The sequence below is a fragment of the Ricinus communis genome, chromosome 5, assembly GCF_019578655.1.
Source record: "Ricinus communis isolate WT05 ecotype wild-type chromosome 5, ASM1957865v1, whole genome shotgun sequence".
NCBI classification, from domain to species: domain Eukaryota; kingdom Viridiplantae; phylum Streptophyta; class Magnoliopsida; order Malpighiales; family Euphorbiaceae; genus Ricinus; species Ricinus communis.
This window is the reverse complement of record NC_063260.1, coordinates 27,099,908-27,153,865: the sequence shown is the minus strand read 5'-3', so window position 1 is coordinate 27,153,865 and position 53,958 is coordinate 27,099,908. Positions and strand designations below refer to the sequence as shown.

The 53,958-nt window shown below is 33.0% G+C and overlaps 6 protein-coding genes across 14 annotated transcripts; 3 read left to right on the top strand and 3 right to left on the bottom strand.

The window, feature by feature from the left end:
• Positions 1–1,255: 1,255 nt before the first annotated feature.
• Positions 1,256–5,213, top strand: LOC8288864 (granule-bound starch synthase 1, chloroplastic/amyloplastic). Its single transcript, XM_048374675.1, has 14 exons — positions 1,256–1,418; positions 1,618–1,957; positions 2,049–2,129; positions 2,218–2,316; positions 2,422–2,511; positions 2,777–2,840; positions 2,937–3,037; positions 3,143–3,252; positions 3,351–3,594; positions 3,683–3,859; positions 3,965–4,156; positions 4,246–4,332; positions 4,424–4,552; positions 4,658–5,213. The coding sequence occupies exons 2-14, from the start codon at positions 1,631–1,633 to the stop codon at positions 4,772–4,774; spliced, it is 1,818 nt and encodes a 605-aa protein (XP_048230632.1). The 5' UTR covers positions 1,256–1,418; positions 1,618–1,630; the 3' UTR covers positions 4,775–5,213.
• Positions 5,214–6,582: 1,369 nt separating this feature from the next.
• LOC8288863 (glucan endo-1,3-beta-glucosidase 11) lies at positions 6,583–8,975 on the top strand. Its single transcript, XM_002518884.4, has 3 exons — positions 6,583–6,977; positions 7,082–8,175; positions 8,368–8,975. The coding sequence occupies exons 1-3, from the start codon at positions 6,926–6,928 to the stop codon at positions 8,437–8,439; spliced, it is 1,218 nt and encodes a 405-aa protein (XP_002518930.1). The 5' UTR covers positions 6,583–6,925; the 3' UTR covers positions 8,440–8,975.
• A 97-nt stretch (positions 8,976–9,072) lies between these two features.
• Positions 9,073–16,429, bottom strand: LOC8288862 (ubiquitin carboxyl-terminal hydrolase 9). Of its 3 annotated transcripts, XR_001535199.3 has the most exons (15): positions 16,060–16,427; positions 15,792–15,961; positions 15,132–15,386; positions 14,336–14,483; positions 14,051–14,110; positions 13,825–13,920; positions 13,011–13,409; positions 12,785–12,925; positions 12,243–12,413; positions 11,429–11,686; positions 11,205–11,347; positions 10,285–10,851; positions 9,901–10,171; positions 9,330–9,624; positions 9,073–9,243 (listed from the first exon to the last, which is right to left on the bottom strand). XR_001535199.3 is itself a non-coding variant. In XM_015718983.3 (14 exons), exons 2-14 carry the CDS (start codon positions 15,944–15,946, stop codon positions 9,472–9,474), a joined length of 2,817 nt encoding a protein of 938 aa, XP_015574469.1. In that variant the 5' UTR covers positions 15,947–15,961; positions 16,056–16,429; the 3' UTR covers positions 9,073–9,471. The 3 variants fall into 3 exon arrangements, 2 of the variants coding, with proteins under 2 accessions (XP_015574469.1, XP_002518929.1); XM_015718983.3 differs by having other exon boundaries at positions 9,073–9,624; positions 16,056–16,429; XM_002518883.4 differs by having other exon boundaries at positions 9,073–9,624.
• Positions 16,430–17,394: 965 nt separating this feature from the next.
• Positions 17,395–24,642, bottom strand: LOC8288860. 4 transcript variants are annotated; one of them, XM_048373839.1, is made up of 9 exons: positions 23,120–24,624; positions 22,556–22,932; positions 20,119–21,231; positions 19,874–20,029; positions 19,421–19,748; positions 19,253–19,323; positions 19,021–19,143; positions 17,907–18,292; positions 17,395–17,870 (listed from the first exon to the last, which is right to left on the bottom strand). In XM_048373839.1, the coding sequence occupies exons 1-8, from the start codon at positions 24,015–24,017 to the stop codon at positions 17,939–17,941; spliced, it is 3,420 nt and encodes a 1,139-aa protein (XP_048229796.1). In that variant the 5' UTR covers positions 24,018–24,624; the 3' UTR covers positions 17,395–17,870; positions 17,907–17,938. The 4 variants fall into 4 exon arrangements, 3 of the variants coding, with proteins under 3 accessions (XP_048229796.1, XP_048229797.1, XP_048229795.1); XM_048373840.1 differs by having other exon boundaries at positions 17,395–18,292; positions 22,556–22,887; positions 23,120–24,627; XM_048373838.1 differs by having other exon boundaries at positions 17,395–18,292; positions 23,120–24,622.
• A 13,460-nt stretch (positions 24,643–38,102) lies between these two features.
• On the top strand, positions 38,103–45,375 carry LOC8288859 (polyadenylate-binding protein-interacting protein 12). 4 transcript variants are annotated; one of them, XM_015718986.3, is made up of 11 exons: positions 38,103–38,280; positions 38,566–39,087; positions 39,528–39,632; positions 39,758–39,802; positions 39,881–39,953; positions 40,053–40,165; positions 40,288–40,347; positions 40,447–40,494; positions 40,596–40,664; positions 43,607–43,668; positions 43,761–44,189. In XM_015718986.3, the coding sequence occupies exons 2-11, from the start codon at positions 38,584–38,586 to the stop codon at positions 43,816–43,818; spliced, it is 1,137 nt and encodes a 378-aa protein (XP_015574472.1). In that variant the 5' UTR covers positions 38,103–38,280; positions 38,566–38,583; the 3' UTR covers positions 43,819–44,189. The 4 variants fall into 4 exon arrangements, with proteins under 4 accessions (XP_015574472.1, XP_025013058.1, XP_002518926.1 ...); XM_002518880.4 differs by having other exon boundaries at positions 38,106–38,280; positions 39,525–39,632; XM_015718985.3 differs by lacking the exon at positions 38,103–38,280 and adding an exon at positions 38,321–38,419 and having other exon boundaries at positions 39,525–39,632.
• Positions 44,529–47,381, bottom strand: LOC8288858 (alcohol dehydrogenase-like 3). Its single transcript, XM_015718984.3, has 10 exons — positions 47,000–47,381; positions 46,748–46,884; positions 46,583–46,632; positions 46,168–46,496; positions 45,965–46,047; positions 45,458–45,533; positions 45,271–45,332; positions 45,083–45,178; positions 44,828–44,989; positions 44,529–44,744 (listed from the first exon to the last, which is right to left on the bottom strand). The coding sequence occupies exons 1-10, from the start codon at positions 47,169–47,171 to the stop codon at positions 44,634–44,636; spliced, it is 1,278 nt and encodes a 425-aa protein (XP_015574470.1). The 5' UTR covers positions 47,172–47,381; the 3' UTR covers positions 44,529–44,633.
• Positions 47,382–53,958: the final 6,577 nt, after the last annotated feature.

The following is a 53,958-nucleotide window of genomic DNA, read 5'->3' as shown; positions in this document are numbered from 1 at the left end:
CTTATAATGCTTGGTATTCAAGTAAAAAATGGCCCAATGCAGCTGGTGAAACTTTGAAGCCTTAAGCTTTTATTTAAGATGTGATCTCAAAGTGATTGCACATGAAGCCACAGAGTCTCTGCAAGGAAGATGATTATGGCATGTTAGAACATCTTCAAGCTCAGATTTTCTCAACATTGGCGTTGCATTTGACCCTCAAGCGTAGATACTGGAAATGTGAAATGGCCCCACAAATTTGTTATTGTCTTGTTGCGGCAAGCATCCATATCCATGAAAAAGGCCTTACAATTCACATGAGGTGTATAGAAATGGAGGGCATGCATTTTTTTAACGAAGCAACTCCTGGCCACAAAATACAACCTTGATTTGTATCTACCCATTTTGGCTTCGTTTCCTTGGCTTTCTGCCCTTCGGATAAAAATCAAACTAAAGAAACGAAAAACATAATGTTAGGGCACTTCAGAGCTAAATTATGTTGGGATAAAAACATGCATATGCAAATTTACAGTTGGAGGAGTGGTGGCATGCATCATTAATTTAGTTGCAGTGCAGGACCGATAATGCACCTTGGATTATTAACTTGCCTTTGCCTCAGCATTCTAAAACAGAGTTTCATTTTATTTAGAAAGAATGTTAACATGTGTATTTGAGTGAGTTGATATTGATAATTATTTGGAATTATAATGACCAGACTCCACAGGTTTGGCAGTCAACTGTCAAGTTGGAATTCAGAAACAGAGGGATTGATTATTATTATTATCATTGAATGATTGTTGCCTGCAAAAAAATCTACAAGCCCCACTCCTCTGCACTTCACGACATGGGATTCAGATGTTTACCTCTGCTTTATATTCCACCGTTCATTTTTCTTCCTTTCTTTCTTTATTATTATGACAATTATTCTTTAAATTTATTGGAAAAAAAAAAAAAAACAAGAAGCAATAAAATTTGAGTGAAAGGTCCTTTCACGGGCGACAGGCATATCGTTTCATAGCTGATGGCTCACCTTTGAATTGGACCCACTCCCACAGTCCCACTTACTGGTAATTACGGTGTCGTTTTTTCTCCCACCTAGGGAATATAAAAACAAAAAAGAAAATAAAAATAATCTAAACGGCCTCAAGTTTCTGGGATATTCCTGCGCTCTGATCACCAGATGCGATGGAGGATGGGACCCATATTCACGTGATTTCATGGACCCAGATCCTGAGGTGCCTAATGAATGGTGGCATCTGTAACCATTATCATAACCCCACGTGTAATATTACGTCTACCTATTCGCGCACTACAAATCCCCACCTCCCTGCTAGCAAAAATTTCAGTGAGAGCTAGGAGTGGACTTAGCTTACAATTTAACAAAATCACTTCACCTCCTCCACTCCAGGAACACATACTAACAAACTCCTTTGCTTAAGCTTGTAAGTAGCTCTTTTCTGTTTCTGTTTGGTTTTCTTTAACATTTCTTTTGATTTAGTCGAGTGATTTTCTCGTTAGTTTGTTGTTTTCAAATTCACTACTAAAAAAAAGTAATAATTCTTTATTTATATCCATCATTTTTTTGTTTATAAAAAAGAAGATTTGACATCATTGTTTAATCAAGAAACCGATATCTTACAGGGAGAGTGGTGGTATGGCTAGTACAGTAACAGCAGCTGCCCAGTTCGTGTCAAGAAGCTCACAGCTGAACAGCCATGAGTCGTCTCAGACTGGAATGAAGTCTCAAAGCATAACTCACAATGGTTTAAGGAGCGTGAACATGGTGGATAAGCTCCAAATGAGGTCACTTGCTACTAAAGCTGGAAAAAAAGTGCCAAGTGCAGTTCAGAAGGACAGGCCATCTTGCAGCATTGTTTGTGGACAAGGAATGAACTTAGTGTTCGTTGGTGCTGAAGTTGGTCCGTGGAGCAAAACTGGTGGACTCGGCGATGTTCTTGGTGGACTTCCTCCTGCCTTGGCTGTGAGATCTTCTTATTATTTTTTCTCTTATATCGAATGATACAGTCTCTGTTTCTAGTTATGCTTAATTTGTCCCAATTGTCGTTGCTCAGGCAAGAGGTCACCGTGTCATGACTGTCTCTCCCCGCTATGACCAGTATAAGGATGCTTGGGACACATGTGTCTTGGTTGAGGTAATAATTATTTCTGTTTCATGTTCCTTTTTCTACATTTGGTATCTATCCCAGTCGATTTCAAGTTTCTAATATCTCTTATTTGCAGATTACAGTTGGTGACAGAGTTGAAACTATTCGCTTCTTCCACTGCTACAAGAGAGGAGTTGATCGTGTCTTCGTCGATCACCCAATGTTCCTTGAGAAGGTTCGATACTATCTCTTACTCATTCTTGTTTCCAAGGCCAATCATAAGATAGAATGTTCAAAATTTCGTATTTTACCTCTCAAACTCTAAAGTTTCAATACTTAGGTGTGGGGCAAAACTGGATCTAAAATCTATGGCCCAACAGCAGGATTGGACTACAAAGACAACCAACTACGTTTTAGCTTGCTGTGCCTAGTAAGTCATGCATCTTCTTTTTCTTTATCACCATCTATTTATATAAATCTATTTTCTTCAACTGTATCTATGTGATATATAAAAAGAAATTTACTATCAACTTTTGCTTCCACTTATTCAGCTGTCTAGCAGTTGGATGGTAAAATGTGTATGCATAGCAAAAGAAGTGTTGCCGATTACTATGTATGGCAGATAGTAGTTTTCACAACTTTAGTATACTTTTACAGCTAATTTATGGATAATTAAATTTTCCTGTTGCTTTCAGGCTGCTCTGGAAGCCCCAAGAGTTCTGAACTTAAACAGCAACAAAAACTTCTCGGGGCCATATGGTATGCTTCTCTGCAATAAAGTATTAGATTTTCTATTCTCTATGAAAAAGTATCCATCTTGAACATGCCTTTTGCTGTCTTAAATTCTTAATGCAGGAGAGGATGTAGTCTTCGTCGCTAATGATTGGCACACTGCTCTCCTCCCATGTTACCTGAAAGCCATGTACAAACCCCATGGGCTTTACAAAAATGCCAAGGTATGGTTCTCTTGATTTCTGGGAATCGAACCATTTGCAATTCTAGCTAGCTTGGAAGTGTTATGCGAGATTATTGACCTTTTTCTTTTTCCAAATTGATGGCAGGTTGCCTTTTGCATCCACAACATCGCATACCAGGGCAGATTTGCCTTCTCAGACTTCTCACTTCTAAATTTGCCAGATCAATTCAAAAGCTCCTTTGACTTTATTGATGGGTACCATTTGCATTCAAGTTACTAATTCAATTACGACTTGGAATAAAGATTGATTTATGAGTATTGCCGAGTATTTAAGACTTATTTGCTCTTTGTAGGTATGACAAGCCAGTCAACGGAAGGAAAATCAATTGGATGAAGGCTGGAGTTTTGGAATCAGACAGGGTTTTGACTGTGAGTCCATACTATGCAGAGGAAGTTATTTCTGGAGTGGAAAGAGGTGTGGAGCTGGATAACATCATCCGTAAAACTGGTATTTCTGGAATCATAAACGGTATGGATGTCCAGGAGTGGAATCCTGCTACAGATAAATACATTGGTATCAACTACGATGCCACAACTGTAAGTACTTTATAGGAAGTTTTAAGTTCTCAAACAATACAGCTCTGATGGTAAAGAGGATGATTTTTGGGAGTTTTTCTTTGTTCAGGTTACAGAAGCAAAGCCTTTATTGAAGGAAGCCCTTCAAGCAGAAGTTGGGTTGCCTGTTGATAGGAACATTCCTTTAATAGGATTCATTGGTAGATTAGAAGAGCAGAAAGGTTCAGATATCCTTGTTGCAGCTATTTCACAATTGGCTAAATACAATGTGCAAATTGTAATCCTTGTAAGTATCACAAATTAAGAATTAGGAAAGTCTATTCTAGGGTTACTGCTAATTGTGAGAAACACAATATTGAAGCCTAATGATATGATATTTTCTTTCCTTCAGGGCACTGGCAAAAAAGCCTTTGAAAAGCAGATTGAGCAACTGGAGGTACTGTACCCTGATAAATGTAGAGGAGTGGCAAAATTCAATGTCCCATTGGCCCACATGATCATTGCTGGAGCTGATTTTATGTTGATCCCAAGTAGATTTGAGCCCTGCGGTCTCATTCAGTTGCATGCAATGCGATATGGAACAGTAAGAACGCTACTAGTCTGAGTTTTTTTGTTGTTGTCTAAATTGGTGATTGGCTGTTAATTACTTTAACTTCTGCTAATTTGATGCAGGTCCCCATTGTTGCCTCCACTGGTGGTCTTGTTGACACTGTTAATGAAGGTTACACAGGATTTCAAATGGGAGCCTTCCATGTTGAAGTGAGTAGAGCGCAATTCTTCTAGTCAAGTTTAACCTGATTACTCTCTTAATACTGAACTAACAAGAATCCTTGACGGAAAATTTTTCCAGTGCGACAGAGTTGATCCAGCTGATGTAGCTGCAGTAGTTAGAACTGTAGTACGAGCTCTTGCCACTTATGCCACTGCTGCTTTAAAAGAAATGGTCTTGAATTGCATGGCCCAAGATTTCTCATGGAAGGTTTGTACATCACTTACACTAAGCACGAAAGGTAGCATGTCTAGAGAGAAACCAATATTACGAAAGTGTCTTTCAGTACCTGACTTGCAAATTGAATTAATGCAGGGACCGGCAAGATTGTGGGAGAAGATGCTCCTAGGCCTAGAGGTTGCAGGCAGCGAGCCTGGCATTGAAGGCGAAGAGATCGCTCCTCTTGCTAAGGAAAACGTTGCCACTCCTTGAGCAGAGCAGCATGGATTATATTTTTGACGCAGTCAGTATTATTGACTATAGTAGTTACATTAATGCATAGATAAAGTCCTGCAAGCCTGCTGGTGGCTATGCAGCTTCGCAACAGAACCATAATTTTTTTTATTCCGTTATCCTTTTTTTCTCTTCTCAAAGATGAATCGTCGTTGAATCAAGAGTGAAGAGAATCCATAACTAACGTGTGTAAATCCTCGTTGCGGGGAACCAAGAAAAGAGAATGCACAGACTCTGCCAGGCCTTATGTGAGTAAATAAAAGTTCAGTGTAATCCTGATAGAGGAGCATGTGTGAACTTTCATATTTCTGGTCCTTTTTACTTTTTCTTCTATTCCAAGCATTTATGTTCCTAAAACTAAAATATGTGTATTCGTTGGAGTTGTGTTGCAATTTCTTCAAGTCTGGCTTCTGAGTTATGTTACAACTTCTGCAGCTTTTTCCTTTTCATAGAAGAACTGCCTTAAATTAAAGAGCTTGTAATATAAATTCAGAGTCGAAGAACATAGGCCAGTCTAACATCAGTCTTGCTTGATTATTAGCCGAAGTTCAAGATTGGTTTCAGAGAACGAATCCATCTGAGGCCTATTATTCAATTTATTTCCTGAACAAGTAATTGCAAAGTAGTTGGTAATCCATCTGGATTTTAAACTTCTCCTTCTTGCTCGCCAACTCGTAGCCAGTTGTTCTGGTTTGTGTCTTCTCTTATGGCGTGTGTTAAACCATACTATATAGAATGGATTCAACTTCTTTCTAGCACTTTCAATAACTTTGTTTTTAATTCTTGAGTTTAAGTTGTCATTAAAGCTCCCAGTCCAATAAAATTTTTATAAATAATAAAATAAAATAACAACAACTTATAAATGCTAATAATCAGTTTTAATTATTTTAGCATCAGTTGAACTTATTTCATAAAATAACTTTACACTTAATCCATTTTCACCTCCCATCTTCATCAACCATAAAAGTTATCAAAATATAAATGAAATTCTTATAAATAAATTTAAAATATGAAGAATCTATATTAGATAACCTGGTTAATTTATATATTATAAGATTATCATCATATTGAATAAAATCAACAAGATCCGAACAGATGAATTTATCACTTACAATCTAAATAAAAAATAGTATCAAAATATATATAATGATAGACACATAATTAAATAAGCGAGGGCAATAGTATCCCACTAAAATAGTAAAGATACGAAGTGCTTAATTAAAATAAGGCAGCCAAGTTGTAAGAACCTAAGATTACTAAAGGGATGGATATTTGTGGCATAGGAGTTAGTGGCTACTTTTTTTGTCGTATCAACAATCATAACATTAATTTTCAATTAATGAAGACTTCATAGTGACAGCATGTTCTGGGAGATGGAATTCTGGTAGCATATGATTGGTAGAAAATAAAATACAAAGTCTCGAAATTGCAGCTAAGCTTGAATGGTGCCAATTTATAAACAGAATCAAACCAATAAAATGGGTTAGAAAGATGAAGTTAGAGAAGAGAATTCAATCGATGAAGTCACCGAAAGGTACTCACATTTGCTTTGCTTTGCTTTGCATGCATGGCACGTATCCTATGCCAATTCCTTGTGTCGTTTCTCTTCAAAGGCTAATATTACAAAACTGAATCAAAAAAAATGAAAAATAAGAAAATGGAAGCCTCTCAATTGGAAATGGTGACCATGTGAAGTGTGTCGGACAAGACTGACCCATGTGGACCCCACCCATTAGCCAGTAAAGCATCCAACGATCATACCTATTTCCCTTCTTCCTCCTTCCTTTGGTTTCTTTGTTGCTTTTTTCTTTAACAAAACTAAAAATTAAATGGCAATAATAACTTTTAACTTCTCCTGCAAACAGTATCATCTTTTAAACGCCGCCTCTAATTTAATTTGCCCTCTCTGTCTCTCTAACTTTGCATAAATCTCCCACTTTTCTTATCCTTCTTCCCTCAACTCTCAACTCTCGACCAGCCATTGCTTTCAAAGTTTGCATCTACCACTGAACTACTTTCTGCCCACGCCGAAAGCCTACTGCACTACACTAAACTTGCCCAATTTCTTCCTCACTCCACCTCTCTACAATAAACAGATCAAGTTCCAAACTTTCTTTCTCTACACAAATTATGGGGTTTACTAGATTCTACTACTTTACTTCTCTAATTTTTTCCATTTCAGGTACTATATCTCTCTCAAAGTCTCTTCCCTTTTTTTTTTTTTTATTCATCTTTTGGGTTCTTTAAATTTGTTAAGAACATTTCTTTTTCCACTTTGTGGTGTAGGTATTCTGGTAATGGTGGATTCAATTGGTATAAATTACGGACAGGTAGCGAATAATCTTCCATCACCGGATAATGTAGTACCTCTAGTTAAATCAATCGGAGCTACTAAAGTAAAACTCTACGACGCAGATCCAAGGGTGCTTCGTGCATTTGCTAATACTGGAGTAGAATTCATTGTCGGACTTGGAAATGAGTACCTTTCCAAAATGAGAGATCCAGATAAAGCTCAGGCTTGGGTTAAATCAAATGTTCAAGCCTACTTACCCGCTACCAAAATCACCTGTATCACTGTTGGCAACGAAGTTTTAACCTTTAACGACACTTCTCTTAGCGATAACCTCCTTCCTGCAATGCAAAGCGTGCACACTGCGCTTGTTAACTTAGGGCTTGATAAACAGGTTAGTGTTACAACAGCTCATTCTCTAGCCATTCTAGAAACCTCTTATCCTCCATCTGCAGGTGCTTTTCGCCGAGATCTTGCCCCCTGTGTTACTCCAATTTTAAATTTCCACGTCAAAACAGGATCCCCTTTTTTGATTAATGCGTACCCTTATTTTGCATACAAAGCGAATCCTAAGCAAGTGAGTTTAGATTTTGTTCTCTTTCAAGCTAATCAAGGTGTCGTAGATCCAGTCTCCAATCTGCACTATGATAACATGTTGTTTGCTCAGATCGACGCTGTTTACTCAGCTTTATCGTCTTTAGGTTACAAGAAGTTACCGGTTCATATATCGGAAACCGGTTGGCCATCGAAAGGAGATGGTGATGAGGCAGGTGCTACTCCTGATAATGCTAAGAAATACAATGGAAATCTGATTAAGACTATTTGTCAAAGGAAAGGAACTCCAATGAGGCCAAGCACTGACTTGAATATTTATGTGTTTGCTCTATTTAATGAGAATATGAAGCCTGGACCTACTTCTGAGAGAAATTATGGTTTATTTAAACCTGATGGAACCCCCGCTTATTCACTTGGAATTTCATCAACCGAGGTCGTCGCTACTAATACTACTAGTCCGAGTGTAACCGCCGGACCTCCACCAGCTGCGCCGGAGAGTTCTTCCACTGGCTACTTGTCCATTTCTAGTGCAAAGGTGAGTTTCTTTCAATTTTTTCTTTAAAAAATATATAACTCACCTAACCTGACAACACTGGCGTTGATGCCCATGTGTTGATGAATCAATGATAAGAGCGCCATTAGTTGCGCGTCCTAATTTGGTTGATTGACCGTTCCTTTTCGTTTTGATTTAATTTAGCATAATAATAAGTGGAGCTATCATTGGCAGGACACATATAATGGCGTGATTGGGCATGCTTTGGTTGTTCTGGCGATTATCATCTGCAAGGCCTTCACCTAAACCAATCAACCGTTATTGACCAACAAAAAAGAAAAAGAAAGGAAACAATCAACCGTTGAAAGTAATGGAAAGAGAGAATAAGAGGCAGCTTCGGAGATTGGGAAAGGTTAAGTTCTCTCCAGTTCTGTTCCTTTACTTGTGCGCTGCAATTTGTGCAAAGCCAAAGCATCCATCTTTAGTTTAAGTTGACTGTCGGAATGCGCCACCTTGCTGGGGTATAAATTCCCAATGACCTCCAAAATCTTCTTAATTGGGCCCTTTGCTAAAACCCATCTTTTTTGTTGATAATTGTTGCCTTTTGTGGGTAGGCCAGCCTTTTTTCTTTTTTTATTTCAGGTTGATTAAAGATCGAGTTGGGATCCTTTTTTTTTTTTCTTTTCTTTTCTTTTCATCTTTTTAGCTGGCAATTGGCCATGAATTAGTGACTTTGCAGGGGATATATTCTATTTTCGTAATAATTCTTTTAGGATATTGATTTTGTTCATGAAGAGAGATCTGTATCCTCTTTGAATTTATTGAATTTATTAAATTATTTATATCTTCTTTTCCATTTGGAACTAAATAGTAATAATAATAATAATAATAATAATGAAGTAACGATGTAATTTGTCGAGGTGGTTCTATCCTGCCCAATTGCCAAATTCACAGGTTCGATTAACAAAAGTACATTACAAATAATAGGGAAGGCTTTCAGCTTTGCTTGCATGATAGAGAGTTGAAAAAAGAAAATCATACATCCAAAGGTGGTTGGAGGCATGCGCCCCTCCGCTGTCTAATTTCATCCAAGTCCCTCGTATGCGCAACCTAACATTAAGCCAATGGAAAAATTTGAGTAGCTGATCCTAGCCCCATCTGCTGCAACTTATATGTGTATACAGATTTATCCGTACCCTTGAGAGACTCGTACAGCAGAATGAGATCTTCAGAAAGCTGGTTGACAAGGCTAAAACTGCCAGCTTAGTTTTTCAGTGAACAAATGTGGTCTGAACTCCAAAGACATTGGATCATATAATGCAAGACATCCATGGCCTTTCAACCCTGCGACGTCTCTCCCAATCCTGCCTTTGTTTCAGTTCCAACTCTTCGGTAGAAGAGCACATAGGCAGCTGAAGTCTTGATATCAGCCTCATTGACCGGAGAAACCCGGCTGTCATCAAAATTGTACCATCTACTCTCATCCATCAACTGCACAAATTAGGGAACAACTTAAGACCTCAGATGAACTCAGTGTCTCACACTGCATCACATACATTTACAATAAATTGCATATAGATTAAAACTTTAAGAAATAAATATAAAAGTGAGACGTTGGAAAAAAAATGGTAACTTTCAACACTAATTTGACAGCTATTCCCATCAACAACATAATGACCAGAAATGGAAAAGGATAAAATAGCTTATCAGTTCCATTTGATAAAAAAGGAAAAAAAGAAAAGACTTAGAAGTGCAGAACTCATTTACCTTAGCAAAAGCGGTATAGTGCCCGCCGCCTAAACCACCATAATGGTTGCTGATGGCATATAGTTCATATACATATGATCGATCATCTTTCCTTTTAACAAATTTGCTCAAATCAAGATTGTGAATGGGGAAATCTACAAAAGTATCCAGTTTATTTTTCAGATATCTGCTGTATGAGAACCGTTTTAAGTGGAAAACAAGAATTTCAGGCAATGTCCATAGATCTAGCTTCTTGGTAGCTTGTCTATGTTCTTTACAACCAGGACAATACCTGCATCAAGTTTACATGGGCAAAAATATAAAAAAATGCAAAGAGCATCCTACAAAGAATTCAAATACGCATTCCCAACGATAAAAAAGAAAAGAGACAGTAGAAAACCTTACCACATATCATCAGGCCCTAGAGGTTCTTCAGTCAAGAATGCCTCCAGGCATGAAAACAATGAGACAGCTTCCTGCCGGGTTTTCTTTGCAGTAAACCCAGTCTTGTGATAAACCACTGGGAGATCTTTAAGATAGCAAGGATCATATGTTTTGTGTTCCATTTCAGTCCACTCTAGAAAAACCTTCATACGACTTCCTCCAGATTTTATTACAGAATCCCTCAAAATTGGCTTGTGGGTTGAGCACCGATCATCAGTTAAAAAGAGCCGAAATGATAACTCCTGGTTGGATGTGTCCTCTGGTTCTACATTCTCCATAGGCTGATCTTCCTGTTCAGGTGAACCATTGCAGCTATTTGATGGTCTGTCATTAGCTTCCAGAAGAAAACCATTTTCCTTGCCACTATGAATGTGAGCCACACTAGATGAACATGTCCTTCTCAAGGGTGAGAGCAGTCTAGAAACAGCCAACTCTATATCAGCTCCACTTGGTGAGTCATCTTGCAAACAAGTAAGAAGAGGTGCTCCAAAATCCTTCCACCCACTGCCTCTTAGATCCAATGCTGACCTACAAAATCCAAAAGCTTTACTCCTGATACTTCATCCAAAATAAACGAAAAGGAAAAAGAAAATGAACCACCATATATCTATAGGTAGCAGGTAGTAGTAGTGGCCATAAAGAAAAGGAAGCTACCATCACTCTCTCTCTCCATACCCACAAATGCAACTAAGAGTTATGGAGACCAGCCAAATATTAAGAATCTAGGCATTATCAATGGTGTGTAGCATGCTATAATTAATTGCTAAATCACAAGAACATGAAGAATCGTTATCATTGCCATGAATAATTTTATGGCAAAACAAACAAATTGCATTTCTCAGTGGATAAACAAAGCAGTTAAAAGTTTTAAGTGTACTTACTTTTCCTGATTAATGATTTCTAATTTCTTTTTTCCCGTATCTCTCTGAGAAAGGCGATAGGCCACGATATATTCTTCATCCTTTATAGAGACTAATGACTCATAAGGGTTTTCAAATAGACGATAAATCCTATGATCATAGACCTGCCAAGTCATATGTGTGAAACTTTAGCTAACATGAATGTAATAGCCAAAATGAAAGTAAAAGAATTGAAAATTACTAACTTCCGCTAGCAGAAGGCTTTCCTCACTTCCCAAACAGCATGCAGCAGCCAGTGCCTGAGTAAGATCTCTACAATGACCATTTTTAAGCACTGACACAGTGTATGGCATTGGAAGAGCACTTCCATCACCATAAAACACTGTTATTGTCATAGAACGAGTGACAGTTGAAGGTAGTGGCAATGACAAGTACATAAACGGATCGAAAGTAATTGAAATCTTGCTGCAAACAGGGCAAACCAGCGTCGATTTATATTGACCCTGAACATAAACTGTTAGTTAACAGAATGGAAAATTCACCACGGAGTGACATCTTTGCAGAACCATGAAGCTCTTTAAACATGTCGTGTGCAACATGCTGAATATTACAATTGAAACTGGTCCATCCAAATGTCTAACATGGTATGTTTCTCATAAAAAGACCAAATAAAATGATTCACAGAATATTCAACAGTACAATACCAATGACAGATAAAATGAACGAATTGCATCCCCATCCATTCTTGGATACCTCCTAATTATTTTCGAAATTAGTATATCCATCAGCGATACTGAAAGCCATAATCAACAAAAGTACAAGGTTACAGTTAATCACACTAGTTAAGCAATAACGACCCGGCAATTTCATCGTTGCATTCCATGAAAATTTTATCAAACCATATCAGACACATTATTGCATAGGAATGAGAAAGCACATAGAACATGGAACTCATTATACAGCATTCCATGAGAATGAAAATAATAATAAACTAAAACATCAGGCTCAGCATTCCATGAGAATGAAAATAATTATAAACTAAAACATCAGCTCTCTTACTTGGCAAACGTCCACAATGACTGAATCATTCCTAGCCTTGTGATTTCTCCAACACTCATCTGCAACCTCTTCATCCGGACGACCACCCCAATCCTTCATCTCAATGTAAGGCTTCTGCTTGACACGGTTCAAATCTTCATGCAGCCCATCCAGTAAAAATGCAAGAAGTTCCTTCAGGAAAAGATTCCATCAATGATAAGTTTAACCATTCTCAAATCAGTCAACACAGATTAAGAATTAAAAAACGAAGAAGAAGCAAGCACAAATAATTGCGTCATATGGAATAATGTAATCACAATTTCCAGAATCAATATCATTGTCTCGAAGATCACAAAACATACAGTATAGAAGCAGCAGATCAAACTTAAACAATTAAGAGATATAAGAAGTTTAGTGCGTTAATCTTCTCATTCTTGCAACAAAAAAGTATGTACACAGGCATGATTACATTTTAGCATCAAGAAGAGTACTGGAACATTAGTGGATGAATACAACATTTACTTTCAGAGAAGTAAAATATATAGAAATCATGAAGCACTAACTTGAGAATCATGTTGATTATAACCACTGAACTGCGGAGCAAATAGTGCTAGTTTTCCCTTAAATACACGCGGTGCAAATGTAGTCCGTCCTGAGGACCACAGTTTCCTCAACAAGTCTCCGAATGCAAGTGCAAGTTCACCCTACACGGCTACAACTTAAGTTAGCAATTCAAGATTGAGAGTGCAGTTCAAAATTTATTATGGAAAAACCAGTGAAGCCACCTACATGCATTCCTAAAGGATTTTCTGCGTTAATCTCGTCGGAGTAATCTTTTAAGAAATAATCAACAAGTGGGGGAGTGTGAACCAAGCACTGAAGAGCACTGTTCATAAAGCATGTATTGCCCATATTTTGTAATCCTGCCAAACCTCCCCTCTCACTTCTTCTAACAGCAGTATAAGCACCAGATGCATCATCATTATCAGTGAATCCTGTGCTTAAAGCACCTCCTGGCCTCAAGTTCAAGCCGTAAGTACTTGAATGTCCATTTGACAATGTTGGACCCCCTGCAATCGACAGGGAGGTCCTTGCTGGTTCCAGTGCCACCAAAGCCAACTCATTTCCCGTTGAATCCTTGCCAGACTGGGAGAGATAAGGCCCATCACCTTGCACCTCCAGAAGAATCTGTGCAGAGAAGTGGATGCATCAACTACACTGACAAATAAAAAACCAATGACTAATGACCAAACATACAGCCTAGAGGATTTTGCATCAGAGGAAAGCAGGAAGTCCAGCAGGCAGTGAATACAATAACATTAAATGTTTCATTGCAATGGCTGACATGCAAGTATGCGCAGAATAGAAAATTTTCAGCTACATTATTCGATAACTGTGGCATTTTATACATCTCCATACCAAATGACCAAACATAGAGCCTAGAAAATTTTGCATCAGAAGGAAGCAGGAAGTCCAGCAGGCAGTGAATACAATTACATTAAATGTTTCATTCAATGCTGACATGCAAGTATGCATAGAATAGAAAAATTTCAATTAAATTTAACAAAACCTGCAGCATTCTATACATCTCTAGAACACACACCTCTTGGTCCATTTGCAAGTTTGACTCCTCCAGGGTACGGTTTGCAGCAATCAATTGTGAATGCCTGCGCTTGTTGTAGTAATCCCATATGATAATCTATAAACACTAAACATGCATCAGGATTGAAACCGCAGACACTGAGAAATTAAGCATCCAAAGATAAATGAAGTTGATAAGGTATGCCCATAATATACAAGATACAATTTACCAAAAACATAAAAAGCACCTTTTCTTGCTTTGTTCCTTTAAGAGCACACACCCTCTCAAAAAGCTGATGCAGAGAAGCCTGAAACATTAAAAAAAAATTTACAAACTAAGTCACCTACCTATAATAAAACAATGTATTGCAAAGAAAATAGTCTAAATCTGATCAAGGAATCAAGGCTTCAAAGAAAAGGGCTAAAGATAAACACACTTTTCAAATTGGGCCACAGATTTAAATGGAGACAAGCTAAGAAGGAAACTAGATAACAGCATATGGAGTGGAAAGGAAGGGAGGGAATGTTGATACCTTTTTGCTTAACCTTATAGTAAATTCACTGTCATCTCTGGAATCGACTAATTTAAGACACAGTGGATAAACCTCCACATTAAACTGCTTTTTATTAGAAACACCTTGTGAAATCATCTTTCTTGGCAATGTTGGCCCCCCCTTGTACCTAAAAAGACACAAAATAAATAGGATGTAGAAATATAAGAGAATATATAGTCAGAAGTACCTTGCAATATATAAAGTGTTAGCTAAACGTCATGAATTCTTTCATTGAGGAAGGTAGATGAAGAGATTCAACATCAAGTTCTAAATATTCAGCCCTGTTAGTTAAGTTCCAATACCAAATGAAATTGTTAAATTCATAGGAGATGAAATTAATCTCAAAATAATTTTTCTGAAGCCAATTACTTGGCAAACTGGCCATCTGCAGCAAATCAGATTAGACTTTTTTTAACTGGGAAGGAAGGTACGGAGGTTTGGCAACAGCAATGAAGGTCAGTAGAAAATAGAAGGCTTCAGATGCGAAAGACTAACAGTAACAAAAATTTCAGTTCCCCAAAGTATGTGTCAATTGCAAGTGCTAAAATTGAACCCAAGACCTTAGGGAGAGAGTTCATAATACAAATAAATCTATATCAACCTCCCAACTCTGCTAATCAAGCCTATATTGAGTAACACAGGTCATTATAAATATTCAGGTTGTTAGTGGCGCTACACCAAGAGTATATTAATCCCGGCATAATTTATCATGTATGTTGCTAAGAAGCGGAATTACGAAAACAAGGGGAATAAGAATGAGAGAATCATTACTTACCATTGCACAAGCTTATCCCAAACTTTCTGAGGAACCAAAACATAGTCCCTCCCTTCCAACAATGTTCTAGAAAGCTCTAGATCATCAGCCTCAATATTGCTTCCATTTTGAACTAGATCAGAATTATCAATTGGACCAGGTCTATCAGCCACAGTCAAGGGAACAACATGAAGATGTTGAGAATCAGACGGCTGCCCATCAACCAAGTGGCTGTTATTACCCTGACCAACATACCTCTGCCAACCTGCAAACCACCTGAGCAGACCACAAAAGCATAATAGAAGCTAATTAACAAGTAATAAAATCAAAAGCAAAGGTTATAACAGCAAGTCCCTGTCAAACAATAAGACGATGAACATTTCGAATTTTACTCTTACCTGGCTACCAATTGTAGCTACACTCATCGACTACTGTAGCTAAGACATGAAATTTCCATAATTATCTAATCTACAATAATATCATATCAATCATACAAATTGGTAAAGAAATGAATGGATTAGATATAAATTTTTGTTAAGGAGAAAAAGACATAACACCAAAAATTTATATAGCTCTAAAAGCTAATGCATGCAGATGCAAAATCTGAAAGTAAACAGAAGATGTAAAAAGGTAGTAGCAACAATAATAGTAATAATAAGAGGATCAGAATAAAATCAATACCTGGCAGAAACGACGTAGTATAAATTGCCTTCTTTCAAGTCAAGCTCAGCTTCATTCATCAACTCCTTGACGATCTGTTGCTCTTCGTGAGGCGTACAAGGCAAGCAACTACTTTCTCCATTCTCCATTAGACATTCCGAATCAGCCATCGTCATCGCACTACTTCAACTCTACATTGCATTCCGTGCAATTATATCAAATTGACAAATCCAAAAACCAAACGATTAAATAAAACAAAAAAGAAATTAATAGATTAGAAATCACCTACAGTAACTAAAAACCTGAGATCGAAAAAAGATATTTGAACTGAAATACAATTTAAGTTTGGAAGGAGCCGAGAGAGAGAAGGGGAGAGAAAAGGGAAAGGGCAAGAATATTCGAGAGAACCCTAGATTTAAGGGTTTGATTGGCGAGAGACTAGAGAGAGAAAGCTCTTCAACGACCCCGTTGTTGCCTTTTTTTTTTTTTTTATAAATTGGAGTCGCCACGAACCGTTTTATAAGCTGCAGAAATTAAACTCCTGTAACCCAAAAGGAAAAAAAGAGAAAGAAAGAAAAGGAAATCCTCCATAACATTGCTATTATATCTTTGTACCATTTTTTTACTTTTTACTTTTTAGAATTATCTTACTCACCCTTCCTTCCTTACTACTTCTTCTTTCCTGTCTTGCATTTGCTTATTACTTGTTATAACTATCCAGTTCTTTTCTAACGATCTTATTTATTTTATTATCCTGCTACCTAGGTTTTATTTATTTTTTTGGTGGTGATTCAAAAAATAAAATTCTTATCCATTCTTTCAGTTTTCCATTTTTAAGGTAAAACCACCTCCACGAGTGTGTTTGTTTAAATATCAGAGAAATGCATTTTACTTGAAAAGATTAATGTTTGATGCATAGTTTCATTTCCTTTTTTCCAAAAAACAAACAACTCATTGTATTATTAAACATATAAAAAATTGTTTTGTGGATTGCAACATTACTTACCCGATTAGATGCGCAAAAATCAGTTACTGATATCATATTACCTAACTGTACCATAATAAAATAATTCTTATATTATGACTTTTTTCAATTATGGGTAGCAAAATTGATGATAAAAAATTATCAATTTTAGAATACTTTTATAAGAAGAAAAATACATTTTGAGTTTGAGTCAACTGGTAGCCATTTATTTAATTTTTGTGCTAAAAGGATAGCAGTTTACAACTAGCATTATCAGGTGAAGGGAATATGCATTTACGTTAACCGCATTAGTAAATGCCGGGATGACAAGATTTCAGGGGACCAGCTACCAGCTGCTACTATTATTTTCAACTTTCTCGTGGAGGTATTTAGTTCCACCACTCATCTAATCGATTATTTCATTCTGGGTTAGCATCTTCCTTGCCTCTCTTCAACTCAAAGGAAAGAAAAAGGAAAAGCTATACAATTTATCAAGTAGAGAAACTTAAAATAGCCAATTGAGTACCTAGACTAGCTGGTTAGTCCTCATGACGTGCTGTGTTAACTGAATTGTTTGTTTGATAATTGATATCTCGTGCTTATCTCTGTAAATTATATATTAAAAAGCAAAACATAATGGCAGTAATGTAAGACCAAAGAAATCCCAAAATCTGCCCTGCCTCTCAATTTCATAAACATTTGGCTTGCAGAAAGATTCATAACCTCACACATAAAACAAGCAATTCCATGTTGCTTTGATAAGATTTTGGAGAATCTACTGCAATCACTACGTCCCTACACCCACTACGCAAAAAGGCCTCTATATCATCATTTCAAAAATTACATATATACATTAGTATTACAGCTTCAATACTAGACTGGCCTCCAGCTCAATCAGACAGCTTCCCCAGCACAGTTGTTCCGACAAATGGCAGTCAAGACAGTTATGAGATAATATGCAACTGATTAGAAGATGCCCGGAGCTTGACAACATCCTCACAAGTCTACAAGGATTTCCATGGCAGATAACATACAGCAGCAATTGCCACAATTGCCAACCTGCTAGAGTCCTATGAGAAAGATGCAGGACTTTCTTAGAAGTGATGGCTGCAGTCTCGAAGGGGCACCATCTAACCACACAAGGGAGCCCTCCTCTGAATATCAAGAGCAAAGACCAAAAAACAAAATGTTAAATGTTAGAATATTACATTGTCCCTGCCTCATCTGAGCTAGCTGAGGCCTCACTCCCAACTGTACCTCCTCCACCACAGCGAACCTCTTCTTCACTGAATAAACTCTCCTCACTTGAATTAGAAAATGGCCCACTATCATCATCAGTAAACATATCTGCCTTCCGCCTCTTCCTAATTTCCTTTATTCCTATTCCTTGCAATGCCAAACGCCTTCGTTTCCTTGCTTTTCTCTTGCCCTTGGGAACATCTTCTCTTTGTGACTCGAGGATTTTACCTTCACCTTCTTTTGCAGTTCTTCCCTTGCCAAAGTCAATATCTTCTGATTCCTCAGCATCAAGCTTGCGCCTTTTCCTACTTGAACTTGTCTGTAACAGAAAGATCACACTTGAAAATTTTACCGTGGCTATAACTTTCAATGTGTTCCTATTTACAAGTGCAAGAAAGGCACTAAAAGAACCAAAGGAGAAGATTCTTCCATCAAATTCTACTTTTAAGAGTTAGTTAGGAACATAGAACTAATTCTTTTTGTCAGTCTTCCTGATTCTCCTCAGTTAACTACAGTTTTAAGTGAGAAGAGTCTTCTATTGCAGTTATATTTCAAAGAGTTAACTAGAGAAAGTAGAACCAATTTTTTTTGTCAGTGTTCCTGATCCTTCTCAATTCATGCTTATTAATAGCTAAATTAACATCATCACCATGCCTACTCTACCTAAAATCAGCAGAACTCGTCATAACTAGTATCAAATGAGAAGCCTCCCCAAAACCATTTTGGTCACAGGTGGCCTATGATCAATCCAATTAGGATTGTCTGCAACATCTTGCATTTATGGCTTGTAACTACCAAAGCAAGATCTACCACCCATACATGGACACAACAAAAACATTGCCAACAATATCCTCATTATAATTCATGAAACAGTTGAGATACCATTGGCTACCATATATTTTCGTCAAATGCCATAAAAGTATGGATAAAAAGTTCCTCTACTTGATGAAATAGAGGTTTCAACAATTACCGACTGTAACTTCCTCAATTAAGCAAATATGGTATGCGCATTATGGATCAAATGTTGAAAAACATTTATGACCATACCTTGGGACCACGATCCACCAACTGAGCCCACTCATGTCGGTTCCTAAGGCAATCAAGAACAGCTTGAGAAGGACTTGAATATGCATATCGTTCTCCATTGTGCTTCCTGAGGTTATGCCAATGCTGCAAATGGAACAATACAAGTGAATGAGACATTATTTTCGTTTCTCATTCTAGAGAAAAGAAATAAGCATTGACCAAATAATGGGCACTTAATTCACTAGAAGCATACTGGCAAGACAGCATTACAAAGTTCCTCATAAGTCATGCGTCTGCCTTTGCTCATAATCTCATTGATTAAGCCTGTGCAGAAGCATATAGAACATAAAATTAGACTAAGCATTAAAAAAGAGTGGTGACTTGTTAAGACATGATTCTAATTCCTTGAGAGGCAAACTACCTGGTAAAGTGCGATGAACAGGAACACGAACAGCTCCTGTCTCCTCGTCAGACATATTTCTTGGTGAATCACGTGCTGAAGACAGATGATGGTCATTAACCTCAGTAGAGGAAGATGGACCACTGTTTGCAGTTGATGTCGAGACAGGAGTGACATTTTTCTTGACAGAATGTTCATTATCCTCTCTCTTGGTCAATTCATCAGCAGTATCCTGTCTCCTCAGGTCAGGTAAAGATGGCACTCTATCAGTCTTTTTAGCCTCAACATCATGGTCGTGAGAACAGGAAAACCCATCTTTAGATGAATCCTTATTTTTTCTTCTTGAGACCTGCAAATCAACAAGAAGACTTGATCTAAGAATGGACCAAACTAATAATTTCTAGGTAAGAAAGACGATACTCGAGCACTATGAGATAGACATCTTTTTAACCTTATAAATGATACGCATCTTACCAAATTATGATCCCTTCCTCCAGAACTAGATGTACGTTTTATTAGCATGCTTGTTGCGGTTGGAGAAGCCAGCTGGGGCAAGCTGCCTGTATGACGACGTGGTACACGAGAAACTCTAGGAGAGCTGTTAAGTTCTTGATGCAAAAGCAATGCAAGCTGCCAAAGAAAGAAAAGAAGCCTCGCAAGTAAATCGACTGAAAATAAAATCAAACACTAATGAGAAGAATCAGCAACTGTAATTGCACCTCTTCGTCACTTAAAGTTGCAGAAGAATTAGTAGATGGAGGAGGATTCATAGATGATGCATGATGTGCCTTGGATGACAGCTGGCTATTCAACTGGTTAAGCTTTTCACCTCTTACAGATAAACCTGAAGCTAGCGACTTATTCTGAACATATGGAGCACATTCATTTTGTGGCAGTCCAACAGTCTCAGAGGAGTTCTGTGCTGAATATGTTTTAGAAGACGAGTGATGAGCAGAATCTTTTGAATCTGAAACAGTTCTCTTAAGAGCAGATGTATGTGAAATCTTGCTTGAGTTTGATGCTTTGGAAGCAGAATTCACAGAGGATTTTGGTCGCTCTTTTACAGCTTTCCTTGAAATTTCCGGACTCTCTTCATCCTTGACCTTATCACTTGCAGCTTGATCTTTTTTAATATTAGACTTGCACTCAGACACTACTCTTTGCCTAGTATTAGGATTAGACTCCAGTGTATCTGGAGACCTAATGTTGTCACTAGCAGACGCTTTGGAAATCGTGACAGCGGCTGAAGCAGACAATGATTTTCCAATACACAAGACAATTTTATTCTGACTGGTTAATGCCGAAGAACTTACAGTAGTTCCACTGGATTTTGAAAGCTCTTCAGCAAACATTGAACCAAATTTAGGTTCTGACGAGCACTTTTGCAATGGAATTGAAGCCTCAGTACCCTCCAGTTCTCGTTTGATCTGAAAAGGGTCACTAGTTAATTCATTCTGTTTGTCCATATGACAATCAATGACTGCTTCTGAAGTTTTATCAACCTCTTGAGCCTTAGGGTCGCGAGATGGTGAACCACTTAAAGCCACATAATTCGTTTTAGAATTTTCAATAGCATTATCATGAGAAGCCCCTATATCTTTTGAATCAGTTCCAGAAAATCGACCGTTCAAGACCCCCTTAGAATTATCATCATCTGCATCTATTTCAACATTAAGCTCCATAGAACTTGGAAAGAGATGTTGATCACTATTAATTTGATCGATCTTAACTTCTGAAGTAGTGCTAGCCAGTTCCTCAGTTGGAGGCTTCACATCACTTCTCATAGAACCTTTCACATTGCCATCTCGATTACCATTTGGTATATTATCTCCCTATAATAAGCACATGTGAGTCATTCCAAAAACCTAGGTAAAACATATAAATGCTTGCAATTAATTAATATATAATTGAAACCAACAATGAAGTATGCATAGTTTCTCACTGCCAACTCATATTACTACCATTATTAATCTATAATATATATAAAAGCACGAAGAAGGGGGGAATTTTTGAACTGACTAAAAAAAACCTTAGTAATTAAAATTTTTTTTTTGGTCTAAACCCTTGCTTTCTGGGAATTATAAGCTTTGTGGGACTTCTATAATTCTTATAATTAAAATATTTTTTTTACAACATGGGTTGTTAAAAACAGGCATTAAGGAGTTGTCCTTTAGCATGCAATGCAGGGACTAATATCACATGGACATGGCCTTGCACAAAGAATAATTTGATGGAACGGATCAGGGCAAAAAAAAAATTTTACAAAGTGACTACCTAATTAACAGAAAGAAAAAATATTTGCCAATGATTAATTCAGTACTTTTATTAAATATGCATTAAAATAACATAATTAAATTATTTTAATAAAATAATTATTCATTCCTAATCTAGTAGAATTAAGTAATGATTAATTTCCTAATCCTAATAGAATTAAGTAATGATTTAATCTCTTACTTCTTATGGAATTAATTAGTGATTAATTTACTTCAGTTCTAATAGTATCATAACTTCATATATATTCCTAATAAAAATTATGTTTTTATTTAATTATAATAATATTACTATTAAAAGTATTATATTATAAAATTAAAAATTAAAAAAAAAATCTTTTCAAAATTCTTTTTTTATTAATATAGAGATTTTAATTCAAATATATTTATATAATGATTTTTATAATAATGAATTACGCGCATGACGAGCAATACTAGTTTCAACACTATGCATGGCTACTAAGGAGGAAAGGAAAGAGAAGGATTCATAAACGGAAGGGAAGGGAAAATCTTTATCCCATCTTGTTTGGGAAATAAAAAAATATGGGTAAGGAGAAATATTTTAGTTTTGTTTGGATAGGTAAGAGGAAAGGAAATTATGATTGTATTGTACATATGTATTGCATTCGTAGGGGTGATCAAAAGAATTCAAAAAACTGAACTGACCAGAAAATGCAACCAACCAAAAAATGAGGGGTAATGGTGCTCTAGCATGGGATTCCTATGAGGCATGAATCAGCAACATACATCCAGTCCTCCAGCTCAAAGGCCATCACTGTGCAGTGTTATAGACAGAAAATAGCAATATCCAATTCCTAAATGAAACTCTAAAGATGCAAAACTTCGATGTATCATTATTGTAGATTATGCGCATGGAAAGGCATACCTCTTGTTCTGCATGTATCCTCCCAACATCATTGTGTTCAGGTACCGATGCAGCTAGATTATCCGATTTGGAAGAATTTTCAATCACTTCTGTACCTACATGGCTAGCTTTTCCTTCATTCAATCCAGCTCCAGTCAAAGAATCATTTCTACAAATGTCAACAGACAAAGTTTCTGAAAAGCGCTCAATCACTGCTACGCTATTCATGGCCTTCTCTCCATCAATGCCCACGGAAATATGACAATCTGTTTCATGTTCTTGAATAACAGTGTCTCTTAAATTCTTGTTCTTAGTGTTGTGACTGTCATTCTTGATAGACTTCGAACCTCTGTCTTCATAAAATTCCAATGGTTTTGCATCACTGGTGGATGTAAATGCTAGTAATAAGAATAACAGAAAAGAAATTGGAGTCAACAAGTGCATGTCTAGCAGTACAACATGTGACCCACCCTAAAAATTCATGCTGGGAGTAAAGACTATACACATTCAAACAAATTTAGGTAGAAAAAGAACTAGAAATACTTTTGCATTGAAGAAAAAGAAACGAAAGGTCACATTGACTACCTGTTCTAGAAACATGTGAACCTCTCTTCTTGGCATCCACCTCCCTGTAAGCAACTCTAACCTTCTTTTTTCCACTTCGTTCTTTTGAAGTTCCCAGATCTTCTTTCTTCCGCTTATTAGAATGTAAAATAACCGGGCGAAGCAAGCTCCTTTCCTTTTTAACCCCAAAATGCGAATGCCTTACCTCACCATCCTCATTCACCCAATTCTTCCTTTCTTTAGAGTACTCTCTCCGATCAAAGGTGCCTTCCTCACCTCTCCTCCTCATGCCAATTAAAGCAGCTGCAGGGGTTGCCAAGACACTCTCTGTAGCCAATGAAAACAAAGCACCAGCACCTTTATCAACTGTATTTTCGTTATCATCCTCATTTTTACCATCACCACCCACCTTCTCATCCCAACATGGGTACTCCCTATAGTTAAAATTAAACTTCTTAGGCACATACCCAGTGCACTTCCATAGCTCAGGTGTAAAAACAGAAGACAATCCAGTAAACAATGCAGGATCACCACCTGGAATACCCTGCACATGAACTCTCTCCTCCATTGGTATCTCAGTCCACAACCTAATAGGCCTACGTGTAGGCCCGTTTGCTGTAGCATAACTGCTCTCTAGTTGGATAGTTTTGGTAGGCAGTTCAACTAGCAATTGAGCAACCTCTGTCTCTTCGCTGTCGTCCTTATTGTTCTTGCTCTTGCACTTATCACAAGTAAACAATTCATCTCCCTTCACATACCGGGAACAACGAGTGTGCACCCAAACACCACACTCGTCACAATTAACCATCTCTTCCCCATCGTCAAAATTAACACCGCACACACAATCCACCGTCCATGAGCCATCGATCCAGTCCTCGTGGAGGTCATGGCTCTGTAGACGGTGAGACCGTCCCTTCATTCCTTCAATATTAAAGCGTGTATGTATATATATTTATATATATATATATATATATATATATATATATATATATATATATATACCTCTACGGTTCAAAATAAAAACAATACCAAACCCTAATTGATCTAAAGCAAACTGAAAAAACAAAACAAAAGCTAATTCACATTGTTCCCTGTTGAATTACTAACAAAGCGACGCAGTTTTCCCTAATTCTGACCAGATTTTGAGGCTTAATACCATCAGATAAGATAAAATACCTGGTGATTTATAAACTTGAAAATGATAATGAAAACATTCCCCCTTTTTCTTTTTCCTAGAGAGCTAGCTATTAGCTTGGGCTTTGACTTTATGCCTGCTTTGTATGAGAAGAGGGCATTATTTCTTTTTGTTAGACTGATTAATCGGTGAATGATATGAGATTGGTGGTTCTTAAGGGCTAAAAGACTTGGTGTTCTGCTCTAACTATCTGCAAAACCGCAAGAGATTGGCTTCTCCCGTACGAACTGGCGGAATCGAAAGTGAATTGCGAAGCGTTGGGGTTTTCATTTGGCGTCCGCTTGTTTCTTTGACTCTTGCCTTTCGCGGCTTGGCTCAATAAATATCACGCTCTTGCTAAAAGACAAGCTAGTTTTTGCGACTACGAACAGCTATGGATCAAAAACAAGTCTCGAATCCCTTTAATTTCCATTTGATTTCAAATCCTACTTGTACTGCTCAAATATATTTCCATTAGGGCTTAGCATGGATCTCGATGATTCCCGCCCGAACCGAATAACTGTACCGAAAAATATCAGAATAAAAAAAATCGAAAGTTTTTATAACTGAATTGAACCGATCCGAATTTTTTTACTATTGCGATATGGTCCTGGTTTTTTAGTAAAAATCGTATCGTAACCGTACCAAAACCGATCCGTTTTGTAATGATCCGGACCAAACCGTAGAACCGAATTTTTTACATATATTTATAAATAATTATTTATATTATATAAATAATACATATATTAAAAAATAATACATATACTCTATAAAAAATTATTTTATATTTATCATTTGTATAAGTCAAGCAATTGCTATCGAAATACAAAAAATAATACATATTAAAAATAACTATAATATTATAATATATTTTATACTTTATAAAAAATATAAGTTATATATTAATATGTGACATAGTATATTGATACTAGTAATCTAGTATACATACTATAATACTAGATTTAAAATTTATTTACTATTTATAAATTTTGACAAGTTAAAAAATTACTTAATTTAATAAAAAGTTATATAAATTAGTAAGATTTATAAAAGATATTATTATATAAATATAATATTATTTACACTATATTTATTAATAAATTAATTTTTAATTATATAATATTTTTATTTTAAGAATAATAATATTAATTATACTAAAAGTATTAATCTATATAAATATTAAAATTAAGAAATAAATATTATAAAAATAATTTTTATATTATTATACTAATAAAAATTAAAAAATTAAATATTTAGAAATAATTAATTTATTAACTTTTAAAATATTATAAATTAATATTAAAATATAAAAAATATATTAAATTATATTTATAAATTTAATTTTTTTTTTTGAAAATGATTAAACAAAACTTGAGAAAAAAATTATCAGAACATCTTTTAACAATATAGAAGTTCTTTACTTCCTACAACAGCGGAGGTCCTCATTTGTTGCCAAGATTGGTTTAGAAGTTCAAATAAACCTATCCAACTAGAAGAATCAATAGAGGATATTGAAAGCATAGAGTCAGATAACATTTTTTTACTTCTTACATATATTTGTTTATTGTTGATGCTGTTAAGTCTTATTGACGTAATCTTTTACTTTTATTGTAGAAATTATTCAAAATCTTGAGATTGGTGAGTTCCTTATGCCATTATTAAATGTGGAGTGTTAATTTTGAGGGGAGGTAATAACATTCCCTTGCTAATTTTGGACATTTATTTTAGTGCTATATAAAGTTTGTAAATTTATTTATTTTAATGATTGTCATCTGTAAAATATTTTTATGCTAGCAGTAATATATATTTTAATAGTTTGTATTTGAATATTGAATGAATTATTATATTTGCAAGTGACTGAATTGCGAAACAGGTTATTCAAGAATGTGATTGTAATTTTAATTCAGATTTTCATGCTACTTTTTGTTAAGTTGGTAATCATATTTTCTCTAAATGTATTTGATTAAAGATGAGATTAAAGTTATATTTTTTAAATTTTTTAGAATCGAAAATAGCATCGAACCGAACTGTATTGAACCGTAAAATTGGTACAATACGGTATTGGATCCTTTTATGTTTGGTACGGTACTAGTACCTTCAATTTTAAAATAACCGAGGTTTGGTATGGTACTCGGTGATTTATAAATAACCGAATTAGACCGATCCGTGCTCAAATTTCTAATTTTCATTATATTTATATTTATAAATAATATTTTATAAATATTTAACCAAATAATAAATATTTATTCTTTAATAAATTTATTTATAACTATTAGATTATAATATAATATATTAATATTAATGAAATCAATATATAAAAATTAAATTATCTATTGTAATGAAAAGAATAATAATTATAATATAAATCAATTATCAAATTAAACAACCAAATAAATCTTTTAATTTAAAATCTAATTATATATTTTTTCAAATTTGATTTATTAAGATGGAGTGTCAAAAATACCAAACTATCACGATAGGTTCATATTATATATATATATATATATATATATATATATATATATATATATATATTTAATTAAGATATTTTAGTAATTTATTGATATATTTTTTATATATATAATATGTAGAAATAAGTGTTTTTTACCACATTTTAGCTTTTTTATTTAATTTCATATGATAATAGCAAAAAAGAGAAAATATGAACCAAAAATGTATGAATTGGTTTTAATTGGACTGCGGCTGTAAAAGGCTTTGAATAAGGACAAGAGACTATGAAAATCTCAGGCCGATGAATTTATCAAGAATCGTGAAGAGAAAATTAATTAGTTATAATGTAATTAAAAATAATTATCTTTTAAGTTGTCTATTTTGTTTAGGACAATTAAGATGATAACTATGGTAGTGTTATACTAAGAGAATGACTCTAAAAAATGAATACCTACAATAAATAGAAGTTAATTAAATAAGATGGAAAATAGGTGTACCATTATTCTCTCAGCGAGATCTTCAACAACATTTAGTTAGTCTTTGCATTATCTTTTTAAGAATCAAAAAAGTTTTTCAAAACATGGAGAGTGAGAATTGATCTTCTTCGTTCCTTGAAGAACTTCTGGATTTTGAGGAAATTTTAATCTTCTATTTTATATATTTTATATATTTCTATTTAATTACGATGACTATTAGATTAAATATGTCAAGCTATGTTCCATAAGTGTTTAGTTTGACTTTTTATTTATGTATGAACCTTATATATTATGAGTTTAATGAATGATTTCTTTACTTTCATATATGTATTAGTTTTATCTGTTATTATTGGTTGATCATCATATCAATTTAATAGTAATATTTATTATGAAAATCTTTAGGTCAAAAGTATTATAAATATCATTTTTATTTTAATATATATTGGTATAAGAAACCTAGGTTGCATCATTAGCTTGAGTGATTTAGAAAAAATACACATTACTATCTCATTCATTAGATTTGGACTTAAGGAAAATAAGGAGATTATTAAGTATAAACTATACTAAAGGTTATTTTATCATATAGTTTACATTAATCATTTCAGTTGCATATTTTCTATAAACCTTAAAATTATTCTCAAAACATTGTCTTATAGTGTATAGATTTATTTCTAGTATTTTGTATGATAGTTGGTTTTTATAATATATGCTCTACAATTTCTTATGAGATCGATCTCGTGGTGAATTTGCCAGTACTATCATTCAGTTCGTACACTTGCAAGTACTAAGTTTGAGACATCAATCACCATCTGTACCTAAATGATCATTAATTTTTGCTATCAGGAGTAAAATTTCTTTTAATCAACTTATTTAAAAAAAATTCTAAAATTTGTACTTTATTATAAATTATAAATTTAATTCCCTTTTTAATTACAAAAGGAATTAAAATTTAGAAAACTATATTTCTAAAATCACCAAGGTCAAAAACTTTAAATAACAACTCTCTACTTATTATTTTACTAATCTAATTTTACAGTATAAATGAAAATTAGGATATATTAAAAAATTAGAACATAATTTATAATTAAGAACAATTTTTTCAAAATGTGAAATTTATTTTACTTTTTTCAATTGAAAATAAAGAGCATTTTCATATAATAAAAAAAAGATTTTAAAATATGAATACAACTTCATCATCAAAATTGTATTAGTATTAATGTGTATCTAGTGTGTCTTTACGCACAATAACAAAAATAATTAAATCATATAATATTTAAGTTATGAATACAGAACTTGAAAATCATTGTAAAAGGGAAATTGATGAGTTATTACAAAAAGGATTAATTCGTAATTCTAGTTCTCCTTGTAGGTGCTCTGCTTTTTATGTTTATAATGCAGCTCAGAGAGAACGTGGTGTACCTAGACTTGTCATAAATTATAAACCTTTAAATAAAGTTTTAGAATGGATTAGATACCCTTTACCTAACAAAAGAGATTTGTTGAAAAAACTTTATGATTCAAAAATTTATTCTAAGTTTGACATGAAATCTGTTTTTTGACAAATCCAAATTGATGAAAAGGATCGTTACAAAACTGGTTTTAATGTACCTTTTGGTCATTATGAATGGAATGTCATGCCATTTGGATTGAAAAATGCATCATCGGAATTTCAAAGAATTATGAATGACATTTTTCGTGATCATCAATCATTCACCATCGTTTACATAGATGATGTCTTAGTCTTTTCAAATTCATTAGCACAACATTTCTCTCATTCGCATAAATTTTACAATATAATTAAGCAAAATGGTTTAGTTGTTTCTACCTAAAATGAAATTATGTCAAACAAAAATTAGATTTCTTGGACATGAAATTTTTGAAAATAATGTTTCACCAATATCAAGAGTTTTAGAATTTACTTCCAAATTTCCTGATGAAATCAAGGACAAAAATCAACTTCAAAGATTTTTGGGATGCCTCAATTATGTGTCTGATTTTTTCAAAGATATTAGAATTCTTTGCAAACCTTTATTCAATCGTCTTAGAAAAAATTCAAAACCCTGGACCCATGAACACACTCAACTCGTACAAACTATTAAACAGAAAATTCATCTTTTATCTTGCCTATCTATACCACATCCAAATGCCTTTCTCATAGTAGAAACAGATGCCTCTGATTTAGGTTTTGGGGGTATTCTCAAACAGAGGTTACATGGTCAAAATACAGAGTCTTTGGTTAAATTTCACTCTGGAGCATGGAATGAAACCCAATCCAAATACTCTACTATTAAAAAAGAGCTTTTATCAATTGTTTTGTGTATTACAAAATTTGAAGATGATTTAGTTGGAAAATATTTTTTACTACGTATTGATTGTAGTGCGCAAAAAATATTTTGGAAAAAGATGTTAAAAATTTTATTTCAAACAAGTTTTTGCCGGGATGGCAAGCACTTTTAGGAATATTTGATTTTGATATTGAGTATATTAAAGGTTCTTCAAATTCTTTGCCTGATTTTTTGACAAGAGAATTTTTGCGTTGAAATAAATCAAGCTAGTTCTTATGGGCACTCCCATTAAGAAAAAATTATCTCCGTACCAATTTTGGGCTAAAAAGTTCGACAATCTTCGCTTGGTTTCTACCAATGATTTGAAGTACTTGACAAAACTCCTTCCACCCCACCTAAACCATCCAACTTTTACAAGTCGTTACAAAACCAGGTTCTTCTAAAACCGAACCACCCAAATATTTCACAAAACCTCAACACCAAATTGTAACTATTCTTGAAAGCGAAATATTCAATGGGAATTTGAAAAATCCCAATTACCAACAATTATTTCAACATACTTTTCCCTCTAGCCAATTTTTCATTCCTGAAAGTTCGTACAAACTAAAAAAATTTTACGAACTTATCCTTTTGGACACTTACTCAATAGAAATTGGAACCATTCCTGGTTCTTTATGTTTCACAAAACTAACTCAAAAACCTTTCCCAATTGGTTTTCTGATTGGTGGACCTATTTTGGACTTTGCCCAGAAATTCTACCTACTAAAATTATGGAAGGATTTACCATCTTTAAAGAAAAATTACCCATACTTAAACATGACAAATTGATCATTTTTTCCGAAACCTTTAACCTACCTTGGATATTTTCTTGGCAATTCAAGGTGAAACCCTTTAAACCCTCTCCAAATGTAAATTCTATTGCCTGTTTAGTTCGAGAACATAGTGTCAAATGGTGGACAAACTGCAAAGACATTCAAGCTAATAAAGAAACTGTTTTGAAACATTTTGCGGGAAAAAATCCCATGATATCTAGTACGAGCCAATCTATGGGACAAATTAACTTTTTATCGGATAAAAGCAAAATTTTAGCAAAATTATCTGGAAATACAACAAAGAAGGAATTCAAAGCAGCCTTGGAACAAGCTTTGTCACAAGTCTCTGGAGATAGTGACAATGAGGATGCTGGAAGCACTAGTGGACCTAGCTTTACTCCTCAAAATGAAGATGATTTCTATGGACTCGACAATTATGACATTATTTTTGACTAAATGGACAAGGAATCTTTCCTTTTTCATAAGTGGACAAAGAAAGACAAAACAAGAAGATAAACAAGCATCTTTTGAAGAATGGACAAAACAAAAGGACAAAACAAGTCGATAAGAATGAACAAGTGGCAGACAAAGAATCTTTTTTTTTTTATAAAGTGGACAAGATGGCAGACAACTACTGTTTTCTTTTTGACAAATTAATAATGTAACGGACTCAAAATTGTTTGAAGTCCGAATAGTATAGTTTTTCTTATTATAAATAGATGTACATTAGAAGTAAGAAGGAATCACTTGAACGCTTGAACTATCTTCCCTATAATCTCTTTGTAAAATTTTCTCTCTTCAATAAAAGTTTAAATTATTTACTTAATAAAAGTTTAAATTATTTACTTACTTCTTCTCTTTCTCTTTTTCTATTATTAACTATTTCTCTATTATTAAGATCTTGCTCCGCATATGGTATCAGAGCCTAGTTATTAAACTCGTAATATTGTTTAAGGTAGCGTTGGTCAGCCTGGTTATCCGTTGGTCAGCCCGTTTTCCCAATTATCAGTCAAGGCGGTCCTGGTAGGTGGTCCCATTATCCTAAACATTATTTACTTATTTATTGTCTTTGGTAATGACATCGTTGTTTCGCAGTTTTAGTAGTCGAGAAATAGTTTCTCCTTCTTCTTCTTCTACTCTTTCTGATTTAAATTCTGAAGAATTTACTGTTCAAGGGTCTAATATCCCAGAAATAGAAAATCAGTTACATAATTGGTCCATCCCTAAACAAAATGTTAATAGTATTTATCGAATTGGAACTTTTGATTTTGCACAAAATTATTCTATTAAACAAACTGAACAAACTATTGCTTTAAATAAATCACATGAAAATTTACATTTACTTTCATCATCTGCATTACATGAACATATTAAAAAGAAATTTAAATTTCTGCATATAGGCATGGCTCAAATTGCTGTCAAATCTTTATTTAGAATTGGATTGGACATACCTATTTTTCTTTGTTTAAGAGATGCAAGACATCTGAATTTTTCAAATTCACTTTTGGTTATGGCTGAACTGAATTTAGCCAATGGTCCTGTCTATTTTAATTGTTATCCAAATTTTTCAGTTTCATTATTTGATTCAAATATTTTAGACACGTTGATTTTAACTGTTAAAACCAAAAATATGGATTTTGCTGAAAATTCTAGATTTATAGCTGTTATTTATAGGATTTACTATAAAGTAATGACAACAACTATAGATCCTAGAGCAAGACATTCTTTAACAAGAAATGAAACGATTTTATTTGAAGCTAATCCTTTACATTCTAAAATACAAGTCCCCAAAAGACTAAAATGGAATGAGTTGTCGCAAACTGGAACTTGGGATTTACAAGAAATTAATAAGCCACAATCTATTGAAAATAATTCTAGAGTTTCAAAAATTTTAGAGCAGTCTAATGGATCTGTTCAAATAAGTTTTTCACCTACTTTTTTACCTTCATCTAGATTGTCTACTTTTGAAAATTCTAGACCTTCCACACACACAGCACGTTTTCCAAATTCTAATACAAATTTACAAGGAGTTGATTTTGAAAATAGGATTCCTCAACCTTTACACCGATTCAAGTAATATAGAACAAGATAAAAATTCTGATGAACCTGTTTTGTCACCTTCTAGATCAACTATGGAAAACTTTTCAACTTTAAATATGATTTTTACACCTTTTGAAATAAATAAACCTTTTTTACGATCTGATTATTACCATATAAGAAATCGTGAAAAAGTTTTATGGTTTCAAAATCATTTTTCAAAGGGGGAGAGAGAGACTATTCAAGAAAAATTTTATGAATATTTAAATTCTGTTAAGGTAAATGTTCCGTTTTTCATCTGGTTTGAAATTTATTGTAACAATAATGATATAGAATTTTCTTTTAAAAACCTTTTTACAAATGATAGAGTTTCTAAAACTTGGACTACAACCGTAGAAAATAAACAAATTATTTTTGTTCATCTACCTTTAGAAGAAGTTAAAATAAATGTTCATAATCAAGAAATAATGCTTCACCTTTTAAAAGGATAAGCTCCGAGAATGATGACAAACTCCCTTTATTAAAAGATATTAGAAATGTTCAAAATCAAAATAATTATACAAATCAGATTCTTTTTACAATTGCTTCACAACTTGATAGGATAGAGACATCTAGCCTAAATAATCAAGCACCTAGGCCAGGTGGTATACCTATGAAACCTATTTTTCAACCCCATGAGATTCCTGAACAACAATTAATTAAATTAAATGATAAAGATGATATTTTGAACCAAATAAATTTAAAATTAGCTAGTCTATCTTTGAAAGATAAACCTTCTGTTAGTGTACTTAATTCTGATAATCCTGAACAAAATGAAGTTAAAAATTTAGAGAGTCAATTTGTTAACGATAAATTTGAAATAAATAAAATATACCATAATAGAGGTTTTGACAAACCTAGGACTAGACATTATTATCCTAGACCTACTCCTCCAGATGTCTTGTTTGAGGAAAGAGTTAACTTTACTCAAGCAAAATATGATGGAGATTCTGTTTATGAATGGAACTTAGATGGTCTGTCTGAATATCAGATTTTAAATATGTTACAGGAAATGACCATGGCTCTACATCTTCGTCTGAGCCGGATCTGTAAATAATCGATAAAAAATAGCTCAGATGCTAATATCTGGCTTCACTGGTCAATTAAAAGGATGGTGGGATAATTGCACATCCTTAGAAGATAAATCAAGGATTTTAAATGCTAGAAAAATAGTTATTAAAACTGAGAATCAAACATCTGTTCAAACTGAGGAAGAAGATGCTGTAGCAACTTTACTTTTTGCTATTACAAAATGTTTTGTTGGTGAACCTAATCAATATCAAATTCGATCTTCTGAAATTCTTTCAAATTTAACTTGTCCTAAACTTCAAGATTTTCGCTGGTATAAAGATGTCTTTTTAACTAAAATTTTTTCTCGAACTGATTGTAACCATAGTTTTTGGAAAGAAAGATTTATTGCTGGTTTACCTAAATTATTTGCTGAAAATGTTAGAACTAGAATTAGAGATTTTTATGAAAATACTATTCCTTATGATACTTTAACCTATGGATAAATTATTAATTTTATTAATAATGAAGGCTTATCTTTGTGTACTGATTTGAAATTAAAAGCTAAAATTAAAAATGAATTTTCACAATCTAAAAAGGAGTTAAGAGATTTCTGTTCTCAATATGGCTATGAACGTATTCAAACTCCTTCTTCAAAAACTAAAAAATATTTGAAAAGAAAATCTTCTAATAAAAATTATAGAAAAAATACTTCGAATTTTCAAAAACCTTCTTCATCCAAAAATATTTCTCAAAATAAAAATAAAAATAAAAATAATAAAAAGAAAGGTCCTCCTATTTGTTACTAATGTGGTCGTGTTGGTCATTTTAAATCCCAGTGTAGGATGAAAGAAAAAATTAATAAGTTAGACATTTCTGATAAACTTAAAGATCAAATGCTTAACCTTTTACTTTCCGAAACAGACCCTGAAAATTCTGATTTAAGTGATTTTAAAGAAAATGATTTAAATATTTTAAGTGATTCTTCTTCTACAAATACTGATTTTGAAACATGTAAGGGTCCTGGACTTTGTACAGGTCCCTGTTGTAATTCAACTTTAAATATTTTATCAAAAGAAACTCTTTCTGATCTTTTTGAATTAGTTGACAAAATTAATGACCCTTCTGATAGAGAAAAATATTTTTTGAAATTAAGAGATATTATTTTACATAGTGAGACCCAAAAAACTGAACCTATTCCTTACAATTTAATAGAATTTTTTCAAAGATTTGAACCAAAACCTTCTAGAAATTCTATACCTAATATTCAAGATTTACAAGAGGAAATTAAAAATATAAAATAAGAAATTAATAATTTGAAAAATAAAAATTTAGATTTCAAATAAAGAATTTTAAAATTAGAACTAAATGGGAAAAATAAGAAAATGGCCATTTACGTTTTAACTTCATATCATATCTACTTAAAATGAGTTAATATTTCTCTAAATAAATAGTTTAATAGGATAATGAATTGTTTTATAAAAATGTTTATTCGGTGGTGTGTTCTGGTTTAAAAGTCGTAAATATATATCATATAATTATAAGAAGTGTTTCAAAATCGATTTTAATAAAATTGGCAGTTTTGTGATTCAGTCCTAAACATGGCCTTATTTAAAGATTCTACAGTATTTAGTTTCGTGTTAATCTAGCCAAGCGTTGCTTCCAGAGATTTGCTTTGCGATCATACCAGCAGAAGAATTATGTCAACCTTTTCTTTTGTCTCAAAGAAAAACTTTTGTTTGTAATTTCTATTTCCATTTTCAATTCTATATGAAGAAAATCATGTAATTATGAATGAAATTCAGTGTTAAAGGAAATGTATATTTAACTTTTGAAAAATAGGTAGTGTAATAAAGAAAACAAAAAATGGATGCCAAGCAAGCTTATTAAAAAGGGAGGCGACAAATTTCTCTAACATTTAATTTATTATAATGTTGAATAAACGTTTTAGAAATATATTTGGTATTACAAAATAATCCTATCAATATATTTACTGCAAAATCTCTTTTTTTCTTTTTCTTTTTACAATGATATATTATCTTTAAATGGTGCTTTCTACTTTTCTTTTAAGGAGAAATATAGAAAATATTTATATTTTTTTTATCAAATTTACAGTTTTTTATTGTATTAAAATATTAAAAATTATAGTTTTTAGTTATTTTAAATTATGATTTGATTATTTTTAATTTTTGGATAAAATAACTGAAGAACAATTAAAAAATAAGAAAATGACTGAAAAATAATTACCCTGTAAAATTAAGAAAATAAAAAATAAAATATTAAAATAGAAATTACACAATAAAAATAATATATTTATTAATTTTATTATATTAAAAAAATATTTTTTATTATAGCAAAGAAGCAAATTTTACCAAAAAAACAAAAAAATTCTCTCTCCTAGTTTCTTTTAGAATATATCTTTTCAATTTTTAATTTGACATTTAGGCCATGAGAAAATAAAAAGAAAGAATGAGGCATAAAGAGAAAATTTAAGAAGGAAAAGAATTTTTCCAAGGTGTTTCTAAAATTTAAATTACTGTTTAAAGAATTTTAAGTACCATATAGTATTTTAAACGGAAATTATTGCTCAAGAATAACTTTGGAAAAGAAATTTAAACTCAAACCCGTAATATAAATTCTAAAAATAGTTAGAAAACTAATATAATTTATAAATAATTAGGCTTAATATAGATATGAAAAAATATATAAATTGTCAACGTATGTACAGTAAAAATTTATTATAGTCATAGATTTAGTATCAAATAAAATTTATAATTACAAAAAGATTATAATTAATATAGATTTGAGTATTAATTTTTTTTAAATTAATACTTAATTTTATTGGTGATTATAAACTAGAAATACGATATGTAAATATTTATCATATTATATAAATAAAATTAATAATATATATATATATATATATATATTATAGTAAGATATTTTTAAAATATGACTCAAAAAATTTATAACATTAAAATAAATAATTTATTCATGTGTATAACTATCTAAGATCAAACTTTTTTATTATCTCTAATATAAAATATTACTATAGACTTTTCTCTATATAAAAATTTGGACATCCCACTATCAACTAATATTCATAGTAAAAAAAGAAAAAGAAAAAGAAATTGCATAATTAAACACTTCCTTTCGAATGGAAGGGACAATTTTATTATCGGCGGGCATATTCCTTGGCTGCCTGAACATAAATTAGAAAAGTCAAAAACAAAAATGGAAAAAGAGTAAATACAGAGCTTAAAAAAAGAAAAGGAAAAGAGAGTCGCTCTTTCTCTGCGAATGTAAGACAAGTCGTCTTGAGCAATCGGTGCACCGTCATTCGTTTCACGACAAAACTAAATGACCATTATACCTTCAACCCTATCGTCCCATCTCACATCCCCAAATTGCTAACTTTTATTAATGTTGTTATTATAAATTCTAATTGTACATCTTTTAGACTTTAAATTTTAAAATAAAACCTTCAGTTTGGAAAATATATATATAATAATAAAAAATAAAAAATGTAATTGATGCTATATTATATAAATTTATATTTTTTGTAATTTATAAATTAAGATATTGATCATAATACTATAAATATAATTAAATATTTTTAAAATTATAATTGTGTGTAGTAAAAAAATATTATACTATTTATTATATTACTATATTAGTAAAAATAAAATTATCTTTAATTTTTTAGAAAAGCCACTTTTTTTAGACAATCAAAAAGTCTTTTATTTATAGTCGATTTCTTTAAAACGGGGTTCTCTATTTTATTGGCTCTGCCCGCTCTTTTGCGTTTCGACCCAATAAATATAAAATTATATTTGGTTTTTATTAATCATCTAAATTAAATTAATCGATTATTTTAAAATAGTTAATTTTAAAATATTTCAAAATCTTTTTATTTTCTATCATAAATAATATAATTTAGGAAATAATAAAATATAAATTTTCAATTTTGATCCTTCATAAAAAAATAAAAGATTAGGAAGTTATGTTATATATTTTAGTTATTATATATATTTTTTTAGAACAACATCACATCTTTATGTATTAGTGCTTAATTTTATATTAATTTATAAAATCTAAATTTATCAAGATTATTATATATTTTATTTATTTGTATAAATATATCATAAATATAAAAAAATCAGATAAATGACAGTTTTCAGAATATGTAGGACCCAATTCATATTCTTTATAATATTCTTATTATGTCAAAGTTAAATTGATATTATGTAATTGCTATTATTTTAAAATGCAGGTAAATATTGTTCATATTTTAAATGGCAATAAGTAATATCTATTCTTACAAAAGTAAGTCAATTCTGAAAAAGATAATCCGAATATCTCAAGTAATTAAAAATATTTATCATTTTAATATAAGGATAAATCTGTCATTTACACTTTTAAAGAACTAATATGGAGTGTACATATAAAGTGGGGAGTGTAAATATCATAAAGAAACTATTTAGGCGATGCAAGTTTTGTTTTATCGTCGCCATCCGAGCGCAGTACCAAGCAGCAGCAGAAAGCAGCTACTCATCAAACTGCGGTAGGTGGTAAATTAGTTAAAAGGAAAAAAGAAAAAGTAAAATAAAATAAATCATACAACCATCACACATTCCCAAATGACATTTCCAATGATTAAACGCCACGATAGCACTTATATTTTACACATGCATATATTATATCATATTAGTACATACATGTACATTATATATACATACAGTGAAAAAGAAGACAGACTATGAGTTGAACAGCAGACCTTCTTGAACGCCATTTAGGAGACGATGTGAGAAGAAGAGATCCAGAGAAGTCAGTTAAAATATTTTATTTATTTTTAACAGAAAGTAAAATACACGCAACCAAAACAGAAAAGAAAAAAGAGGTAGACAAACTCGCCACTGTTGATTTTGATTTTTGAAAGTTTTTTTTTTTTAACATCTGCTTTGTTTTCCGTGTTATTTTAGTGTATTTATAATTATCAGTTTCATCATATTTTTCGTTTTCTCCGGAGTGATCTCGAGGTAGTTTTGGATATCATCAATGGAGACGATTTTAGCTCAGCTTTTCAAATAATCGATTTGTATATTCAGGAATATAAACATTTTTAGCTGTTATTATTCTTATTTTTTTTAAAACAATATTTTTTGTTTTTGGAACTGATTGACAGAGAAAAGAGAGCAAAATCATGGCAATTGTAGAAAATGCGAGTGTCGATTTAGGGATAAGTATAGGCTCGGCCTCATCATCATCGTCAAGTCTAGATTCAAGTGTATCATCAGCATCATCCAACGATCAGGATCACTCCAACCACAACAACAGCCACGACCACGGACGGTCGCTAATCGAAAACAGTATCTCGATTCAGCCACTCTACATGAAGGCTCAGGTTCAATCTCCGCCTCCAAATCTGCAGGTGGCTCAGCTTCATCATCATCATCAGCGATCCAGCGGTGGAGGTGATTTGCAGAGGGATATAAGGGAGTTGCAGGAATTGTTTTCTAAGCTAAATCCTATGGCTGAAGAGTTCGTGCCTCCTTCTCTTGCTAACAACAAAATTTCCAATAACTATATTCATGGACTTAATGGACTCAATGTGGGTTTTTATACTAATAACAACAACTATGACCCTGCCTTTATGCTTACCAACGCCTCTAGAAATGGACAACTTAATGGAAGCGCCGCTCGAAGGGTAATTTTTCTCTTTTTTTTTTTTTTTTTTCTGAAGAAATTATGTTTAATATTATTTCTTTTTCTTTTTAACAATGGAATTTTGAGCACTGTATTAGTGTTGTTTGGGATTTTAGGACTTCACTAGGACCTAGTATTTGGCCAAATTTCAAAACTTTATATTGCAAGGTTTATCTTTGTTTAGATGATATTTTTGGAAGGATAGAAGAGCAAGGAAAGATTAAACAGCGAATATGGAATTTGAATCTTTTAGTTTGTGATAATTATATTCATCAAAGCTTGTAAAGCTAACAGAAAACTTTTTGTTTTCACAAAAAATATATCAAATCATGAAAATTTCAAGTTCGAATGTCAACGGACGTTTTTACATAATCCCTTTGAGTATTGAGAAGTGCATTTGCCAGGAAGTTATTTAATGTGTGTGTTTGCTGCTTTTAGAAGAAGAACTATAATCAAGGGAAACGGAGGTTGAACAGCAGGACAAGTATGGCTCAGAGGGAGGAGATTATTCGCAGGACCGTCTATGTGTCTGACATTGATCAACAGGTATAACCTCATGTGTAGTCATTTGCTGCTATTTCTGATTTTTATGATATCAATGGTGGTTGTTGTCCACAAAAGTTATGTGGCTAATGATTTATTCCCTTCTTTTTTTGTTCCTCTGGCATTAGGTCACAGAAGAGCAGCTTGCGGCCCTATTTGTTGGCTGTGGGCAGGTAATACTGTTCTACCTGCTTCTCTGAGTGGCTCTCATCATAACAATAATTTTGAACACATTCCTTTCTTGTGCAAAGGTGGTGGACTGTCGGATATGTGGTGATCCCAATTCTGTACTTCGTTTTGCCTTTATTGAGTTTACTCATGAGGGTAATGCTAAGAATTTAGTTCCTGTTTTACGATTTTGTTTTCCAAGTGCACATCAGTGTAACAATGTGTTAATAAGAAGTCTCTGGGGTTGATATACAGAAGGTGCACGTGCTGCTTTGAACCTAGCTGGAACTGTGCTTGGATACTACCCTGTGAGGGTGCTGCCTTCTAAAACCGCTATTGCACCAGTTAATCCAACCTTTTTACCAAGGGTGAGAAAGCCTGGCCATATGACCGTTTAAACAATATCAAAGTTTGGCAAGGATAGGCCCTGTCCTTATAGAGTTGCTATTTAACCTGCTGACTGCTGACCAATTGGTACCTTGGATTTCAGTCTGATGATGAACGTGAAATGTGCATAAGAACTATCTACTGCACAAACATTGATAAGAAGGTTTCCCCCTTGATTTGCTTGATTGTTCATTTGTCAAAAAACATTTCCAATTAGAGACTTCAATACACTTAACATAAATCATTCCTTTGTTTTTCACAGGTTACTCAGGCAGATGTTAAACTCTTTTTTGAATCCGTCTGTGGAGAGGTCTGTGATGATGCCTGTTGTAAACTTGAAAGTTATTTTCTTTTTGATGGACTTGGTTCATTAAGATGAATTTTGTTTTAAGAGACATCTTTCTGATGCAGGTTTATCGCTTGAGGCTGCTAGGGGATTATCATCATTCTACTCGTATTGCTTTTGTGGAATTTGTGATGGTATTGCTTCTTATTCTTTATTGATGCATTCTGATTATGCTACTCATGCTACTTGTGCAAAAGGATTTAGTGAGGTAATGCGGGGTTTTCAATTAGGCTCTAAGCTCTTCTAGATTTTGAGAAAGATATAGGCCTATCCTGCAAGTTATGAAGTGGTATAAAGTATAAAGTCCTGGGAAATGAGGGCCAGAGTTGTTCCTTTAATAGCAATTTTCCTATAAAAGAAGCTATAATAAATATTTAAGGTACAATAGAGACCAAGTTTTATCAAATTAATGTTTTGCCTCCCACAAGATCAAGAGCTGTTGGTAGGAATATAATTCAGATGCTATTAGAAGAGCAATGACGGATCTCATTGTCTTAGATGGAACTTCGACATTCAGAAATGTCTATCTGTCGTTTTGTAACCAAGTTCCAAAGGATTTTCTGTTGTTTCTTACCCCCTTCTTCATGATGTCTTATGGTTGATTGCACATGACCATAGAATATTTATACAGTACGTGTTCTACTCTTAGGCTATGGCATGAAAAATTATCAAAGATAAAATAGTTATCTTTGATTATTCATGTCTGAGGATGATTTATGTATGCTATTTGTATTTCTTGAAAATTATAATTATAAGTTATATGATATAGGGATCTTTATAATAACTCAACTATGTTGAGATGGCCAATATGCACATGGTAAATTCAGGCGGATTAGAGTCTAATGGATGAAGAAATGAGCTCTTTCTTGTCATTTAGAAGAGAAACGGCAACCTTAGCAATCATTAGGAGCCCCCATAAAATGGATAGTGAAGTAAGAAAGTGAAAATAAACAGTTTCCTCACCTGTGTCATATAAGGATATGTAACTCTTATCGACCATTTCAGTTCGGAATTGAGCAGATACTTTTAACGACTTTTACTTCCCATTTCAATGGGGGAGACTCTGGCAGAGAACCTAGCATTATATATGCATAAATATGTTGCCTATACCATCAATCATCACACAAGAGATAAGTAGATAACAAGATAGCTGGAATGGACCGAAATGTCCTGGGTTTTTAATTTGTCAAGGATTACTAATACAGAAATTGTCAAATTAGATTTCATCTTGGTTTATATGAAACATCACTACCCAAGTGATTTACATTTTGGTGTTGCTATCAACTGTTTTTCATTTCTGCAGCTCTGAACCCTTTGTTGTTTCAGGAATGCTGTGTCTAATCCTCCTGTGATTTTGTGCTCTATGAATTACACTGATAATATTTACTGCTTTCACAATACTAATGTGTCGAGGGTCTCAGTTAGAATTCCTGCATTTTGTTGTTTGTTCTAATAAAGTAATTTCTACATAGTGCATCCCTGCTGTACTGTGCTGCATATATGGATAAGTATTTACTGCATGGTTACTCTGCACTTCTATGTATATTCATGACTTATCTTACATGTTCGGACAATTTTAAGATGTCAACTTCTTGGGGTTTTGTTGCTTTGGTTCTCTTTCCTTCCTATTCTTGTTTACTTCCTACAAGGTTTTTGACTTTTTAAACTCCTGTTCTGGATTTAAGCAAAATTTCAGATGCAAGACATCAAGAGCCAATGTTTTCTGATTGCTTTTGAGCTCATTAGGGTACAATTCTGTTTATGTAAGCATTAACTATAGAATAAATATGGCATTTTTCTATGTAGTTTTCTAATTGACTTGTTAATCATAGACTACTTAGTTTTATGCCAGAAATTACATTCTTTGCAATCGCCTGACTTCATTAAGAATCCAGGTCTTCTGAGCTTAGTTGTTTGTTGCTATATTACCATCATTCTATTATTTTTGCATTTACATGTTTTTTCTGAACCATCTTTGCGACCTACCTGTGATGCAGTAGTACGATTCTTTGGCTTAACTACTTATAGTAGGAGGGAATATGGTGAACAAACTAGTTTTATCAGTTGGAAAATCACATTGCATCTGAGTTGTTTGGGTAAACCCTCAATTGTGTTGATTGGAATGGAAGAGGATGGTGGTCCACAACCCACAACCAACCACCTTCCTTTAGAAGGCTAGATTTTAATTTATGTGAATTTATTATTCAATTGACTATGGGAAGAAAGGACTATCTTGTAACTCCAATAAAAATGAACTACTAATAGCAAAAATCATCACCCAGCCTATATCTGACAAAATTGGGGCTCTAGAAGGTAGAATTTTGAAAAGCTTGTGCCTGTCAGCATAAAGTAGCTGCTCTCAGAACTTGGTATATAGCTGCTTATTCTTCTCATTAATGGTTGCAAATAAGAGTTTTCTGGTGGTTCATAACTTTCACTCGGAGTAAATTCAAATAGCAACTCCAGTTCTGGATGTCAGTCTGCATTTGCTCTCATACCATGTCAAAAGTAGGTTAATTGTAAAGAACTCCAGTTTTGAATTCTCTTGGTTCATTTTTATCATAATAGCTATTCAGTATTTAGAAATAACTAACCTGCCTCCAACAGGTGAAGTTCTTATCTGTTATAGGTTAATACAGTATTTGCTCTGGGACTTTCTGCATGAGTGTGGTAATGATCATCCTTTATATAGATTGCATCAGCTTCACATAAAGAAATTGTTAACTCTATGTTTGCCTTTGCAGATATGTGATTAGTTGATTAAAAGAATCCCCTTTTAACTTACTGTGTTTTCTTATTTATCTAAAATTTGAGTGTTTTACATTCTCAAGAAAGAAGAAATTGGGGGGAACAAAAACTGCAAGGGAATTTCCTGTGCATTTGTGTTGGAATGCACACTTAGATTATGTTCTGCACCTTTTTCATGGTTGTCTGCCCCTGTGTGGTTACTTGTAAAATATATTTTAGAATTTAATACTTAATAGTGCTTTATTGGCTCAGCTTGTGCTTGTCCCCAGTTTTGTTTTCCTCCATCTTTATTGTTGTTTTCACCATGAACTAACTGTACCACTACCAGGCTGAAAGTGCAATTGCTGCTCTCAATTGCAGTGGTGTGGTTCTTGGATCATTGCCGATTAGGTGAGATTCAGCTGACCTCAAAGTTCCCTTTTACATATTTTTTAACATCGACTGATGAGTGCTTAGATTAATCTGCCCTGTTGTTTGCTCAGGGTTAGTCCATCAAAGACACCAGTTCGGCCGCGTGCTCCTCGTATTCCCATGCATTGAGGCATCCTGGTTGCTCTACACAGACCACCAGTTTATATATATTTAAATACACATACATCCATGTAAAGATGGTTCCCACATCTCCGATCTCTTTGTTTTATGCATACTGCTCTCCTTTCTCCTTTGCCTGGGGATCTTTGTTATCATAGGAGTTATGTTTTGGCTATTCTAGCAGTAATAGAGTTGGATGGAACTTCGAGGCTCTGGAAGATTTATATATATATTAGCCTGTGCTTGCGGATTGGACATGTTCATGAAAATGAATTTCTCCAAGTAATTTCTGACATTTGGACCCAGAAAGTCTTTTGTATGGTCATTTCATAGTCTTGGATCTCAAATGAATAGTCAGTTTCATCTTGTTGAAATCTTTAGCTGGTTGTCAATTAGTTGATGGGTGCATGTTTTATGTTTTCTTTCTCTGTTTTTGTTTGACAGCCACTCTACTTGATATTGTGTATATCAAAGTGTAAATTGTGTCAATTAATTGGCTCGACTCTTCAGTAACTAACAAATACAATAGCTGTAACTTGCGGAATCGCATGGTGGTAGCTCTGTTTGGCAAGGGGAACCGAGAATTAGTTTATCAGTGATGGTGGCTAGTGTCCTAGGGAAGGGTATTTGTTGAAGAATTTTGTTTTAACATTGACAATATCCCGTGAGATGTACGGACAGCCCGATTGATCCTTGTAATAAACGCACTGGCTACTGAATTATGGATAACTAAATATATTTTCATTGCAAAAGCAGTTATGACTATGATTTACACTCCCATTTGCCTGTGGGGAATTTGCAGGTCGTGATGTTCAGAGAAATAATCAAAGGTGAAGAAGACATCTCAATGCTTTGCCATCCTTGAACAGCTCAAATGCTTCGTTTATCTTGTCAAAGGGAAGTTCATGCGTTATAAATCCATCTAGATTTACAACCTGAGAACAAAGTTCATAAGGAAATGAGTTGGGACATTCATATGGAAAGAATGGTATAATGATGCAGAGTCAGAGTGACATACACGGCGCATGCAGGCTTTGGCAAGATCAGGCAGCTGTCTCTTCCCTTTGAAGTCGCCAAAGATAGTTCCAGTGACTGTCCTTCCATCAAACAACTCCATTGGATGTAGAGGCAGCAACTTTGGACTCCCATAAATTCCCACCAGCACCGTCTTTCCCCAACCCTGTATTCAACAATATCCAATTCCAAGGTAAGAGGCGTATGGGAGCGACTTATATAGAGTTCAGCAGAAGAACAATGGTGTTTCTAAAGTTACATCATGAGTGGACAAAAAGGCTTCTCGAAGAACTTCCAAGTGTCCTGCACATTCGAAGCTGTAGTCTACGCCTCCATTAGTCATTTCCCTGATTATCTGCAACATCATTTATTTGGATGGTCAGTGTGTTCTTTAATAACCTCATAAATTCTCGTATAGCTAATTTGTACTGTTTAATGACTTTTGACCTCATGCACTGGCTTCGAGGCATTCTTGGGATTTATAAATTGTGTAATTCCTGCTGCTCTGCCTGCACCCGCAATACAAAAGGAGATTATTTATTTGTTGGAAAATATTTATCAATAGCTTATTTCTCATACTCAACAGCATACTATTTGTATGCATCTGTTCAACTGGAAAGATAAAAAAACTTACCTTTCTCGAATTTGTCTGGGTTGACGTCAACGCCTATCATTTTGGAGGCTCCTCTGGCTCTTACTCCCTCAGCCGCCTAGTTAGAGCATTGAGAACAATAATTAACCTTCAAACAAATCCTTTTTTCTTTTCCTCCCAACAGGAGAAGGCACATTTTTCAATTTCTTACCTTCCAAATCTTCATACAAATTACATGTCACAAGTTTCTTATCTGTTAACAAAATGACAAATGAGTCATGAATTCGAGGGGCCAGTGGGACCAAAGAAGCAACACCTATCAACTCGAATCTAGCTAGTTCATTATTAGTTAATTATTTGATGTTTGAATTATATAATTATAAAACTAAACACAGTTTTAAGTAACTCCTAAAAAATGGCATGTGCCTTTTCATCTGATAATAAGAACTCAATGGACCCACACCCCAGGCCTCATTCTAGCCCAATTGAACACTTAGAAAAGAAAAAACAAAAAAAGCAAAGCATAAATTAAATTGAAAAGCTACTTACAGCAAGCCCTAATGTCCCCAAACCGAAAATCGCCACACTTGATCCAGCCTGTACATTAGCAGCATTCCATGCGGCTCCTACCCCTTCATATTATGATACACAATTTCTGTTAGTTAAACCTGCTCGGCTTGCATGAACCACTGAATAACTGTTTCATAAATGCATATTTCCTTCGTAATAGCCGCTGGCTAGCCTTTAGTTACCTGTAGAGACGCCACAGCTTAACAAGCTCATCTCCTTGAGGGGAGAATTGGGATCAATCTTGACAACACAAGCTGAATCAAGAACTGAGTATTCTGTGAAAGTGGAAGTATTGAGAAAATGAAATATGGGTTCTCCATCCTTTGTCGAAAACCTACACCTTCCATCATTTTCCATTACACTCTTGAACGGGTTTGCTCTGAACTTTTGGCACAGATTTGTTGTCTCGTGTTTGCAGTAGACACAATGTCCGCATTCTCCATTAAAGATTGGTATCACATGATCTCCTTCTTTCACATCAGCCACCCCTTCTCCTACACTCTCAACCATCCTGCACCAACAAATATAAAGATTTCTTGACTTTATAGAAGCATTGGATATTTAAAATTGTTGCGCTGGAGATCATAAATGCCTTACCCGACAGCTTCATGGCCGAGAATTCGAGGAAATGCTTGCTGAGCTTCGTTCTTTAAAGATATATATATATATATATATATAAAAGACCTTGGTTAGAGATACACCGGACTTATTACATAATCCAAGAAATGGAACTCTAGATATACAGTTCGAGTCCAAATTTACCTCGCCTTTCCAAGCGCTGAGATCAGTATGGCAGATTGAAGTGTAGAGAATCTTGATTCTGACCTCCATCTTTTGAGGAGGATCAACTCGAATCTTTTCGAAGAGAAAAGGTTGTTTGGGACCTCTCAGAACAGCAGCTTCACCACCACCGACCAAGGAAAAAAAAAAACGAAAAAGAAAATTTTCATTATTAGACTCTTCATATGTAAAATTAACGAAAGAAGCATAAAAGAATTGATGATGAACTGTTACCGTTGCAAGTGATGACTTTCCCCATTGTATCACTTGGACTGAACATGGTTTGGTTGTGCAAGTCGCGAGTGGCTCCTCTCGATGATGCAATCAGCTCAAGGAATGCATGAGATGGTTTCGAGTTAAGAGATTGTGATAGTAATTTTCTAGCTTGAAGAAGCATAATCGACATTTCAAGATGAAAATTTTAAGAGAGTAGCAATGGAAGACGTATAATTTATTTATACAAGGGAAGGGAAAAACTAATAAACCAGGATTATGATATCAAGCTTTAGTAACTTCTCTAAGAAAGACCGTCGCTATCAATATAAGACAACTATAGCTGTCAGAATTAACCATATCTGTTATATTGCTCAGCGAAATGGCCAAATCTGAATCGGGATCCAATTTCATCGCATCCATAAAATCCTAAATAATAATTCAGTCTCTCCGATGTTAGATAATAAGTTATCTAGAATTTCGAAGAGGGATATATAATTGTGAGTTTAAGACACTCATTCGCTGTAATCTGTAAAAAGAAACTGCTGTCACGTTGAATTTTCTGTTATTAAAGCTTTTCACTAACTAACTAATTCATTCACTCATTCATGACTGCCCAATTATTGTAGAAGTAGATGGGGTAACTCTGATAACTTACTACAAGTTTATAATTTGGATGCGACTGAAATGGGGACGCCGTGTCATCGAAATTTTTGTTTTCAAAATCTTGTGGCGGGGATCAGATTTATTTGTCCTTGTCCTTGTTGAGGCCATGTCCCCATAATTCAGAATCTTCAGATCTCATATATCCTAATTTATGATTCATATATATTTCTCAAATATCTAATTCCAACTCCTACTATACAAATACAAACTTGATTAATTAATATAAATACCAATAGTACACAGTTAAAATTAATATAAAAAAGTGTTGGTCGGTAATACCCTAAATTACAAAGATTTTAGTTTATTCGTATAATATCACACGAGACAGAGTCAATTAAATAGAACGAGCAGAGTATTATATATATAAATTTTTTTTATTTTTTTTTAAATCTTCAACTAGACATCGATTATCTCATAGAAAGAGGAAACTGTCTAAAAAAATTAATTAATTAATTAATTGTCGTAGAGCTGAAACTACGGATATTAGGGCTCCGGTCCACGACCCGCTTTGATTTATTCGTCAATTTGATTTTTAAATAAGTCATGCAGTTTGTCAACTAAATAGACAAAATTAAAGCAAGCTGCAAGCCATGCCGCCACCGTCTTCACAACTTCAGATTTATTACATTTGTTTTTAAAGATGCAAGCAACCTGTGTATGGCTGACAACTATTGATTGTTCGGATCTTTATTTCTACTCATACCCCATCCATAAGTATCTATCTATTATCATATTCTTTTGGCTAAAATCACTAGGAAGTCCCTTCATTTCTCTACCATTTTATTATTAAGGCCTTCAACTGAATTCATGTAATATTGAAGTATGCAAAAGGAAACGCACTTATCAATCATCCTTTTAAGAATAATAATAATATCTTCATAATAACCATATTGTTAATTCATTACAAGTAGTTTCAGAAGCAATAGCAACAATGCTGACAACAATTTCCAAGAAGAGAGTGAGTTCTTACAATCACACAACCAATAGGAAAAAGATAATCATGGAGAATCCCAAAAGCCACTTGTCAATTCAACTGGAGAAGTTCGATCAAATAAACATCCAAAGAATTTTAAACCAATTTGACCAAACATTTGATTTGACGATGATGGTAGCTACCGTAATTGATGCTCAATAGAAGTTGGGTCAAATTTAGAGCTTTCAATGGGTTTAGCACTTTTCTTACTCGCACTGCATAAATATAAAAATAATCCACCACAGCAAATAATGTAAAAAAGCATAGATAAAATAGTAAAATAATTTAATTAAAATTTTTAGTTTAAAAATTAAATACATAGTTATATTAAATTTTTTGAGACAGTATTTTACTATTCGTAAAAATTTAAAAATAATAGAAAAAGAAATAAAAAAAATCTGGTGGGGCACATGATTAAACAATTGTTGATACCAAATGTATTATGCAATATATTATTGCTAAATAGTAAGCCTGCAAATCTCTTGGAAGTATTTTATGTGGCATTGACTCTATTTGTCCTTTAGTCAGCCAATTGCATGCCACTTTGTAACTCACATATGATAAAAAGTTGAGAAATGGTATAAAGAAAAGTACATGTAATTTTTCCTTTTTGCTAACAAACAAATGTGATTTGACTTAATGATAACTGCTCATCATCTTCATATATGTCTAGATATTTGTAATTATTTTATTCAATTTAAATAATAGAACTATATTTGAATTTAAAATTTTTTTATATAAAATTTGACTAATGATAAATTAATTATATACAATAATAGTTCAATGAATGATATATGTAAGTACATAAGATCCAATTTAATATAGATTTTAAATTTTGTAATAAATTTCTAATATTTTAAGATTTTAGCAAGTTTTAAAATAATATTTATTATATTAACAAATCCATAATTCAGAACGTTATTAATATATTATATTTTAGAATTAAAATGATTTTTTAATTAGAATAATCAAGTTTATATAAATTAATATTAAGATATGATGTATGTTTTATTTTTGAAGAATTATATATAAATTTGATTAATTTTGAACACATAAAAAAAATCAAACATGTGTTAGAATTTTGGCTAAATATGTTTAATATTTAGGACTTATTTTTAAAAATATAATAAATTTTAATATACATTTTCTTGAAAAAAGGTATATGGCGTTAACAAAAAAAACTGGCATAATGCTCTTAAAAGGCAATAATGGTGCTAGCATGTTATATAAGAGCATCTCTAATGGGTGCTCTTTATTTTAAGGAATATTTTTTGTTTAATAAAGAGCATTTTATTTATAAAGAGTAAATCTTTTTTTCTGAGTCTAATGCTCTCTTTATATTTATTTTTATTATATTTTATCTAATAAATATTAATATTTTAAATTATTTAAAAAAAATATTTTTAAATAAAAAACTGAAAGATAGTAGATATCAATTAATAATGTATAAGAATTTATAATTTGTTAATTACAATAAGGATAAAAAGTGAATTTAGCTCTCCAAATATAAAGAGTCAAATTCACTATCACTTTATATCTTAAAACTAAAGAGTGTGTCGGAATTTTATTTTGTTAAATAGCTTTTTATAATAAAAAATTTAATTTATATAAAGAGTTATTTAGAGATGTTTTAAATGCTGCGTCAACTTCTTTCAACTATATTAGCCTTATTTATACTTAAATTAATAAAACAATTCATTGTTTTTTAAGAACGATGGGTCAAAGAACAATCTTTCTTTAATCAATATTTTCATTATGATGATCTTGAAAATGTCTAATTATCAATTAAATTTTATATTTTATACTTTTAGTAATTTTATTTAATTATTTTAAAAATTTTAAAAGAAGTATATATATTTTTAATAACAATTTTTAAAATCTTATAGCAAGAAAAAATGACAATTTTTTATCAATATAGAAATTAGTGAATTAATAAAAGTATTTATTTCATTTACATTTAAAATGTACAAAACGATACACTTAAGAAAAACCCATAAAAAAAATATTTAGAAAAGAAAGGGAAAAAAAAAACCTCAGGTGGTTGGGATACTGTAGATGTCAACAATATGAAAGATAATGTTCACCAATAACAAAACATTAACATAGATGAGTATTAGCATTTAAGAGGCCTATTATTGGGCAAAGGCTGAAATAGAGTGAAAAGATTTCATGGCCCTTTCTTCATACCATTAACAATGTTGGACTTGTATGGGCCTTTCATTTCCATTTTGTCCAGGCTTAAGCCTATGTGCGTGTCTCCAAGTTTCAGATAAATCAACGTTACCATTTAGAATGAGTTAATTTGGATTGATTGATGAAATGGACAAGAGACTCATTCGGGCAATGAAATTAAGATTTGAGGAGAAGATTATGATTGAACATTAAGTTTTGAAACAAGTACCACTAACTATATTTATCGACTCTAGATGTAACCCACTGTCGGCAATTTATTTTGAAAGAATTGCCAAAATTGTGTCTTTATAACATTTTCTTTTTGTTGTTATTTTGATGTTTAGATATTATTTTTTTGGCAAAGACGTGTCTAGTCTTAAAATAATATAAAGTTGCCAATTAGCTAATTTAATGGAATTAAAGTGCACTATGTTAAAATGATATTCGTTTTCTCTTAAAGACTTTTCTTTTTATTAAAAAAAATAAAAAACCCTTATCTACACTTAAACCTAAAATCCCAAATTCATTATTTTCCTCTTTATTCACCAACCCTACATCATACCATTAACCCCAGTGACAGGTAATTATTTCAAACTTCTAAACACAAAATGCCACATCTTGAACGAATCCATGGATCAGGGCAACACCCTTCAAAAATATCAATCTTTTACTTTTTTTTTTTTTTCTTTTTTCCTTTTTCTCTTAATGCATAACTTGATTGAAATCTAAATTGAAGAAGTGAAAATGAAGATCCCTAATTGCAGATAGAGATAAAGGCAAAAATATCTGCTTTGAAGCAGAAGGCTTTGATAATTGATTCAAGCTTCATGGGCTCCCAGAAGAGATTAGATTATGTGAGGTCTAGACTCGAATCTTTAAATGAGTTGGGTACTTAACTGCCATAAGCTAAAACATTTCATGCTCTCAAAACCTAATATCCGAGAAATGAAGGTTAATTGCAATTGTGCAAAGTCCTATGATATCGAGTAATGCGTGAACTGAAATTAGAAGTAATCCAAAATTGAGAGTTTTTAGTTGAGATGAAAGGGTTTGCGATGAATTTGATCCCTGTATAAAAATACCAATGCATCTTCTTAAACCAATTAATTAACAAAAGAAAAAAAATAAATATTACGTTCGTAATCTAGTTTGGGGAATTTGCTATTTCCACCATCTTTCTTTCAATTATTACATTAGGAATCATTTGTCAATGCAAGAATTTTCAACATCGAAATTAACTTTAATCAGGAATCAGGTACGTGGGGGCAGCCGTAATCTAATATTTTCAACGATTTGCAGCTAAACTGTTACTTCTCAAATCTCAAATTCAGTGTAGTAACCACCTCGTGCGCTCGATCATGTTCTACAGATTAAACACACGCAATTATATATCACTATTTTCATTTTTAAATACTTTTTCAGTTCTTTCTTCTTCCTCTTTTTTTTTTTTTTTTTTTCTTTTAAAATTTGCCTTCAATTTATTATGTGTGTGGTTGTTGGAAAAGCCAATTTTCATCCTAACTTGGGATGAATTTTCATTGCACCAAACATGTGAGAAAATAGAATTTAGCAACTTATAACACAAGCTATACCCTCATAGACACCAACAAAAATGAAAGATTAGTGAGATCAAATTTTTAACCCATGTTTTTGTTGCTTGACAAGGTTTGTACCTGGAATTCTTTAAATAGTTGTTGTGAGATGATTTTTTTTTTTGTTTTAAAGAAGCAACATGTACAAAAACTTCATAAAATACAATTGAATTTGTATAATAAGAACTAATGTAGTTTATATATAGAGATTAATCTTTTTCTCGGAAGGATAAATAGGGAGATTTGGAAATTTAATATATTTTATTCATTTATATAATTCAAACGACTATCACGGTTAGAGTAATTAAAAAAAAGAAAATTATTGGACAAGTTATACAATAAGAGTGATACTTTTCCCTTTTTATTAGTCCTAATTTAGTGGGACAATATTCTGACAATTTCCAGATAGTTTTTTCACACATCTTGCAATAGAGAAATGAGGCCGCAGCTTCTCTAGAAAAGGGATTATATCTAAAAGTTAAGAAAATGTTGCCATAAAATAATCTTCAACCATCCCATCCATTCGCCTCTTTAAAAAGGAGAAACAAAAAAGAAAAAGAAAAGAAAAAAGCTTCAATTCTGAATCATACCAGTAGTTATAATTGACATAATATCTTCAGGGAAAGCGAGAAAAAGAAATTCATAGGGCCATTGACAGGTTTGGAGAGTGTCGAATATCTAATTTTATAGTTGGTATCGACACAGCTAAATCCAATGAAAGGAACATGGCGAAGAGATTATTTGACCCCTAACTTAATAAAAATAAAGATCTCTGAAGCCAAAGACAAATCGTGCACACGAGAGAAAGAGATATACGTGGCACAGACTTGGTCATGAGCGCATTAAACCTAGTTGTTGTTGTCTCTCTATGCAAAATTAAGGAGTTAAAATGGTATTGTCAAAGCTAATTTCCCTTTCCTCATATGGTGGTCCTTTTCTTAATTTCATTTCATAAATGCTAATCATTATGTATAGTAACATTGAAGCTGCCCCAATTAGTCATGTTTTACAAGGTTTTGCTATCTCATTAATCAGAATCAAGCATTGTTTAAGGATGTAATTAGGTCCGTAAGTTCGGGTGCCAACTCCACAAATTCATGACTTGGTTTGCCCAGATTAGACTGGCCAACTCTATTTCTATATCTAGCTCAGTCCTGATTAAACTAATAAAACTATAAGAAAACGATTATGGTATTAATTGGTAATGACCATGATGTTGTGATTCAATTAGTAATCAAAATTACTTAACCAAGCACGAAATTGTTTCACTTTGTAATTAGTAATCTAAAATTACTTAACCTAACATTTCTATAGGACTGAGCTGCTTCTTCATCAATCCTATTTCTCAACAAACATAGGTTCTTGAATTAATGATAAATTGGGTTATCATCTTTATTTCTTTCTTTTTCAAATTTCCTTTACCACAATGTTGTTGTCATTAATCGTTTGACAAATATGCTTGCACATACCCCTGTCATCAACTTCAACTCTGGCAAATTTTTATACTAATGAACTTGCAATAATTCATTAAAAATGAAAAAAAAGAAAATTACAATCAGCTCAAGTCAGAAAGTAAG

What these genes read in the sequence shown, in the direction of transcription:
- LOC8288864 (XM_048374675.1), top strand. Translation starts at nt 1,631, where the DNA reads ATGGCTAGTACAGTAACAGCAGCTGCCCAGTTCGTGTCAAGAAGCTCA. An exon ending in AAACTTCTCGGGGCCATATG is followed by an intron (nt 2,841 to 2,936) that starts GTATGCTTCTCT and finishes TTCTTAATGCAG; the next exon opens with GAGAGGATGTAGTCTTCGTC. An exon ending in TCAACTACGATGCCACAACT is followed by an intron (nt 3,595 to 3,682) that starts GTAAGTACTTTA and finishes TTCTTTGTTCAG; the next exon opens with GTTACAGAAGCAAAGCCTTT.
- LOC8288863 (XM_002518884.4), top strand. Translation starts at nt 6,926, where the DNA reads ATGGGGTTTACTAGATTCTACTACTTTACTTCTCTAATTTTTTCCATT. An exon ending in TCTAATTTTTTCCATTTCAG is followed by an intron (nt 6,978 to 7,081) that starts GTACTATATCTC and finishes TTTGTGGTGTAG; the next exon opens with GTATTCTGGTAATGGTGGAT. An exon ending in TGTCCATTTCTAGTGCAAAG is followed by an intron (nt 8,176 to 8,367) that starts GTGAGTTTCTTT and finishes TATCATTGGCAG; the next exon opens with GACACATATAATGGCGTGAT.
- LOC8288862 (XM_015718983.3), bottom strand. Translation starts at nt 15,946, where the DNA reads ATGACGATGGCTGATTCGGAATGTCTAATGGAGAATGGAGAAAGTAGT. An exon ending in CTATAAGGTTAAGCAAAAAG is followed by an intron (nt 14,111 to 14,335) that starts GTATCAACATTC and finishes TTAATGTTTCAG; the next exon opens with GCTTCTCTGCATCAGCTTTT. An exon ending in AAGGAACAAAGCAAGAAAAG is followed by an intron (nt 13,921 to 14,050) that starts GTGCTTTTTATG and finishes TAGTGTTTATAG; the next exon opens with ATTATCATATGGGATTACTA.
- LOC8288860 (XM_048373839.1), bottom strand. Translation starts at nt 24,017, where the DNA reads ATGAAGGGACGGTCTCACCGTCTACAGAGCCATGACCTCCACGAGGAC. An exon ending in CAACTTTAAGTGACGAAGAG is followed by an intron (nt 20,030 to 20,118) that starts GTGCAATTACAG and finishes TTTCTTTGGCAG; the next exon opens with CTTGCATTGCTTTTGCATCA. An exon ending in TGGTGGATCGTGGTCCCAAG is followed by an intron (nt 18,293 to 19,020) that starts GTATGGTCATAA and finishes TTTCTGTTACAG; the next exon opens with ACAAGTTCAAGTAGGAAAAG.
- LOC8288859 (XM_002518880.4), top strand. Translation starts at nt 38,584, where the DNA reads ATGGCAATTGTAGAAAATGCGAGTGTCGATTTAGGGATAAGTATAGGC. An exon ending in TTGAATCCGTCTGTGGAGAG is followed by an intron (nt 40,495 to 40,595) that starts GTCTGTGATGAT and finishes TTTCTGATGCAG; the next exon opens with GTTTATCGCTTGAGGCTGCT. An exon ending in CTTGGATCATTGCCGATTAG is followed by an intron (nt 43,669 to 43,760) that starts GTGAGATTCAGC and finishes TTGTTTGCTCAG; the next exon opens with GGTTAGTCCATCAAAGACAC.
- LOC8288858 (XM_015718984.3), bottom strand. Translation starts at nt 47,171, where the DNA reads ATGTCGATTATGCTTCTTCAAGCTAGAAAATTACTATCACAATCTCTT. An exon ending in AAGCTGTGGCGTCTCTACAG is followed by an intron (nt 46,048 to 46,167) that starts GTAACTAAAGGC and finishes CATAATATGAAG; the next exon opens with GGGTAGGAGCCGCATGGAAT. An exon ending in CCTCGAAGCCAGTGCATGAG is followed by an intron (nt 45,179 to 45,270) that starts GTCAAAAGTCAT and finishes ATGATGTTGCAG; the next exon opens with ATAATCAGGGAAATGACTAA.